The sequence below is a fragment of the Aspergillus fijiensis genome (assembly GCF_003184825.1).
Source record: "Aspergillus fijiensis CBS 313.89 unplaced genomic scaffold BO72scaffold_118, whole genome shotgun sequence".
NCBI lineage: Eukaryota > Fungi > Ascomycota > Eurotiomycetes > Eurotiales > Aspergillaceae > Aspergillus > Aspergillus fijiensis.
The window spans coordinates 1-51749 of NW_024469094.1; the positions used below are offsets into that span (position 1 = coordinate 1).

The 51749-nt window shown below is 51.2% G+C and overlaps 11 protein-coding genes across 11 annotated transcripts; 5 read left to right on the plus strand and 6 right to left on the minus strand.

The window, feature by feature from the left end:
• Positions 1–3896: 3896 nt before the first annotated feature.
• On the plus strand, positions 3897–11114 carry BO72DRAFT_502302 (putative sensor histidine kinase/response regulator; the record flags this gene model as incomplete). The annotated part of the gene is made up of 4 exons (XM_040949053.1): positions 3897–6805; positions 6871–8058; positions 8135–9009; positions 9079–11114. The coding sequence occupies 4 exons, from the start codon at positions 3897–3899 to the stop codon at positions 11112–11114; spliced, it is 7008 nt and encodes a 2335-aa protein (XP_040795040.1).
• A 4507-nt stretch (positions 11115–15621) lies between these two features.
• Positions 15622–17157, plus strand: BO72DRAFT_454047 (KxDL motif-containing protein). Its single transcript, XM_040946133.1, has 3 exons — positions 15622–16286; positions 16412–16564; positions 16796–17157. The coding sequence occupies exons 1-3, from the start codon at positions 15979–15981 to the stop codon at positions 16875–16877; spliced, it is 543 nt and encodes a 180-aa protein (XP_040795041.1). The 5' UTR covers positions 15622–15978; the 3' UTR covers positions 16878–17157.
• Positions 17158–19072: 1915 nt separating this feature from the next.
• On the minus strand, positions 19073–20245 carry BO72DRAFT_442881 (uncharacterized protein; the record flags this gene model as incomplete). The annotated part of the gene is made up of 3 exons (XM_040943535.1): positions 19761–20245; positions 19571–19668; positions 19073–19315 (listed from the first exon to the last, which is right to left on the minus strand). The coding sequence occupies exons 1-3, from the start codon at positions 20212–20214 to the stop codon at positions 19073–19075; spliced, it is 795 nt and encodes a 264-aa protein (XP_040795042.1). The 5' UTR covers positions 20215–20245.
• Positions 20246–20486: 241 nt separating this feature from the next.
• On the minus strand, positions 20487–23498 carry BO72DRAFT_454048 (AAA family ATPase SEC18). The gene is made up of 4 exons (XM_040946134.1): positions 23109–23498; positions 22893–23042; positions 22527–22839; positions 20487–22471 (listed from the first exon to the last, which is right to left on the minus strand). Exons 1-4 carry the CDS (start codon positions 23216–23218, stop codon positions 20600–20602), a joined length of 2445 nt encoding a protein of 814 aa, XP_040795043.1. The 5' UTR covers positions 23219–23498; the 3' UTR covers positions 20487–20599.
• Positions 23499–23654: 156 nt separating this feature from the next.
• BO72DRAFT_473580 (uncharacterized protein) lies at positions 23655–24755 on the plus strand (the record flags this gene model as incomplete). The annotated part of the gene is made up of 2 exons (XM_040947212.1): positions 23655–23662; positions 23732–24755. The coding sequence occupies 2 exons, from the start codon at positions 23655–23657 to the stop codon at positions 24753–24755; spliced, it is 1032 nt and encodes a 343-aa protein (XP_040795044.1).
• A 144-nt stretch (positions 24756–24899) lies between these two features.
• On the minus strand, positions 24900–27160 carry BO72DRAFT_454050 (protein arginine methyltransferase RmtB). The gene is made up of 4 exons (XM_040946135.1): positions 26646–27160; positions 26102–26515; positions 25801–26038; positions 24900–25744 (listed from the first exon to the last, which is right to left on the minus strand). The coding sequence occupies exons 1-4, from the start codon at positions 26881–26883 to the stop codon at positions 24997–24999; spliced, it is 1638 nt and encodes a 545-aa protein (XP_040795045.1). The 5' UTR covers positions 26884–27160; the 3' UTR covers positions 24900–24996.
• Positions 27161–27234: 74 nt separating this feature from the next.
• BO72DRAFT_30623 (Mo25 family protein) lies at positions 27235–29020 on the plus strand. The gene is made up of 5 exons (XM_040940472.1): positions 27235–27629; positions 27736–27787; positions 27888–28369; positions 28429–28701; positions 28765–29020. The coding sequence occupies exons 1-5, from the start codon at positions 27525–27527 to the stop codon at positions 29002–29004; spliced, it is 1152 nt and encodes a 383-aa protein (XP_040795046.1). The 5' UTR covers positions 27235–27524; the 3' UTR covers positions 29005–29020.
• A 1860-nt stretch (positions 29021–30880) lies between these two features.
• BO72DRAFT_30644 (putative TBC domain protein) lies at positions 30881–33904 on the plus strand. Its single transcript, XM_040940473.1, has 2 exons — positions 30881–33212; positions 33273–33904. Exons 1-2 carry the CDS (start codon positions 31077–31079, stop codon positions 33648–33650), a joined length of 2514 nt encoding a protein of 837 aa, XP_040795047.1. The 5' UTR covers positions 30881–31076; the 3' UTR covers positions 33651–33904.
• A 1197-nt stretch (positions 33905–35101) lies between these two features.
• BO72DRAFT_454053 (uncharacterized protein) lies at positions 35102–37367 on the minus strand. The gene has a single exon (XM_040946136.1). It carries the CDS (start codon positions 36899–36901, stop codon positions 35390–35392), a length of 1512 nt encoding a protein of 503 aa, XP_040795048.1. The 5' UTR covers positions 36902–37367; the 3' UTR covers positions 35102–35389.
• Positions 37368–38305: 938 nt separating this feature from the next.
• BO72DRAFT_393024 (DIL and Ankyrin domain protein) lies at positions 38306–41118 on the minus strand (the record flags this gene model as incomplete). The annotated part of the gene is made up of 4 exons (XM_040941918.1): positions 38306–39832; positions 39901–40305; positions 40376–40821; positions 40947–41118. 4 exons carry the CDS (start codon positions 41116–41118, stop codon positions 38306–38308), a joined length of 2550 nt encoding a protein of 849 aa, XP_040795049.1.
• A 930-nt stretch (positions 41119–42048) lies between these two features.
• Positions 42049–47516, minus strand: BO72DRAFT_30704 (mitotic regulator LTE1). The gene is made up of 3 exons (XM_040940475.1): positions 46959–47516; positions 42469–46874; positions 42049–42402 (listed from the first exon to the last, which is right to left on the minus strand). Exons 1-3 carry the CDS (start codon positions 47336–47338, stop codon positions 42155–42157), a joined length of 5034 nt encoding a protein of 1677 aa, XP_040795050.1. The 5' UTR covers positions 47339–47516; the 3' UTR covers positions 42049–42154.
• Positions 47517–51749: the final 4233 nt, after the last annotated feature.

Genomic DNA, 51749 nt, shown 5'->3' on the forward strand with positions numbered 1-51749 from the left:
GGGTGGGTGGGTATTGATAGAATGAGATGAGATGAATTGGGATAGGATAAATGGAATGGGGTTTAGGACTCGCAGTAGTGGTAGTGATAGTAGCAATACCAGCACTACCAGTAATAGGGTGTTGGGTTTAGGTGGTGGAAGGAGATTAGGAGAAAGGCTCAAATTGATCTGACCTTTCCTAGTTGTAAAAGCAGAATGAAGAAGCACTGGCAGCAGGTTCTACTGCTATGCTAAAATGCTAGTACAATAATGAGAAATAATGTATTGACCCAGCCAGCAAGAGATCGTCGATTTGTGCTGGCAGAGTTCAAGATGTGGAAATGGTCCGTCGCCCCGGGGGGGGAAAGAAAGGAAAGTGGAAAGTTCCAAGCTATGACGTAGTTAAGGCAAGCCCTGGACTGGGCTGGGCTGGATGAATGGGGGGAGAGGGGAGAGAGGAGAAGAGGAGAAGAGGAAAAAGGGAACAGGAGCGAAAGTAAAGGAAAACCCCGAGGGCTGTTTTCGGCACTTGTCTACTATTAATCTTCTCCAGTCAAAAGACGTCTCCCAGATGAAGTTTGTCTTTGGGGCTGAATAGATGATAATTCAGTAGAGGTAGCAGCTGATTGATTGTCTGGTCTCAATGACTGGCAAACAATCCCGTCAAGCCGCCGCAAATAGCCAAGTGTGGGAGAGACAGGAGAGAAAAGAACAAACTGCGGAATTGAAGACAGATCGGGAGGGAAGTGGGATAGTCCGCTACGGGGAGAGCGAAAGCAACTTACAAGGAAATCAGTCACAAGAGAGCAAGAGAAAGGATGGGCAAATCAAGTAACCAAGTACTCTACTCTGGTAGTCCCTCTACTGCCTTGCCTAGTCTCAGCAGCGGGCAAAAAGGTCAAGAATCCAAGAATGAAGGAAAAGACCTGTCTGGACTTGCAAGGTCTTGTGTTGACTAAAACAGATTTCAAAGTCCCACTAAGCAATGAACAAGGTTCTTGGTATATTATCTGCAATACATTATGCATTGTTGTGTATAGTAAGTACTCCGTAGAGCAGCAGCAGCAGCAGCACGAGTGTACAGTGCTAAACTAATATTAATAACCTCAGGAACCTTAACCCCTCTAAATGATGCCACGTTCAAATTAGTCGCAGGAACGACAAATGCTGAATGACATTGACATACCTGAAAGTAGACTAGTGTAAGGGCAGCCCCCGTCTTGAGTTTGCATCAAGTAAGCAAGCCCTATCCGCCCATGCCGCCACCATCATCATCATTACTACTAAGTATCATCCTCTGTAGTACAGAGTAACTAGGTACAGTACTCTTATCTAGAAGACCACTGCTTGCTTAACTATCCTCCGGTAACCTAATGGTTCAATGATTCCAACTGTGGCGCCCCGAATACGGTGGAGCATCACTGTAGCTGCTCGCTCATGGCTGCATCATCGAGCCGCGACAGATGCCTGTCCTCTGCACTGTACCCTCCTTGGTCACGAGCCACTTACCGCAATGCCTAAGGCTGAAAACTCCTCCACTTTCTCCCCTCAGCTCTCTTTCCCGGATACTGGGTCCGTCCACTGTGTAGCAAGCAAATGGGACGTCTTACAGCTGCGAATAGTGGACGAAGAACAAAAACCAGAACGAAATGGATAGGTCGATTTTTCGTCATACTACTTTCGTACTAACTTGGTAGGCTTTGCCGCTTATGTTCCAGCTATGTGCAATGACCCTTTTAGGTGATCCCCGAGATCCTCAACAATGGTTCGTGAGGCACGCGATCTGCGCAATAACCACTAACCACTAACAGACCATGTGTTCGCTTCACTTCTAGACCTTCTGAAGGTAGCGACTGGATTCTTGCTTGCATCAATGATGGCATTTCTCCTAATCTGTCTAGCCGAGTTTTGGTTAATAGACTGGGTCCTCCGCAATAATAAATATGCCCAGTGTCCATCGCGACATCTTATATATTGTCGTCCTCCTGACACTGCGTTGATGACTCCGAGAACGACTTTCTAAAGTACACTACTACTAATATTGTGAGCTTTGGATTCTTGATTTCTACATGTGAGCTTTTACGCCCACTAGGATGTAGCTCAAATCGTGCACTAGGAGAGGCCTGCTTTAAACACCTTAAGAAAATCCCGAGCGAACCCGCGCAGACCCGGGGTTTAGAACTAGAATGATGATCGCAGAACAGAGTCTCGCTCGCTCGCGATGGTTGCTGAGGCGAAGCGATGACGGCATGGAACCGTCAGTGTTCAGTGTTGCCGCGTGGGTTGGCAGTCTCCCAAGCATTTGGTACCATGGGAGTCAGCCAGGCTAGCTTACTTTATCTCCTGCTCAGACACTCCAGCTCCAGGGAGCTATAAGTAGCTAACTGGGAAATACACAGCCTGCAGCGAAGAGTCCATCCACGTATCACCTTCGGTAGTTCGTCTGCAGCTGTACTGTACCTACTCCGTACCGTGCAGCGGACCCCCATTTCTTGCTGCCGGCGCTGCAGTGCTTACTTGTTTGACTAGTGTAAGTGCAGGAACCTGACGATCTTAAAAGCGATGGTATGACGAAGCCGTGTTCCATGTCGGCGATGGAACACGTGGGAGGGTAGACACACTCTAGTACTAAGAACTCACTCACACCTCGAACATACGGTACATTGAAACATGTTGTCGTAGCCCTTGTCCAAGGGAATTGATGCGAGATCTATTTGACACAAGCGATCGGGAGTTCATGACAATGTGCCGGTGGGTGACATCTTCGCATGCTACCGAGTACTAACTACCTTAGTCTAGTTAAACTCAGATTAAGACTGACTGACTTTCAGTCAGGCCCCAGAGCCCTGTTGAGCCCTGTTCCTCGAATCATAATTCCGAGTGATATTCAGGAGTATGGCCTTTAGGCAAAATATTCCTCTAGTCGCCAGAGGCTACAGTGAATAAAGTGCTAGTGTAGTCTTTCATGCGCCCACCAGTGCCATTGATCGTTCCCGTACTTTGGCTGATTCTTGGCAGCCTACTTCTGAATGCATGATTTATGCATTGCACTGTACCACAAAAGGCCACAATGTGACAGGCCTGAATAACTAGGGAAGATACGAGGGGAAAAAAAAGGCAAATTACAGTCTACCAGAGTAGGAAAGTTGAACAAGTGGCGCGGTAGAGAGGGCTGATGGTGATGAGTGGCATGTTGCCAGTCGGCCGTTTGCTGCCTGCCATCCATCCATCACGTTGTGCCCTGAAAACAAGTGAGACAAATCGACGGCTGATCGGCCGCCCACTTTTTTCTACTTCAATTTCCCTCGTGATGCCCAACGGCAGCTGACTCAGCCCAGAGCGAAAACGACGGGAACCCTCTCCCAATGAGGAAATCCTGCAGCCTCAGGCACTCATACCCACTCCGTCCCCCTCAAACCAAAGTTGCGAAGTTTCGAAGTTCCTGCCTCGCCTCGAAAAAGAACTGGAGTCTTATCAAAGTGGTTTGTTCACTTACACTACCCATCATCCTTGGCCAAGGGGTAGCTCGTGTTGTTGAGGTAAGCCCACCATCCAAAAAACTACATTCAATCTAAACGAAGGAGATCCCCCCCCCTCAAAAGCAGAGTGCGCACAACCGTGCGGTCTCGACTGGAGCCGTTGACCTTTACCTAATCTAGTCCCAAGGAGCGGCAACACTCACTCACTCGCTCACTTTCGCTCCCTCGTTCTCCCTCCCTCCTCTCTCTCTCTCTCTCCACCGTCCTTGGCGACGATTATTGTTCAAACCGTTTTTGTTCTTATGAATCTTCTCTCGGACCACTCCGACCACCCCTTCTTCCGAGTACGAGTGCGTCTACACACGACAGGCGATTCATCTATGGCCGTCAATTGAGGGGTGACATTCTGTCTGACACAATTGTTTATTGTTGGTTGCGATGGACGATAGCCATATCTTGGGGGATGATTTGCCGCTCCCCCCGGCGCGGCTCTTTGAGAGGTTGGCACAGCTACCTGGATACACCTGGGATCAGTCTGTTGAGCCGTTCCACTCTACCTACAATCACTGGCATGTCTTTGGCCTTCGTCATGCCGTTGAATCTGACGTTTCCACCCCCGCCGCAACCTCCTCGGGCCCCTCCAGTCTGGCTCGCAATTCCCCGCGCACCGAATCCCGTCCCCCGTTTCGTCATCATTGGAGGAGCAGCTTAAGCGAGTCCAGCAGCGAATTATCGCTGTCTCGTATCGATCATGAGCCGATATGGATCCCGGTCGTCGCCCGTGTTTCGTCCCACGTTGTCAGACTCGAGCGCGAATTCCATATGCTACGGTCGATTGTGCAAACTTCGGACCCAGATTGCAACCACACAATACGGCCGATTGATCTGATACGACTGCCGCCAGACCCCGGGGATTCGGGCACTCTGCTCGTAGCTCTTTTCGAATCGCCCGGTCCGAACATGCTGCGGGAGATGGTCGCTTTTGGACCCGCTTGGTTTGCAGTTGGCGGCAGGACCGACAGCAACGAGCCCACACCCGGAGAGCAGGTATCTCTTTCGGTATTTCTAGACTTCGCGATTGGGGCATGTGATTGTTTGGAACTTCTGCATTACGGCCTCAAAACCGTCCATGGTGAAATTCGGGGAGATGCCTTCCACTTCAACCGGGAGGCCCGTTCGGTGAAGCTGACCAACACTGGCAATGGCGCTCGGTCATTCGACAATATCTTGAGCGAGGGCTGGTCGTCGCTTTCGAGGGAATTAGGCGTCAAGAACAAGCTGCAATTCATCGCACCAGAGCAGACGGGGAGAATGCCAACAGAACCGGACAGCCGGACAGATATCTATGCGCTTGGCGTGCTCTTCTGGACTATGCTGGTGGGCAAACCGGCTTTCACCGGCAGCGATCCCGTCGAAGTTGTGCAGAACGTTCTCGGAAAGAAGTTAGTCCCCGTTTCAGCGAAGAGGATGGATGTTCCGGATGCCGTATCAGCTGTCATTCAAAAGATGACGCAGAAGGCTGTCAATGAACGTTACCATACGATTTCTTCCGTTAAGCGAGACCTAGCGCAGATTTCCCAGTTACTTGGAGATGGTGATAGCGAGGCCTTGAAGGACTTCCAGATTGCACAGCGGGATGTCTCATCTTTCTTCACTCTTCCGTCTCGCATGTTTGGACGACGTGAAGAATACGACAAGATTATTAGTGTTGTGGAAAAGGTTCACAGGCGCCAACAATCTGCCTATGCGAGAGCTGGCGCGCAAGCTTCTAGTGGAGTGGGTTCGAACTCGTCCGTGTCCGACGGCCGAGTTGACAGCTTTGAGATCGCGTCGGGCTCAAGCGACTCGGGTTCATTTCATCTAGCTTCCAAAACTACTAATGGCGGCCCTCTAGGTCGGGTCTCTACGCATGAGTCTCTGCATAGCACGGAGTCTTCCCTTTCAACTCCGAAGCCGGGAAATGCCTCTGGCAAGCTCAAGAGTCCGGTGGAATCACGCGCATCCTGGGATATTGCAGACCGAGATAGCCACCCTTCGATGGGCACAAGCACGCAAAGTCATGGAGAGTCGATCACTTCTGTCACTAGACCTAAAGCTGCCAACAAAGCACGTCGGATCGGAAAATGTGAGATTATCGCCATTAGCGGCGCGGCTGGTATCGGCAAAACCGATCTTGTAAATCGAGTTCAACCGACGATACGTAAACTTGGGTACATTGGCATAGCTCGTCTGGACCGAGCTAGGCGAGTTCCCTTTGAGCCTTTTGCGAAGATCTTGGCTAGCCTTCTCCGTCAAATATTCTCGGAACGTGATGTCACCACCGACTATCACAACAATGTCCGCACGGCACTACGACCCATGTGGCCGACCTTGCATCGAGTCCTCGAGCTTCCGGAACAGCTCATGTCATCTGGTAAGAAAGATAAGCAGATCTCACCTAGGCTTTCTGCAGCGCAGCATATATTCAAAGATGTCTCGACCAAAGGAGAACCGTCCAAGCGCGTAGCGATGCCTCGTCTTGACGACGGGCAAAGCTCGGTCGACTTTTTTCTGTCTAATGCAGCACTGAAGAACATGCGATTGATGGAGACATTTTTGGAGATTCTGAAAACTCTATCGCAGTACAGGGTGATTTGTGCATGTGTGGATGACCTGCAATATGCTGATGACGAAACCCTGGAGTTGATTATGAACATTGTGAAAGCCAAGCTACCTTGTGTGCTTATTCTCACGAGCCGACAGTCGGAACTCGAGTCAGATGCCATCAAGTCCCTTTTCGAAGCCGAAAATCCTAATGTGACACGAATTGTGCTGAAGCCTCTCGGAGAAGAAGAGATCATGCAAGTTGTAGCGGCCACGATGCACCAAGCTCCAAACCCAACATTAACGCCACTCGCAGCCGTGATCCAAGAGAAGAGCATGGGCAACCCTTTCTTTGTGCGAATGATGTTGGAGACTTGCTATAGCAAGAATTGCATCTGGTATTCCTGGAAAAACTCTACCTGGGAGTTTGACTTGGATCGTATTTTCACCGAATTCGTGGCACCTAGGTATGGAGAGGGCCTGGGACTTGGTTTTATTGCTCGGCGTCTTCAAGAAAACCCTACAGCGGCGAGGTCCATCATGGTCTGGGGAGCGTTGCTGGGAAGCCCCTTTGCCTTCTCGTTGGTCCAAAAGCTTCTTACAAGCGAGTTTCTATTCTCGAGCGATGATGACGAAGCTGTTGATTTGACATGCCCTCAGAATGCGAACCTGATTCGACAGTCCGAGGCCGACATTGTCGTTGGGCTGCAGTATCTTGTCCAAGCAAACCTTATAATTCCCGGGAAAACGGACGATGAATTCAGGTATGTTCCCCGAATAACTTAATCTTACCCCCACTTGATCATTCCACTGACTCGGGCCGCATAAGGTTTGTAAATGATCGGTTCTCACAAGCCGCATTGTCATTGACTGAGGGTCGAAATGTTGAGAAAATGCATTTCATCATATCTCAAGCCATGATGAAATACTATCATGACGGACGCAGTCGATATGCCTTGGCACGGCATGTGGCTCTCGCGTCGCGAATCATCAAGTCTCGTGTTGTCGAAAGACTGGAATACAGAAAGATTCTCTGGGATGCAGCTCAGACTGCAGCTCAGTCAGGCGCTCGACCGACTGCGCTCTGGTACTTCCGCCATTGTATCGCATTCCTCCAGGACGACCCTTGGAATGATAATAACACGGATGTTTACTACCATGAGACCTTGCGTCTGCACATTGCCACTGCCGAGATGTCATGGTCTCAAGGACATAACACAGAAGCCCTGGATCTTCTGGACAAGGTGTTCGAGCATGGAAAAAGTGCCGTTTGCAAGTCAAGGGCTTGGATTGTGAAGGCAAAAATCTACGCTCAAATGGGAAACCACCTCCGCTCCATGGATTCGCTTCTGACATGTCTTGATGAGTTGGGGGTCCATCTTCGGGAGCCAACCACATACGAACAATGCGATACTGCATACAAAAGTCTTAGCGAATATCTCGGCAAGATGGACTTGGATGTCATTGTTCGGAAACCTATCAGCAAAGATATCAACATGATAACCATCGGAGCAGTGATGGCTGAGGCGATGTCCGTCACCTACTGGGATGATGGCTTGACGTTTTACCGAATGGCAATAGAGATGATAAATCTTCACCTGTTCAAAGGTGGCTTCGTGCAGATCTCAATAGGCTGCTCCCATCTTGCCATGATTTCCTTCAGTCGCTTCCGTGATCTGGACCTTGCTGTCAAACTCAGTGACCATGCGCTCAGTCTCCTTGAGCGCTGCCCTGAGCCATGGACCCAAGGTCGGGGCCTGATCGTACATAATCTTTATGTTGCTCACTTGCGGGTGCCGTTGTCATCTACGCTTCCTGTTCTTGAAACCTCGGTGGAGACTTCGTTCTCAATGGGTGACCCCTACATCACTTTGATCAGTCTCTCCTCGATGGCAATGACGCGGCTGTTCTTGGGCCACGATATGGCTCAGGTTGAGGCTTTCTGTAATGAAAGCCCCGAGGATATACCTGACTGGGTAAATGATACTCGTGGGGGTGCCACTCTCCTCGCAGTACGGTAAGACTCCCTTCAAGCCGAGCACTTCCAACCGGGAAGAGTGAAGATACAAAAACTAATTCCCTTAACCATGTAGACAAGTTGCGCGTGCGCTGCAAGGGAAGACATCCTGCCGGTTCGCTGACACTGTCATGTCTGACGAGCATCACCATACCAATGAATATATCGCTTTCCTGGATAACAATGCTAGCAATGCTGATCGCCCGCGGGACATTTACTGGGGTTTAGCAATGATTCCTCTGTTCGCTTACGGCCACCATACCCGAGCTATAGAGGTTGGCATGCAGATGATGAATACGATGCCTAGGTTGTGGTCTGCTCGTGTCTCTTATGTCGTCTATTTCTACCTTGCGCTCTCCCTTCTGACGCTCCACAACGACTACCCTGCACGTGGGTATCTTGATGGAGGGTTGAAGCCGGTGCTGAAGTACAAAGCAGAGGTGGATTTCGCACGGAGCGCTTGCGATGCGAACTATGGCATGTGGTCACTGATCCTGGAGGCTTTGATTTGCGAAGTCCGAAACGACCACACCTCGGCCATTCAGGCTTTTGAGGCTGCTATTGACCACTGCCAGATCCATGGATGGCCATTGGAGGAAGCCCTTGCCCTTGAGCTGCACGGTGAATTCCTGATCCGACGTGGTGCAAAGAGAGCGGCACGCTCAGTGATGCAGGATGCGATCGCCGCCTGGGCAGCAGTCAGCGCTGTGGGTAAAGCAGCCCAACTGACCGAAAAGCACGAGTGGCTACTGAAAACCGCGACATCTTCGAGAAATGTTGACGTCGGGTGCCAGACTGTTGACTCACTCCTTGGAATCAACCGCAATTCAGGACAGGAACATATTGGTGTGAACCCGAATATGGAAGAAGATGATCGGAAACAGCGCTGGTTAGAACAGAACGGCGTTACGACTGGTGAGCGGTCATTGGACATTTCGGGTGTTGGTCTCGGTAAGCTTGAACTACTTGTCCCGAATTTCTGATTCCCCCCTATTGGTTTTTGAGTCTGACAGCAAGCAGATATAATTGATCTCTCGAGTATCCTCGAGTCGAGCCAAGTGATGTCGTCTGAGCTACAGATCGACAAACTCTTGACAAAAATGATCGAAATTGTCCTCGAATCGTGCAACGGTTCGGACTCAGCTCTGATTGCGACAAACTTCGATAACAATTTCACCGTAGCTGCGACTGGCGACATGGAAAAGGGCCAAAAGTCTTATGTCGACGGTCTTCCATTCTCGTCAATCGAGGACAAGATGGCCCATCAGATCTCCCACTATGTCATGCGTACCCGAGAGGAGGTCCTCGTCCACAACGTTCTTGAGGATGAACGATTCTCCAACGTTAGCGAAGCTTATCAGACAAGATATCCCATGGGAAGATCGGTCATTGCATTGCCAATCATGCAAGCCGAAAATCTTCTTGGTGTCATCCACATCGAAGGAAAACCAAACTCCTTTACCCAACGCAATGTGGTCGTGCTTCACTTGCTTTGCAATCAGATCGGCATCTCCTTGTCCAATGCATTACTCTTCCGTGAGGTTCGCAAAGTCAGTGCCACCAACGCATCGATGGTTGAAGCACAAAAGCGCGCGCTAGCCCAAGCTCGAGAGGCGGAGCAGAAGGCCAAGGTGGCAGAAGCCGAAGCTAAGCACAATGTGAAACTCAAAGAAGATGCAGCCAAGGCTAAATCCATCTTCCTTGCGAATATCTCCCATGATTTGCGCACTCCGATGAACGGTGTGATCGGTCTCTCCGAACTTCTCAAAGGTACTCGATTGGATAAAGAGCAAGATGAATATGTCGAGTCGATTCGTGTATGCGCCGATACTCTGCTGACCCTCATCAACGACATCCTCGACTTCTCGAAGCTTGAAGCAGGAAAGATGAAGATCTCCACTGTCCCCCTCAATATCCGAGAAACGATCTCGGAGGTAGTCCGCGCGCTTCGTTATACGCACCGCGACCGAGGCTTGGAGACCATCGAGGACTTGGACAAGGTCCCCCCAGAACTTGTCGTCCTTGGTGATCCTGTTCGGCTGCACCAGATCTTCATGAATCTGCTAAGCAACAGCTACAAATTTACGCCTAAAGGGTCTGTGACCGTGCGGGCCCGGGTGTCGCGAGAAGGCAAAGGGCGCATCCGTTTGGAGTGCTCGGTGTCGGACACCGGCATCGGTATCTCTGAGGAGCAGAAGTCGCGACTCTTCCGACCTTTCTCTCAGGCCGACAACTCGACCGCAAGATCATACGGAGGTAGTGGGCTAGGGTTGAGCATCTGCAAAGCGATCATCGAAGACGTCCTGGGAGGAGCGATCTGGCTCGATTCCACGTCCGGCGTCGGCACCACAGTCACATTCCATCTGTCCTTCAACAAAGTGAAGGATGCTTCTAATAAAGGTCTACGTTCGAAGCTCCCCAGCCCCGACGGGGAGAAGGCGTCTTCCCCCAAGCCCACGGCTCGTGATCTGAGCATGGTCCCCCGCGATCAGATCCGGGTGTGCATTGCCGAAGACAATCCGATCAACCAGAAGATCGCCGTCAAGTTCGTGACCGGCCTCAATCTGCAGTGCGAAGCCTACAGCGACGGCCGCCAGGCGGTCGAGGCTCTCCGGGCCCGCTCCCGGGAAGGCAACCCCTTCCACGTGGTCCTCATGGACGTGCAGATGCCCACCCTGGATGGATACAACGCGACGCGCGAGATCCGCAAAGACCCGGACCCCAATGTCAACGAGGCCCTGGTCATCGCGATGACCGCCAGCGCCATCGAGGGCGACCGGGAGAAATGCATCGACGCCGGCATGAACAACTACCTCCCGAAGCCGGTCCGATCCACCATCCTGGCTGAGATGCTCGACCAGTACCTCGCCCCGGTCCCCGCCTACACGCGCACTCGCATGACGAATCGCGATCGCGGGAGCATGAGTACCGACGCCGGCACGCCGCCACTCAGCAACAGCTCTTCGACGCCCCAGTCCCAATCCGCTAGTCCAGTTATCGCACTCACGCCCGAGGAGGAAAAACCACTTGCCCCCAGCAACAGCAACAGCACCTGAACAGCAACAAGGCATTCGAAGGAAAAATTGCAACATTTTGCGGGAATTCTCGAAAGTCTCTTCTTTTCTTCTCCTGTTTCCCTTGCCGCCCCCACTTGTTTGTATGTTTGAGATACCACATCTGTATAAATTGGAGTTCTTCCCCCCATCTTTTTTTTTTCTCTCTCTCTTCTATTCCTTCATCTGTTTGTCTTCATTCGGCCCCCCCCCCTTTTCTCTTATACAAAATGTTGTGATATATCCCCAGCTACAATCTGTCTGCGTTAGGGGTAAATTTTTCCATCCATTACATAGCTTCGTTTCTGGTTAGCGAATCTTCTGGTTTTCTGCTCCCAAGCTTTCTCTCCAGCCTCTTTTGCTTTCAAAACCACGATCGGCCACAATGGGGTATGGATATAATTAGACCCTGGTCTCCTTTCGTTCCTCTGTCCCCCACATCCCCTTCTAGGCGCGTGCTTCTCTACCTACCCTATGTTGGTTGATCTGTCGTCTACTGTGGTGTCCGCATAGGCCTATCCACCACAACAACTTGATGATTAAATGAAGGATATGATTAATGATACTCGAGATACTCACTCACTCACTCAACCAGTGTTAATTATGCTATCCAGACCCGGCGAAGTTAGGTACTCAGATGCTACGTAATCGTAATAACCCCTACAGAGCGTCGCGCCTCGCCTCTACGGTATATATGTTTTGCCGGCATGATGGTATGCCTACCCAGCGTCATTGCGGGGACTTTTGGAAAAGGAACCTCCCCGAAATATAAGTCGAGCTGCTTTCTTTTGCCAGCAAGATGTGTTGATTTCCAAATTCTGTGTTACTTCTCGACTCGATGCCGAAATAGATCTTGAATTCGAGGATGGTACCATTTCCAGCAAAGCTAGTCGAATGTTGTGGCTTTACCTATCATCTTAATCGATCATGGTTCACTCATCGGCATGTGGAGCGGGGCGGGACAGTAGACGTCGATGGTTGAATGGATTCTGGATTGCAGTGTTTGGCCATCGCGAAATCGAAGATTTTGATTTCGTTGCATCATTTGTCTCTGATATTGTTTTCGAGGTGGGACCTGGTTGCCAAGTGGGTGGTTGTCGACACAATATTGAATTGAGAGGGCGGAATGGGGCGGAAGTGGTTCTCTTCTGCGGATTGAAGACAAGCAGTCGATGCGGGGTGGAGGTGGTTGAACGGATTATAGATGGCGCGAGCAAAAGAGGCTTCATTGGAGCTCATTCCACACGATGGGAAAGCCGTAAGGTACCTGACGCCTAGTATAGCGGCCAGATGGCCGCCGAACGCACCTGACGTCCCAAGCTAGTGATTGTTGAGAATGCACTGGGATGACGTTGTTTCTGTTGGCCTGATTTGGATCCCGCACCGCGAATGCCAGATCTGATGCTTAGGTACAGTACTGTATGTCAGGCATGAGCATGGATGATCGCAGGGTGGAGCTGCATGCCTGGTCGAACTTGGTTTAGAACGAGCGCTTATCGTAGGACGGGCCCGGCCTCAACCCGTGGTCTCAACCCACTCGCTGTCTTCTGGAAAACGCCCACAAGGAAAGCAAGCTGGAAGGTGCCGATGAGCGACAGGGCTGGGTGATTAGCCGCCGGAATAATATGGAGACTCTCCCATCGTCGACACCAGAGTACGGCGAGCTCTATAGCATCTATGGTACGAACAAAGCCTCCGGTAGTTGTTCGATTCCTCATCTGGCGGTGAGGAAAGCAAACGATGGCCAGGCGAATGAAGGTACTTTCCCTTCCCCCCCAATTAACCCCACCCACTCTGCATCAATACTCTAAAGAAGGATTAGCCATCCGCAGTGCATCCGTCGCCGTTGACTGACAGGAATGGAGAGTGTGTCTGCCCTCCACTCCGGAGTCGTCTTTTCGCCCATGGAGAAACTTAACACGGACCCTCACCTGCAGCCGATTGTTGGGCACTGCGGGGATAGTCGTCTCACATCCAAAGAGGCCATGACCAGCATGCATCGGAGGTATTAGCAGCCTAGCCCAAGAGCCTTGGTGCAGCGCCGGCGAATCTCGAGCAGCAGTCTGGTGCATTAGCGTAGCGTTGCCAGCATAGATCAGACAGACTTTGCGAGCCGCTGCTCGTGAAAACTCCGTAATCCCAAAATAAAGTAGTCGGATTTTCGCCTCGCTCGTCATTCTCTCATGGCCTACTCAGAAAATTTGGCCAGGCATGATCTGACTCAGTTCAGCAAAACTTGGCGACCCGAAAGGAGCTTGTCGTGAGATAAACCGAAGCAAGCAGTGGCCCAATCAAGTGATGTCAAATTTACACATGAATGATCGAAGTAGTTCATCGGAGGCACAATCATCACTTTATTGGGTTTCTGTGTGACCAATAATTCCGGTCGGGCTGCTGGACGACCAAGCACGAGAGACCCTCATCCAAGGTGCCGATAACTGAGACATAATAGTTAGGGCCGCTCAGGCACAGTTGAAAAAAAACAGCGTGAGGAAAAAGACACGGCCGCAATTGCAAGGCAACAATCAAAGAGTCCGTGAGGCAGCAAGGTTGGAGACATAATGACAGTACGCGCATAAGATGCAGGAAGAATCGAATGCCACTGGTCATAGCGGCTTGTCGGTGGATGTCACCCTGAAGCCGGCGTCGATCGTGACTGGTGTATTTTCTCATCCAAGCCGGCGACCAGAAGAACAGGCTTTCCCTGCGTGTTTTAGCAGCTCCGATCTGCCTGTCAGCCAAGAGCCTGTATTGAGTGCGTATCCAGACCGTTTTCAGTTCTTCTCGTTGGCTTTAGGTCTTTTGTACTTCTTTGGGCAGTATCATGAGGCCCTGATTCCGAGGTGTCGGCTTGCTGGACAGGGATGCCCTGAACCGAAATATTGGGAGGATCGGAGGACTCCAAGACTCGTTCAAAACAGTGAGTCGTGTATCTGCAAGCCAGTCGAGCCTCTTATCATCTGGACCCATTCTGCACCGTACAACATATTGAAATTTCCACGTTGGCGGCGTCCATAGCGCTTGTTACCGTTGGAAGTTGGGAAGTTGATGATAGTTCACTCAATTGCTCGAGCTCAATGGAATGCATTCAGGCGCGGGATGCTGGGCCGCCGATAAGCGGACAACACCACTCGCCTTGAATTCCACACCCCAGGTTGTTTTTGTTCTTTGCATGTCATATGCCTGACGCATCAAGAAGACGAGAATTATCCCTGTCTGTTACACAGTCTCCCATTCGATTTCAGGGGCCAATTTCTGCCCTGCCGTGCCACTTGAGCGATCTTGGGTCGCCGCGCCGAGTCAGCAGAAGTCATTAGCCCGCCTTTGACATTTGAGAATGCAGTCCCGGTCTTTTTGTGCTTCTAAGTAGCCGGTTCTCCGTGCTTTTCTCGAATTGTCTTATGTGCCAGACCGCTCCTGTTCGTTCGTTCCAAAGATATGCAGAGATGTCCAATGCTGATTCAAGATCCTCAATATTCGGTTTATTTCTATTGCCGCAAAGCTGTGACTTTCGTCAGCCCCCGCACCATATACTGCGCATGCAACTTTTTGTGCCTTGCAGTCTTTGATTCAAGACGTCACCATTCATATGGCCGTTCACGGATAAAGTCTTTCAACAAAGCGGAAGTGGAAGAGACAAGCTTTCTTACCCTAACAAGCCTCCCAAGCCTCCCAGAGGGGATGACCAAACAGCTCAAAGCTATCGGAACGTTATATCCTCGTTACGACAGATTCGATCGAGCTTCAAACAAATGAATCACGTCTTGAGTTTGATAATATATGGCTGTAATGACCGAAACAGCTCGAATGAATGTCGCAAATTGTGATAGCTCCGTAGGCACTCATTTCTCATTGCATCTTGTCGAATAGATCTTGTACCTCTGCTGCTGCAATCACTTTACCTCAGCCACCCAGCCTCCTGATATCGGTGGCGCATATTCACAAAGGACTAGCTTTGGAGAAGGGAGGTAATTTGCCGCATTCACAAACGGAAAAGAAGGCCTGCGGCATCTGACAGTGAAATGAGTCTAGATGAGAAGTTGAAGGTCTCACGTATTTTGTTTCTTGATCATGAGTATACTGTGGCGCTCGAAAGGGGAGCAGTAGCTCCGCTGAAGATGAAAGTCGGAACACTGCAGGATCAGCTTCGCAGTGCGTCTCATTGTTCCTCTTATAGCTTTGTCGTATCAGCCAGACCATTGCAGCCCAAGGAGAGAAAGAGGAAAAAGGTCCGAGAGCCCCCAGGATGACCGATAGTCTCGCCACGGGACACCGGGGAAGGTCGTCCGGGTGGAGGAGGGATGCAGAGGGCTGGACCAGTCTCCGACCATTCAGCAATCTTTCTAGTTTTTCGTCTTTTCAGCCAGAGCGGGGTTCTTCCGGGAAAAGGAGCGAATTGGCGTTCAGAAACTGCAAGACGGGCGGAATTGGGGGGTTGGGATTGGCGACAAGTGGAGGGATGATGGTGGGTGAGAGGCAGGAGGGGGGTGGGAGAAAATGCCTCCCCGAACAATCCCAATGCCCAATGGGTCTATCTCGCCCATCCCCAAGCCCCCCCTTTCCCCTCATGGCCTTGCTAAGGCTCATTTCCTTTGATCAGAGTTCATTCCGCCGGATGGAAGACTCTCCGCGGAGGGCTATATAAGCCCTCTCCTCGTCCTCCATCGTTCGGGCCTGTTCCTTCTTCCGTTTCTATCTCTCCAAGTCTCTCGTCTGCTTCCCTTCAACTCGTCGGAGTCATTCATCGACTCTCTTGTATCTGCCCTCTGACATACCAGCCCCTTGATAGGCATCAGTCGTTGAACCTTCTTTGTCATTGAACCCACTGTTTCTATTCTCCTTCATCAGCTCCAAACCTCTTTTCACAATGGCGACACACCACTATCAGTTTCCCGCTCTCCCCATCAACGTCCCCTCTAAGGCTCCAGCTCAGGCTAGTCTTTATCCTGTCGGTCGAGTGTCGGGATCACCTCCTGATATCTCCGACGCCAGCACCACGGCAGGAAGCCGTACCTCCGCTGGATTCAGTTATGCATCCGGAAGCATTGGCGGCGATTATGACTCCAGCTCTGCCTCATACTCTGGAGTCGATGTTGTTGATGTTTTGAATGATCGCATGCAGGATATGTTTGACCCAACACCATTGGATAAGGGATTGGCGATGCAGGCGCAAGCGTGAGTGTCTAAACCCCGCCGCGGCGAACCCCGATTCGCTGGCCTTGAAACCCACAGAATTAGAAACGGGCAGCATAAATCTGGGATTCCAGAAATGAAGGGAGGCTAAAAATTTACCCCATCAGTTCCGGTCAGTTGAATGCGAAGCAGCGCGAGCTGATCGAGCTGCAAGCTCTTGCACAAAGGCGCCTAAAGGGCGTGCGCGCCAGTTTTGCCGATGGCATCAAAGTCGCTCGAGAAACCAAGCGGGATTTGGAATGGACCCAGAAACGCGTCAAGTAAGCTGCGAACTCATTCCCTGACATTTTTCGTCTTGCTCCGTATGCGACTGTCGTCAACGGATTCCGCTCCGCTGGCCAGCTGCGCGGACGTCCGCCGCGCTCCGCCGTCAAGATGGTTCTTGGCAGCGTTCAGTGTCCTACTGGTCCCCTTGAAACATCTTCCGCGTGTGGTTTACAGGCGCGATCTACCCCGATACTAGAGCTTCAGATGCTGACTAACGAAACAAGTGCTTTGAAGGCCAAAGCTGAACATGCTCATCCCGATGAGTATCGGCGTGCGGCCAAGAAATACACCTTCGACGATAACTGAGCGACAAAAAGGGATCGTGTTGGGAAGTGGCCGAGACGAAACTGCGAGGCAAACACTCCCGTCGAGATCACGAAAGCTGGCTTTCCGGTAAATTGGCTTCTATGGGTTTTGAATTTGGCGTGCTTGATTTCGGGATGGATTTTTTCGATTTGCGATACCGTTTAGCTGGGAGGGTTTCTGGGATAACCCCTGTCGTCGATGTTCCGTTGGCGGCGCAATGTAATATTGAGCCTGCTGGTCTTTGGTGGGAATTTTCATATTCGGCAATATATCTTCATTTTTCTTGCAGATTCGCGACTGGTTGCATTTCCGGGTAAAGGGGCGGGGGAGGTAAGAATGCGTGATCTATGGCTCCGGATAGACTGCGGATGCGCAAGAAGGTGCGGCCGCGACGTTTCAGATTGACATGGGGAAAATGAAAACTGCCCATCACATCACATCCTGTGACGACAAGCGCCAAGTCATGTGCCAGGCCCAGGTCAGCTGGGGTCACGATACGGGCACGGTCCTCGGTGGTATGTGGTAGGCGCATACCAGTGAAGCAGCAAGACTGACGCCAAGAATGCTATGAAGATATGGATAGATCGAGGACACGAACCTCATATCCTTATCTTTGCAATTCCACCCCAGTCATCCTGGATTCTGTGATGAGATGCGAGGAGCAGTGTGACCGGTCAGTTCCGCTGTGCCGACTCCGCCAGCGGACAGGAAACGCTCGGCCGCCCCCGCTCCACCCCCTGTTCTGAGATGATTTCCTTGCCGCTTTAGGCGGAGACTCGCCGAAGAGCTCGGGGACGGAGGCGTCGCCTGCTGTCATTGTGGCACAGCGCTTCCAGCCACAGTGTACGCACACATTGGGTGGATCGATTGGAAAGTGAGATGCCGTGTATATGATGTGCAGCGAGCGCATGAGCCGAGATTGCCCCTGACGCGTTAGATCACGATTAGCGTCCAGTCTCACTGGTGTAGGAACCCGAGCTTACTTGAAGTCATGAGCCTGTAACTATAGAGCCAAGATTCAGGGGTGCAGTAGTTTCCGGTGTATTTGTCGCGTGGCATTGCTTGCACCCTACCTCACAGACAACTCAATGGGAACGTGTGCCTTCTGACAAATCAGGCAAACATGAGGCTCACATAGCCAAAGTGGTCCGGTCCAATCAGCAACTCCAACACGCCAATGATTTTTGAAGTGAACAGCAGTGGCAGACGCCCCTCTGACTGGTCTGGTGGCTTGGATGCGTGTAGGACCATATCGCCAGTTTGCGTAGAGATAGATATTCAACAGTACTTAACTCCTGCAGCGCAGACATATGAAGCCCTTTGACTCTTGTAATGCTAGCCCAATGTCTTGCTTGTACCACTGAAGTTGGTGGGTAGTTACTGAGGCGATCCGAAGTTGTCGGGCGTGGTGGGACTAGAGGAAATGAACCCCCGGATAAAACCCTTCCGTAAGATTGGATTGAAAGCCGGATCCTGGTAATGTCCTATTTCAGGATATGAACATGTGAGTCATGAAAGTGTATTGTGTGCATGTTGATCTGGGAATCACTAAGAGGTAGACTGTTGATGATTCAGTGGCATGCTACTTACCTTGTTCAGGGGCTAAAGAAGCTGAGCGTGAAAAGGAGGTATTACTACTTTCGGATTCAGCCTATTCGTCAAACACCCCTATCGAAGACTACAAATATCATTTCTCTTTGAATGTCAGGGAAATTAATTGTTATCAGCCATTAGATATTTCCCCAATATCTTGACCCGAGGATTGAAATGTTCACTTTGCCTGTATAGGTTCAATGAGAAAGCTGATCGATCTGCGCTACAGAAAGTGCCATAACAGAAGGCATACAGCAATAAACATGAGCGATAAGATATCTGATCAATAGGGCACCAAGTTGAATAGCATAATTGTTCTCTGTGACTTGCATTTAAACCTTTACAGGATTCGAATTCGTAACATCACGTAATTAAGGTCAGTAAATAGCTAGCTCCCTCGGGCTGCAGTAACCATGGGTGATAATTCCATCCGAGACTGGGAAGCGAGCATGAACCAACTAAGAATTCTAGCTTCATAGTTGGTTAGACATTCCTATTGTTGATAGGGATGCTAGAAGGCTTCAGAAATCACGTCTGCATGTGGTCGATTAGCAGCGAATCATCAAACAAAGTATAAACTACCAAATGATGTAGAGAATAACCTACCAGTACCGCGAAGCACATGTGGTCAAAATAGGTTTAAGGCCCTTCCATGGGCTCTCGACAAAGACGGGCAGGAAGATCACTAGATCATTGTGTTGATTCTTGACTCCGATTGACCATTTGAGCAAGTCATTGTGACGAGGAAAACGGGTGCCATTAGGCGCGGTGTAGCAAACAGACCCAGTCCGTGGCTTCTGTCTGCTTTCGACAGCTTTCTTGGTGGGCTCAGTAGGCTTGAGCGTCTGTGCTGCGGTGGGAGTCGGACCATTGAGGTTTTGTTTCTGCTGGCTTTCATCACTGGGCTTGGATGTCTTCGCAGGCTTGGATGTCTCCACCGGCTTGGGTGCTCTTCCTGCAGACAAATTCGAGATGCGAGGGTGGTGCAGCTCGTTAGCCTCAGCGGATTTGCTTTTAGAGTTGTGCACAGAGATAGAGGCCTCTGGTGTTGTGGGACTAGAGGAGCTAGTACGTGATTTCTGTTGTGATTTGTGCGGAACGTTGGCAGGATCAGCAACCGATTTGGATAACTTCATATCAACCGCATGAATAGTGTTGAATCGATTGCTAGCGCTGACGGTAGATTGAGCGTAGTGGTCTAGAACATGCATCCATCGCCAACGCGTTAGAGAGGAACATACCGCCATGTAGAACTTCATCCTGAATGTTGAAAGTACTGTTTGAACTCACGAGGATGGAGAGTATTGCTCTTCGAACAAACCTGCTGGGAGTCCTTGGCGTTTGTTCTGGACTGCAGACAATGAATTGGTTTCTCAGCAGCGACCGTAGCAGCTGTCAAGCTCGCAGAATGTGGCAAGTGGTCAACCTTCTGTGCCGGGGCGTGGGGAAAAGGAGTGCATTCCTTGTTCGCGTTCTCTCCCTGGAAGGAGGCAGCGTGAGCTTTCCAATCTTCATACAAGGAAGAGGTGCGCAATTTAGAATGCCTGTGAGTGGGTATTCCCTGTTCTTTGACTGGAGCAGCCTGAGGAGGTCGAAAAACAGTCTGTTGGGACGGTACTTCGTAGTTCTTCAGAGTCTCGGGAGCCCATTCTTGCAAAAACTCATATTCCTTCTGTGACGGTGCTCGCTTCAGGATTTGCTTGGGTTGGACAGCAGCGGAAGGCATGATGAACTGCTGTAACATATGCTTGTTTCTGGTTCTGTGAGGGGATCGGTGATGGAAGTGGAGAGGACTGATGCAAATAATGGTTGTCGAAGTGTTGAAGTAAGGTTGTACCCAAAATGGTGGAGGGTGGGGGGTTTTGAACCAGTGGCTAGAGGTCTAATATGTGAAGAAGCGAGAGAAATCGAGAGTAGTGAAGTGGTGGTTTCCTCACACGGCATAAGTAGGAACTTAGTGAATGATTTAAACATGGCAGGGAAGACCAGATAAACTCCAGGCTGCAAGTATCTTCCTCCTGACTGAAGGTGAAATAATTTTAGACTTATATTGACATTGTCACTTTGAATTATTCTACCTTCACTGTACACAAATATACCAGTCTCATTGGCCATAGCTCCTGCTGACTCTATGCAAAAGTGTGTTCCTCCTGAATTGCACGGTTGATGACACGCACAAAACGTCCTACCTTATCGACATCCTGCTTAGCTGTTTCAATTCCCAAAAGCACCTTCTTGACACCAACGCCGATAGTCTTGCGTTCAGAGATGTCGTCGAGACCCGCTAGTGCTTGCTCAATCTCCTGCGCATCGAAAGCTTCGGATTTCTCAAGGATATATCTCAACTCCTCGAATGTCATAACATTCGGAACCATGATATCCGCATTGAAGGAGTTGTAAACATCCAACTGCTTCAACACAGCTCTCTCCGTGGTAGTTGCCAGGACCAGGAGGCGTCGGCCCTTGCTAGGTTGCTTTCTCAAGCACACCATTAACGTTTGCAAGATGGCGTTGCTGAATCGAGGGCCAATAGGCACCCACTCAATAAGGCGCTCGATGTTGTCAACAACGACAACACTCGTACGACTTTTATAGGCATCATCGAAAATCTTGGTGATGTGCTGAATCTTGGCCATTTCACTATACCCGACCATGTCCTCGGGACTGATCAACTTGATGAAGGGGAAGCCGGAGTCGATGGCGATCCGAGCAGCAAGAGCAGTCTTTCCACTTGCGGTCGGGCCGTGCAACAAGACAGAGAACAGAGGCGAGGATTCGGCATTGCTGACTTGTTTCACGAAAAGCTCTCCTTCCTTAAGCATCTCATTAATGCCTGGGGAGAAGTGAATAATGCCGTACTGAATGCGACTTGACAGCTCTTCCTCGGAGACACCAAATGCCGGCTTGACTTCATCAAGTGCGTGGTGGAAATCAGCACGGTTGACCTTCATGTTTACAACATCATCACTGACGTTAGCCATCGTGCCAACTTTGATATGCCGAGAGAACGCGAATGAAGATGCGGACTTGACAAGACCGGCAATTTCAGCACCAGAAAAGTTCTTGGTCAGCTGAGCCAGTTCAGGCAGGTCGACATCATCGTCCATCACACTGTTGTCGCGCATCTTCTGGGTATGGATCTTGAGGATCTGAGCTCGGCCTTTCTCATCGGGAAGGGAGATTTCCATGTGAACTTCAAGACGACCAGGACGCAGGAGTGCTTCATCAATCATATCCTTTCGGTTAGTCATACCGATGAGTAGGATGTTGTTGAGCTGGTCGACACCATCAAGCTTCGAGAGCAGCTGGTTGACCACGCTATCTCCGACTCCAGTACCGCCACCAGCTCCACTACCACGCTGCTTACAGACAGCATCAAGCTCATCGAAGATGATGATATGAAGGCCACTCTCCTCGCCCTTCTCCTTATACTCCTTCTCTGCATCCGCAAAGAGTTTTCGGATATTCTCTTCAGACTGACCGACGTACTTGTTGAGCACTTCTGGTCCATTGATGACCTTGGGTTCTCTAGCGTTCAACATCTTTCCAATTTGCCGAGCAATCAAAGTTTTACCTGTTCCAGGAGGACCATAGAGCAGAATACCCTTGACATGCTGAAGACCCAATTTCTCAACAAGCCCTGGGGGAAAGATTCGAGACGCGAAGGCACGACGGAAGATAGTGCTGAATTCTGAGTCGAGACCACCGATGCCCATATTCTCGAACTTGAAATCAGGTTGGATGATAGAGTTTGCGGCGGGCCGACGGTTTGAAGCCTTCAAATTGATACCGGTACGAGCGTCCTTGAAGAAGGTGATTTGAGAGTGTCTTGTAAGGATACCTCTGGCAATAGGGCTGGTCTCGACCTGTCCACCATTGGGGTCAGGGGTGCCGGAGGACAGATCAACGCGTTGAACGGTCTTGATTGTCAACAAAAGAGGGATGCTTCGGTGATCCATCAAAATCTTTTGACCGGGTGCGAATATTTGGTTTTCAAAATTCTAATTCTGTCAGTGATCGCAGTACAATTAAGTTGGGACGGGGGAATAAATATACCTTAATCACGACGCTGGCCAGCTCGTCCTGGTCATATGGAGTCTCGACCCTCTTCTTGCCAGCGAATCCTACTTCGATATCGGTTGATCCGACGTATGCCTGACCACCCTGGCCGAAGGGATCATAGATCTGCACTTGCACTGAGTCCGTGAAAGCGATACCAGCCCAAGTTCGCTGAGGATCCGACATGCTGATATGACCGGGTGGGAACCCATCCAGAGGACGCGCAGAGAGAACGTAAAGGTCGTTGATGAGAAGTAGAAGGTCGTGTCCATCGCGAGAGGGAGGGAAGTCCTGGGTTGAAACGGCGACTCTAAGAAAACTGTCAGAAGGTAGGACTTGACCTCTGATTGGCTCAAGTCATACAGATTTCCAAAGGTATACACATTGTCCGGGCTCTTTGCAGGCCGTAGCGTCCATGTTTGACCGGAGCTGGCGGGCTTCTCACTCCGTGGCGCCATGTGTGATGGGCTAGGTCTGCCCATAGACTGCGGTGGGGCTCCGTATCCTCCGGGACTAATAGACAGTATGAGTTAGCAAGTCATTATTCGAAAGAAAGCCTTGCGTTCTTTATATGCGTACCCTGCAGCAGGATATCCACCCGGCTGGTTAGGGGCCGTGTAGCCGTCACCACGCGAGGGGCGAGAGCCGAAAGGGTTGGGCACAGAAGGGTAATTATTGCGATTAAACATGTTTGCTCAAGAATGTAAGAGTTATTGCGCAGACAGCAGACGGGATATAGAAGTGGACAATGGCTGACTGCAGTTGAGCGCGGGGGAGGGGCGATTAGAGTGATGCTGCCGGCAGCTGTGGCACAAGTTCAACTATTATGGAATGAAGTTTCAACGGTATAGACAAAGTGAAGAATGACCTTGAACAGCTGACTGCAAAGTAGAGTGTTTGTACGGTGGGATATTATCAAGTATGAGAGAATGAGGGTGGTAGAAGTGGCGGTTGTAAGTTGGAGGAAGCTCCTTTCGCGACACATGGACGTAACCGCCAGTTAAGGTACCGTTGCTTAGTCCATCGGCCCGGCGGACTTCCGTTTTCGCCGATCTCTATGACGACTCTTGTGCTCGAGCAATCCATCTTCCCAGTGTAGTAAATACACTTGCTCATCGAACCAAGATGCCGCTGTGAGTCTTTCATCCTCGTTTCTCTTCATTTTTGGGTTGCCAACACTAATATGAATCCTCATGATCCAGACACCTCCTCGGCAAGAAGTCATGGAACGTCTACAACCCAGAGAACATCGCTCGCGTCCGGCGCGACGAGGCGCAGGCCAAAGCTCGGGAGGAAGAAGAGGAGCGTCGCATGCAGGAGGTCGATGCCGAGCGAAGAATCCAAATACTGCGCGGAGAACGACCCTCAACCCCCCCTCCACCGCCGCCGGAGCCTTCTGACTCTTTTGCCAACAAACACAAGTCTTACTCGGAAGATGCAACGAGGCGCAGGAAAAGAAGACGACTGGCTGGGGAGAACGACACGGACAGAGATATCAGATTGGCCCAAGAGGATGCAAAGATAGCCCTAGCCACCCAGGACCAGCAGGCTCGTGTCCGTTCAAGCGATGCGCCCCTTCACGATAGCTCCGGGCACATTGACCTGTTTCCTCAGGGAAAAGCCCGCAAACCAGTTGAGAAGAACGCGGAAGCTGAGAAGGAATCTGCTGAGAAGCAACAAAGACTCGAAGATCAATACACAATGCGCTTCTCCAATGCAGCGGGTTTCCGGCAATCGGTCAATCAAAACCCCTGGTATTCATCTTCCCGAAATGATACACAACCATCAGAATCCATGCCAAGCAAGGATGTCTGGGGCAATGAGGATCCTCGAAGGAGAGAACGGGAAAAGGCCAGGTTGGATGCCAACGACCCTCTAGCAGCGATGAAGAAAGGTGTGCAACAGCTCCGGTCTGTTGAGCGCGAAAGGAATAGATGGAACGAGGAACGAAAACGAGAGCTTGAGGAAATGAAATCCACGGAAAGGCGCCGGTCGCATCCCCGAAGAAGGCGGTCACCGTCGCTGGATAGCCTTGAGGGCTTCAGGCTTGATGCTTCTTCAGACAGCCGTCAGAAACATCATGAAAGAAGCTCCCGTCGACATCATGATCGCAAGGACGGAAGTCGAGATCGCTCGCGTCATCGACATTCGCAGCCTAAGTCAGACTCTCATTCTCGTCGCCATGACCGCCATAGACGGGCGGAATCAAAAACTCGAGTGAGATGAATTAGAGCATTCACAATACGAGCAATGTGCATATTACTCGTCATTATACGATTATGGTGAGGGCAACTCTCCTCCCAGCATCTTTCACAGCCAGTTACGAGAGAAAGGTCACCGTGTTCAAGCTTGGAAGTCTTCGTGACCAACGCAAACACAAGTCTATTATTCTTTATCGCACTGAAGAGATTTTTGAGATTGAGATATATGGTATTTCATAGAACCATGACCACCATGCGTGTTTAGCTCACTGCAAACTCCACAGCTGAGAGCCCTTCTCATTTTCAGTATCCCACTCAATACTGATGTCCAATGACCGGGATCCTGCCTCCTTCTTCTGGTAACCGACCTTACCAGTGATAGTTTGGCCTTTCTTAAGGGGAGCAGCCTTCTTCTTCTCCTGATCGATGAGGCAGATGGTTTGCTGCCAGTGTGTTTCAGTGCCGTGAGGCCCGGTGGTAAAAGCAACAATGCCCTTCTTCTGCATATCAGAGGGGAGTGCATCGTCCGCAAGGGGGGAGTCCCTGGAAGGCATGAAGAAGATGTCGAACCAGATAGCGAAACCATCAAGGGCATCAATGTCTTCGTTGAGAGTGACCTTGAACTCCTTCAAAAAGGACAGTTCTTCAACTGTTATGGTATGCAGCGGAAGAGGCAGGAAGACATCGGAATCTCCGGGGATCGATGACGGCGGTACACTTCGGACAAGCGCCTCATCGTAGATACCGGTAAGCATGCTCTTCATGTTGAAACCGTAGACACTCTTCCAGAATGTGATGTGCGACGAAATGAATTCGGAGTCCGCGAATGGGGCGATGCGGAGGGTAGCATGCGAAGGAGCCATGAGACCTCCAGGGGCAAGGTAGCGGTCCCGAGCATAGATTACCGAATCGAACATGGCCTCAAAAAGAAGACCGTAACCCATCCACTCAGAGACGATGATATCCACCTGCGGGACGGGCAGTGTAACTTCCTCGATCTTGCCACGGATGCACCTGGATTCTCAGATATTAGCTCATGTCTGTCGCAGTAGACGAAGGCGATCACTTACATTATGATGTCCCCGAAGCCGTTCTCATAGATGATCTCCTTGGCTCTATCGATGATGTTCGAGTTGTCAACGGAGATGACCTTGCGAGCACCAGCCTTGGCGCAGAACATGGACAGAATTCCGGTTCCGCAACCTACGTCCAGGACAACCTTATCCTTGAAAACATGCTTGTTCTCGTAGATGAAGTCCCGGTAAGCTTCAGTGCGAACAGTGTCTTTAAGCATGGACTCGTGAATGCCTGGCAATTATTTTGTTAGTCGGGAGATGGCATATTGAGATACCTGGATTTCGAAGACTGCACCATTGTATGAGTAGGAAACGAAGTAATCCGCATCGGCCTCCTCAATCTTGCTGGTAGTTCGTCGTGCACTAGGAGCATTGGGGCTGGTTTTGAGCTTCTCATCCTCCTTGGAAAGTTGTTCTTCCATTGACTTCTGGACCGCGTCTCGATATTCGGAAAATTGTGTCTGGAGGCGCTCAAGGTCCTCCTGCAGCTCAATTACTCGCCTCTCGGCGTCCGTCTCCCCTGCAGCATCTGGGGCTTCTTCATCAATGTCATCCAAGCTGTACAAAAGAGCATCATCCTCCAGGACCGGCATCAAGTAGAGCTCGTCGTCAAACTTATCCTTGGAGGAGACATCGGGCGACATGTTGCCCTGCTTGACCTGGGAACGGATGTAGTTGACCAACTTGATAGTGCCCAAAAAGTCCAAGTCTGTATTGCGAATGAAGTAAAAGTTAGCCGTGTCACAATCAGAGCCTAAGAGCCATTCCACATCCAGGCTTCTACATCTCCACATCCAGGGATTCAACGCAGTGCCAATGCATATCAAGTGAGAACGCACCGAACTCCTTCCGAATTCCTCGCAGGTCAAAGTTGTGCTTGTCTTTGGTCTCTTTCAACATGGACAGCACGTCGGGGTAGACTTTGTCAGAGAATAGGCCGACAACTGGCTGGGTCTCGTCATCGGGCTCGACATCTTCCCATCCTTCCTCATTGCTGATGTCGGACTCCTCAGAAGAATGAGAGCGCACATCGTCCTCGACGGGGACACGCTGCGATGCAAAAGCCGAAGCAGACATGGCGATAATTGCGGGGTATTGCAATAGTTTGCGCGGATGGCTCGACGGGTATAGAATCAGATTGTTTGAAATCTAATTTTTCAGAACCTGAGCCGATTGCGCTCTTAGCAAATCACGAATCCGTGATACGGATAAAGAGTTGAAAAGGGCGAGTTGAAGAAGTGTCAACTGAGAGGTGAGGGGTACAAATTTCCAGTTTGCTTGCGGCGGCCGGAAAAGACAAACCGTCGAAAAGAAAAATCGGAAAATCGAAAAATCGAAAATGAGCGGGACGGGCATTTGGTGCCCCGCCTGCCTGTTTATTATCAGGGGGCCCAGAACGGCGATAAGAGTCAATCAAACACGGAGGAGCCTGAGGCTTGGTCGGCTTCCCCGCCAACAGAAGCGTCACCGCCTCCCTCCAGAAGAGCTTCAGCTCCATCTCCAACTCACAGTCCCCTCCTCCATTCTGCGAACACAACAAACTCCCTCTTCAATTCAATCGCCTTCTTACTACCGATATCGAGCCTCACACTCTTACCAAATTCTGGGTTCTATTGTCTTGAGCTAAAACCGAGCACTCGGTTCCCCCTGCACAGTGACCGCTCTTCTTCCCCTCCCAGACACTGTTTTGGTTCCGCCGGCAATACAAACAATCAAGCATGGCCTTCTTCTTCAACCGCGGTCGATCCCGTCAGCCTTCTGATCTTGTTCGGACAATTAAAGACTCCCTGGCGCGGGTTCAGGAGGACCCCTCGACTGCCAAGGTTGGTCTCCAATTTGTGTATCCTCCTCTGGTCTCGAGAGCAGTTCCGCGCCAGACTGTTCTGACTTCCGCGACCCCGAATGCTTGCTGACTGCACTAACATGTAGGATGCGGAAAAGCCACTCTCTCAGATGAAACTGATCGTCCAAGGTACTCAAGGTTCGTGTGCTCGCATGAAATTGCACGGGGCTTATTACCCTTGCCTCCTAAATACTTCTTTAGGGTCTCTAGAAACTTCGGCTGATGTGGTCTTTTGCAGATGTCGAGGTATCTCCTGAACAGGTTCAAAATTTAGTTCACGCAGCTCTGCAGGAGGATTTGCTTTATGACCTAGCTCGATGTCTTCATCTCCTTCCCTTTGAAGCTCGAAAGGACACCCAGGCCATCTTTTCGCATATGCTTCGTTTCAGGCCTGCCAGTTCGAGCTCAAATCAAAACGACCCTCCGGTCATCTCTTATATAGTCCATAACCGACCCGAGGTTATCATTGAATTGTGCAAGGGATATGAGCACAGCGAAAGTGCTATGCCATGCGGCATTATCCTGCGAGAAGCCTTGAAGTTTGACGTCATCGCGGCTATCATCTTGTATGATCAATCAGGCGAAGGACAGCCAGCTATCAAACTCACAGAAGTTCAGCCCGGCGTCCCCCAAGATGGGACTGGGATCTTTTGGCGTTTTTTCTACTGGATAGACCGCGGCAGTTTCGAGCTGAGTGCCGATTCCTTCACAACCTTCCGGGTAACAATTGTCTATCGAATCTGCTGGCGATAACAAGAGTACTAACACGATCACTCTAGGACATATTGACCCGCCACAAAACTCTAGTAACAGGCTACTTGTCGACTAACTTTGATCGGTTCTTTGCGAAATTCAACGAGGTTCTTGTGAACTCCAGCTCATATGTGACCAAGCGGCAGAGCATCAAGCTTCTAGGCGAGATCTTGCTCGATCGGGCCAATTACAATGTCATGATGGCCTATGTGGAGAGCGGTGACAATCTGAAGCTCTGCATGAAGCTACTGCGAGACGATCGCAAGATGGTCCAGTACGAAGGATTCCACGTGTTCAAAGTAAGGCAGACCGGCCCCTCCTGGCGGACGAACGACGGCATGCTGACGAAGAATGTATCGCAGGTATTTGTTGCGAACCCAAACAAATCTGTAGCCGTACAGCGAATTCTCATCAACAACCGTGACCGCCTTTTGAGATTCTTACCTCGCTTCCTGGAGGATCGGACTGAAGATGATCAATTCACAGATGAGAAGAGCTTCTTGGTTCGTCAGATTGAACTTCTCCCCAATGAGCCGATTGAACCAACACGCTCTACCCGTGAGCCGTCCAGGTCCGGCATCAACACAGCTGCCGTGGCTTGAACAGTTAGACTGTGAGCCTGTCATCTACCACTTTATCTTTTGCTGTGGACAATCTTTGGCCCCTGCCGGGTCTTTTTGTTTTTGTTTTTGTTTTTTTTTTTCCTTTCCCCCGGCCCCGCATCTACGCTCCCTTCTTTGGTGAACTCTTTGAGCTTGGTGCGAAGGGCTGCATACATTGAATGTATGCTATGGTTGTGTCGTGTTTGCATGGAAGGTCAGCAGGCATCTGACCTTGGCGGAGTTACAACGGTTGGGTCATTTATGGAAGACTATGTGGAAATGACGAGCAAGGCGGATGACAGAAGGAGGCAATGGACAGAGCGGGCGATGGGCGATGAGATTAATGTATAAAGGCTGCAGTGAATCCTTGCATTGAGGCAGGATGCGACCTGCCGCAAGAAGCCGAGTTCTAGTAAATATCATAGCCACTGAGGTGGATCTGAGTCTTCAATGGAAGAAGAAACCGGAGCTTAGAGCCCGCTGATTGCATCACAGACATGGCGACAATTCTGGAGCTCCTGGCTGGTTGGAAAAAATTTTCACTTCCAAGGGATGGGAGAAGAAGATGTGGGAGAAAGTGGATATCAACATCCCTCTGTTCTCCCTTTCTTGCCCAGCCAGAGGCACACACACACACACACACACACACTTCAGTGGCTGCGCAAGGAGATGACACGGCAGAGGAAGCTGGGGAGCTCTTTAAACTCAAGGCATAGAGATATTGTAGATATGAGTAGATCTAAGCTTGATCTGAGGTGGTGCGTGCGCCCCCGACGGAATAAGTCGAGTGAACTATAGACTCAATGATAGTTGTTGTGGGTGAAGCAGAGGTTCAATCAAAACATCCATCAGCCACTAAATGCCTCCGCTGTTCTTCTCTTTCTTTGTTCTCTATTCCTCTCTCATTCCCATTGCAACCAGCTTCAATTCAATTCAATTCAATTCAATTCAATTCAATTCAGAAATAGTGTTTGTGGTCGGGACCACGCAAAATCAACTGTGAAGATCCACAGTTGCGTGGCCCCCCCGAGGAGTTAAAGCAGACTAAAAATTGTATAGTGGATCATCGGCCTCCTCGTCGCCGCCCTCCTCTTTCTTCTCTTGCATCTCCTCTCCTCCCAGTAGGTTTGTTCTTTTCCTTCTCCATCTCCTTCTACTTCCTCCCTGGTTTTTGCGCCAGCCCTGCTGTGCGCATTGTTCGTCTTGGTCTCCTTCTCTGTATTGGCTGAATGCGCTACCTTTTTTTTCCCCTTCAATGCGGCGAGCATTGCAGAGTAAGGTAGTGTCGCTAGCTAACAAGAGGTGAGCGAGTGCGCGCGCATTGCTCGACTACTACTTCTTTACTTTTTACTATTACTTATTTACTGGCTGAGGGCCTTTTTTTTTCCTTTTTCCCTCCCCTCCTCCCTCCTCTTCCCCCTTGGCTAATAATTCCGTTCCATCCTCCCTCGACGCAGACCAGATAGCACTGGGCAGCGCAGCGAGTTTATCTCCCCTTTAGCCACACACATTCCGTGGAATTCCACCTCTTTTCACCCCCTCTCTATCTCCCCCGACTTTCAATTCCTCCCTGGATTGCTGAAGCTTGTCCTGCCGCCAAGCATCCTTCCAGGAACTGCAAGCAACGCCCGCCCCAGATTCCACTCCTTCTCTCTCCGTCGCTTTGTTGCCGACTGCCATGATTTACCGCGCAAGAGACCTGATTTCCCCCCGTTTGTCGCTCATTTCCCGTCCTCAGGTCTCATAAGCTTAATCTCTATTTTATTTATACGATTTCTATAATCATCAATTCCATTGAAGTTCCAACTGCGCCTCCGGTTCTAATTCAGTCCCTATCCGCTCCTTCATCTGCGATCCAAATTCGAATACTACATACAATCAATCAATCAATCAATCAATCAATCGACCGCCCCGCCGGCCGCTGCCTCTCTTGGCTAACGTGCACGAACACAAACACAACCACATCTACATCCACATACACATACCCAGCTTCGGCTGCAAGATCTTTCCTAAAAGAACAAAAAACGCTACAAATTAATAGAGATAATAGGGCGCAAAGTCATGCCGGGATAATGGTGAATAATCGGCCCGTTTCTGTACCTTCCGCCGTGATGTCCGAGTCGACCTCGGCAATCCAGAGTCTCCCCTACGATAAGACTGTTGCTGCGACAGTCCCAGTGACACTTCGATCTGCGTCGTTCCCCCAACCGAGTAATCAATCCTTCTGCTCAGAGGACCGATCGAATTCATCCAGTACCTCCTCCGGTGCCCCCATTGAACAAGCCCCACCCGCCCTATCACAACGGACCACTAGACGTGGCAGAAACAGGTTAACCAGCCTACCAGCTGCCGGGGCTTCGACCGTGAGCTTGCGGTCATTGCGCAGTATACCCAGCATTATTGTTGATGATACGGCGTCGCGTCCCAGTTCGCGTCCAGGATCTCGCCCAGGATCTCGTCCTGGGTCGCGCTGGTCGGAACGTAGATGGGGTGGCTTAAGGGGTAGAAAGTCAGGGGATTTCGATCGGGATGAAGATGACACACCGCCTGTCCCTCCTATCCAAGCCCCGTTCAACGGAATCCCCTTGGACATCCCGAACGCCGCACTCGACGGTCTAGGACCGCAATCAATGAGGTTTTCCAAGCGTGGCAGTCTCATCAAGGAAGAGGAAAGACGTCAGCTCCAACAGCAAATCCAGCAGGCGGAGGCAAAACAGCAAAGAATCGCGCAGATGGAAGGGGCCGACCAGCAATTACAGGAGCATGTGCTGGAAGACGAGAGCGATACGGCTCTGCCAGCCATGACTTCGCCGGAATTACATGTCGCGGACGAAGAACCTTTGGACTCCCCTACGAGGCGCTCCAAAGCGCAAGCGACGCTTAGGGTGCGGCACAGCGCTATTGCCAGCAGAGCCATCTCTGCAGATGAAGACATGCTGTCGCGACGAGTGCGCTTAATGTATGAGAAGGGCGACGAGAATGTGACGGACTCGGAGGTAGCAAGATCCATGGCCGCGGAGCACGGCGTTCTGTGGGAAGACACAGCTCCCCCGAGCATGGAATGCTCGCGTCTGTCGGGACCCAGCGTGTCCGGAACGGATACTCGAAGTATAGTTTCGTCACTCGGGACGGACGGTGTCCCCGGATTCAAGCGAGAAGCACACGAGCTTGCGGGAGGCATTGAATATTGGCAGAACATCAAAGCTGGCGATGTGGACCGATACGGGTTCATTCGGTCCCCGACGTCTAATTCCAATGAAGGCATCGATCCTAGTCCCATTCAACGCGTCTCTACAAGCCTGCTTCTTGCCTCTGAAACCCCACGGCGCAAGTATTCTATGCGCCCGCCTTCGGCAATAGGTCCCAACCATCGCTCCTTTACTGGCCGATCTCCGACTCGAAAACTATCCGAGCCGTCAATTCGTCCATCGTCTTCTCAAAGTACCTACAGTTCACCGTTACGGCGTTCCACCACACGGTTTCGTCGGGCAGCCAACCATCTTCCTCACAACCGGACTCGTCGTGTCAAGGACGAGGCGGGCGACATGCTCACGCTACCCACAAACGCCATCGCACCCGGGGATCGACAAGACTCAGCCGCTGCGCGCGCAGCAAGGAAGAAGGAATGGGAGAGGGAAGACAAGTGGACGAAGATGGCCAAGCCGATAAGAAGTAGCGATGGAGGCGGCATGACATTCGAGTTCGATACCACCAGTTCGAAGCTGATCGAACGGACATGGAAAGGCATACCTGACCGATGGCGAGCTACCGCTTGGTATGCCTTCCTAGAAGCAAGCGCCAAGCTGCACAGCGACAGTCCATCAAAAGAGGAGCTTATTGAGGCATTCAATGAATACCAATTAATGTCTTCCCCGGATGATGTCCAGATCGATATTGATGTCCCCAGAACAATAACCAGCCACATTATGTTTCGTCGCCGCTATCGTGGCGGGCAGCGGCTGCTGTTCCGCGTGCTGCATGCGATGTCTCTCTATTTTCCGGATACAGGCTACGTCCAGGGCATGGCAGCCCTTGCTGCCACGCTGCTTGCATACTACGACGAAGAACATGCATTTATCATGCTTGTTCGACTCTGGCAACTGCGGGGCCTGGAGCGGCTATATCAATCCGGCTTTGCGGGCCTCATGGAGGCTTTGAGCGACTTCGAACGAGAATGGCTGGAGAAAGGAGAGGTTGCTGCAAAATTGGTAAGTGGCGTATACGTCTCTGTCGCCCCGCGCGCTATGCTAATGCAATACCCATCACAGAATGAGCTTGGAATTCCACCTACAGCGTACGGTACTCGCTGGTATCTCACTCTGTTCAACTATTCCATCCCATTTCCTGCGCAGCTTCGGGTATGGGATGTATTCATGCTGCTCGGCGACGCAGAGGATCTTACTGCGAGTGGGTCTTCCATTAAGAGCGGTAAGAAGGCTCACGTCAGTGCATTTGGCAACGGCTTGGATGTGCTTCATGCTACCTCGGCAGCCCTCATTGATGGTATGCGTGACATCGTCCTCGAGTCCGATTTCGAAAATGCGATGAAGGTCCTCACCAGCTGGGTCCCCATTAAGGATGTGGAATTGTTCATGCGTGTTGCCAAAACGGAGTGGAAAGTGCATCGCCGAAAGAAATCATCTTAGTTGGCTTTCTCACTCCATGCCCGAGCCTCATCTGTGAAATCTGCGAGTTGCAGATACGATGACCGGGTGGCTTATGTCCCCACCAATCCGACCTTTACAATCACTGTTTTAAAACCTAATCTAATGTCTAGGTTTCTTCCTTGAGTTAAGGGTAGCATGGCTGCTACCCTTTGGCCTCGGATGGAAGTCCCCCTATAATTCTCTTACGACTCAACCGGACGATTCTTGATGATGAAAGAAAAGTCGTTGTGCAATTAATCGCATCTATCCCTGTTTTCCCCTTCGATCCCTCCTTTGCCCGCTGTTTCTTCCGCTTCCAGAGCTCACTCAGATGACGGTATCATCTCTGTCGTGACTTTATAAAGCAAATCCGCCCTCGGCTCATTTCTTTTCCCTTGTCTCCCCCGGAAGGTCAACCCCGCCCGTCCCAGCACTCACTGGACATGCTATCCCTTTTTAGAGACAACCTACCTCTCGCAGGAGCTGTTTGCACACACACTGACACTGAATGAACCTCTCATTCTCACCACTGGATCCCTCGATCCAACCGCATCAATCCCTACATTTACACATCACTCTCTATCATTTCTTTTCCCATAAATGTCTTTCCCTGCTATACATTCCACCCTTTCGTTACCATGTCACTACTACTACTACTACTCTGTACCATCTGCGCCTCGCTTACCATTCTTTCCTTATGTCCTCCCCAAACCCTCCATGGATACTAATCACCCTGCCTTACCTATCTATATACATACATACATACATAATTCCAACGCTGTCATAATATACCATCCAACCTCCCTTGCGTCCTAGATATCTCCAGCTCATTTATGGGCTTTTTTTTTTCTTTTTTTTCGTCTGTATTCTCAAACACTTCGGGACTCAGCGAGTCAAGGAATCAACCCCGGCGGCACTTCCCTCTCGGTGTGCCTTCGTCGACTTATTTTTCCCTCTTGTCAGATTCTGCTTGATCTGCTTGGTTTGCATGATTGGCATGATTGATTGGCCGTGACTCCCGAATCAATTTATCTGTGGTAGGGTGAATGGCGCAAGCACCGGCACCGTACTGTACATGGTCTCTCTCTCTCTCGCTCTTGCATACATCCCTCTGATCATCCTAAATATACTTCCAACCTCTGCACCAAGGACGTAAATATCCGTCTCGTCTGCCGTATTCTAAATCCCCATCTCGTGGGATAAATAAGTAACGGTTCAAGTCGTACTGTGCGCTAGATTTACGCGCCAGGTTCCCTGATACCCTATTGTACCCGATGTGCCTGGTCAAGTCCTACGGCAGGATAGCAACGAGTAGATCATGAGTAGTATACTTACCCTATACGCTCTTTACGATCCCTGAATGTCACATGTGCGTATGACGGTATGGGGCACATGATATTTCGACCTTAAGGGGAAAGGGTGAGAAGACGCCGCGGAATTGAAAAGGTACGGCCGAGAGGACGCTACAAGTAGTGTACAGATTGGCTCAAGGCGGGAATAATGGGACAGCGATCGGGAAGAAGAAAGAATAAAAGAAAGGCCGTTTCTAGTCTTTGGTATCATAAAACTCATCTTTCCCGATGGACACGATAGGCTTCGGATGCAGAGAATATACAAGTCGCTTCCCAATGAGATATCAGCATGAAAATTAGATAGACCACAGCAATATTACAAGATGTATGGGGAAGATGTCAAGTCACCCATGACGACGACGGGTGGCTAGTCTTCCTGGGACGGGATTAGTTGGGTCGTTCGGGTTCAGTTGACCTCGTGACAACAGGTGAGCCAGGATTCCTCGTTGATCCTGAATCTGGTAATGTGCTTTCAGCGGCCGCGTCTGGCCGTACGTCTGGAGGTCTAATTGAGGAAGGTTCCGCTCCGGACGAATCATCTATAGTAGGAGTATGCTCCTCACGGCGCGGATCCGATTTCGGGTCTTCAGTGATCGGGTCGGGGCTGGGGCCACGACTAGGGCGGTCAGGTCTCGAATCCGCCGCATGAAGGTCATAAGTTGAGAATGCCTCAGTCGACATCATCGGGCGAGGTCCTCTACCCGTCGGTGACCCCGGTCGGGAGGCATAAAAATTGCTACCGCCAGGAACGGGCTCCGACCCCCTCGATGAGGGCATCGGAGCAGGAATATGAGGACCGCTAGCTTTTCTCTTTAGTCCGGGAGAACTATGGGAGTCAACCCGGCGTGGTCCTTGCGTCGCCCCAGGCGACTCCTGGCGAGTTCGCGCTCCCAGTTGGTTGGCTTGCGGCTGTCCTGGTGGCACCCAATGATGGAAATACAGAGATGGTGGAGAAGGACGAGAGATAAAATCTGACTTGCTCACTGCCGACTGTGTGAAAGGTATGGAAGACCCTGGAGCGTAGTGCACATGACTGAGGTTAATAGGAGGAGGTGGAGGATGCTGGAGCTGCGGCTCGCTCGGAGGCATCCGCGGAACGGACGGGGGCAGTCGAGTATCGACAGCACCGTTTGTGACCGGCGGCGGCTGTACAGTCGGGGGCGCACCCACGGCGTGCAAAGGTTGAGACAGCAGAATGCCCGGAGGGGGCACAGCCTGCGCTGGAACTGAGGGGGCGGAGTAAGGGTTGAGGGGAAGCGTGCGGGAATCACGTCGGACATGCGATGGCCGTCGTTGGGCCTGAGTCGGTGCATGTGGCATGGCCGGCATCGTAGGAGCCGATGCCCGGGCGGGAACCGATTGGGCCATGTGTTGTTGAACCATCTCAAGAATGGAGGGGGGCAGCCCGCCGGGACTGATACCCGCGAAGATCAGCGGAATGAGGTGCGGCGGAATTCCGGCCTGCAACGCATCGCGCAGCATGCTCTGTTCGAGCCTCCGCTGCTCCAGTCGCAGAGACTCTTGGCGTGTTTTCTCTTCTTCCTGCTTCCTTCGATCCTCCTCCGCCTTGGCTTGGAACCAGTGGCGCATGGAGTCATCGGAGCTCTGCCATTGACTTGGAGGCGGCGGGAGGGTTTGATTCATTGCATTGGCGGGGCCAGTGCCACTTGCGAAGCCTAGGTTTGGCGGCGGTAGAGTTAGGGAGGCCGGGGGCGGCAGTCCGCTACGAGAATTGTCCATGGGCTTGTTTGCAGACGATCTCGAAGGCGCTGTGGTCGCTGACAGATCTGACACTGGAGGTGGGGAAGACCGTGGGGTAGGAACGGACTGGCGAACGATGGCGTAGTCATGGGGCCCTTTGACCCCGTTCTGCGACGAAGGCTTAAGTGTGAGCAGCATCCTTCCAGTAACAGCGCCGCTGCAGCAGTAAGAACAGGGAAGGAAATGGGCAGCGAGCAAAGGGTGCTATAAGCTTGAACCGAGCTTCGAGTGGAGATCGACAGGCAGCACCGATAAGCACGCAGGTCGAAACAGCTGTCAAATAGAAGCTTGCAACAACACCCAGCTCACAGCATCTGATAAGTTCAAGAAGGAAGAGGGAGGTGGGGAGCAGTGAGGGCGAAGCACGACAGCATCGTCTGCCTGGCTGGGAGAGTAGAGAGGTAGAAAGAGCCCGGAGCAGGTGAAAGGAGATATATGGGACAGGTCGAGGACCAGAGGAGAGATGAAGCAACGGAACTAGCAATGGAGCATTCAATTGCGAGGCTGCAAGGATGTTGAAAGGAGAGAAAACAGCAAGATGCGAAAGCAAAGCAAGAAGACAGATAGCATCAGTAACGAACAGTGAAGACGAAGAGAAGGAAGAAGACGAAGCCTGGAGCTGGAGACAATAATCATAATAATGCAGACTCAATCATCGCCCAAACAGGATAACCCCCAAACGGGAAAGACACACTTACCCAAACAGGGCTGGTCCCCGCGTAGACTAACCAGATCGGGAAGAGACAGTCCCCGGATATCGATGCCTCAAGATGCTGGCCGTAAATGGATTGATGCCTGAGAAACGCGGGATGGAAAGCAAGAATAGAATTTTTGGAGTCTGAGAAGGAGAAGAGGGGGGAAAAAAAAAGGAAAGAAAGAAAGAGGAGGAGGAGAAGGAAGGAGATAGAGGCGGGAACTGGGGTGAAGCTAGTAGATTACTGATTCTTCACCTCCAACACATTATATAAAGTAAACGGTTGACAGTGGAGTTCCCAGCGCTGCAAAGAGACTAGCGGCCAGATTTGCTGACGACGAACCGCCCGGTGCGACTCGTCATCCCCCATAGCACTGCTCCAGGCTTTCCTGCTCCGCTGCTCTTTTCGGGTTTTCCCCTGTACAAACCTATAAACCCTATCCGATTTCCGCCCATTCGAGACATGCGCTTTTCTCTTCAAGTTACTAGTATCTCGGCGTGCCTCGTCTAGATTGGCCAAATCTCTCTGTAAACCGGTCGGGCCCGTTCCAGTAACTCCACTGTCCATCCCCATCTCCCCTTTAACTACTCAATCTGACGGCCTTACGCAACCCGCTTCCCAAGGGACCGCTTGGCATGTCATACTGCCCACTCTAAACTACTCCTACTCAGTACAGGCAAGTGCATGAAAAATGCGACTGAGTGGCGGAATAGGAAGGAAAGAAAAGAAAAAGCCTAGATAAATGTATATACTCGAAGAAGGTAATCAATGGGTCCCAGGGTATCCCGATACACAAAGCTGGATGGCTTCGCACTCCCCCCACCCCATGTGCTTTTTCTTGTCATCCTCAGCCGTCACGATCAAATCGACTGAGCACTTCCGGGGGTACTGTTGGGATGTATTTACGCGCCCGTTCGCGATTAGTACCTCCCCATCCAGCCCCGTAGCTTATCAGCATATCCGTGCTGGTGGGTAAGGAGAAGGGGAGGGTCAAAGACGGATCTAAAAACACCCCATGACTACCGGCCCGCTCTTCCATCAGGGCCGGTCGTGGAGATGCGAAACTAGACCCCGGGGATGCCATCGAGGCGCGCGTCGAGGCGTCAGGGGAGGTGGCCGCATCGCCCGGCATGGTCGTCGCCGGGGGCGTCTGAGGACGTCCCCCATCGCTAGAGGCTGACGCCTGCGCCGCACCTCGTTGCTGCTGGGCCGCTTGAAGCTTGGCATGCTCCCGGTAGAGCAGTTCCGGGTCGCGCTGCAGCTCAATAAGAAACTTCATCGCTTGCTTGGTCAGTCCCTTTTCTCCGACCTCTGGCCGATACGACTTGACCGCATGCAGAAGCTGGGCCGGGGTTAGTTGCTGCAATTGAAGGAGAGTCGTCACGAGTGACTCGAAGTCATCTCCCAGCGAGGAGAAGCATTGCAGCCATTGCAAAAGCTGGATCACCGGGGCGAGATGCTTGCGCGCAGCGTCCATGGTGCACTCGCCCGTGCTGGACGTCGAGCCGTTCTCGTAGTGTTCCGGATGGCGATTGTTGTTTCGGGCCCAATCTTCCAACGTCGAGACGTTCATGCGAATCTGCATCGCTTTCGTGCGGGCCAGGTAGCGTTTGGTACTCATGATTCGGTTGAACAGCTCAGCGCCCACCCAGTACAAAAGCTGGGAAATGATCTGAGTGGTGATTACGGAGTGAACATCGTACAAATCGAGGACAAACAGGGTTGATGACAGAAGGGAGGTGATATTGCGCGGCGAGACCTGCGCACGCCGTCGCGGAGATGGTGGTCGGAAGCGCTTCTCTACCGGCTCGGGGGCTTTTGCCTTGGACTTGGGTCGGAAAAGTTTCCATTCATTTTGGAAATGTACATCCTCCAGGCCCGGAATTGTCTCGTGATCGAGCATGGCCGAGTCGAGAACCTTATTCATGCGACGCTCAGCATCGCGGATGATCAGAATGAAGATCTCATTGATCAACTCGGCCAGGTGAAGCTGGAATTCCACCGTGGCTTCTACCAAGCCGGCGTCCTTCTTCAGGTAGTGGAGCAAAAGAGTCGCATTCGACATCCAGAAGGCCAGGATAGTCATGTCCCATTGATGACGCTCCACGACGTCGTTGATTTTATCGGTCGCGGAGACCAGAAGTGTGGCCAGCAGTTCGGGGCTGGCGTAATAATGAGCGTAACGAGCGCTGAGGAATAAAAGGTTGGCGGGTACCGGTTTCTGTGAGGGTGATCGCTGTGGTGTCATGTTCGTGATGATGATATTCAGTATTTTTTCGAGCTCATTGTCTTGGAAGACGAACATCTGGTCGTTCAAGCACCGGTCCCAAACGAACTCTTGTTGCTCCTCTTCCAAATCTTCGTCATCTTGCGACTATCGATGCAATCAAGAGACAATGTTAGCCATAGTATCATCAGCGGAGAATCTGCCATCCAACTTACGTCGAATTTCTCGTCCAATCCTAGGCTCGACAGGTCTACCTCAAGGTTGATCGCGCTCTCTTCCATCATCATACGCCGCTTCATTTCGTTCTCTGCGATTTCCTCCTCAAAGCGACCATGGCCGAACCCGGAGTCATAAAAGTCGTCTTCGATGGCGCTCGGTCCAAAATGATATCCATTTTCGTGCAGGTACTCTGAAATCTCACTTCCTGGCTGAGCAAAGTCAAACGCCGTCCCACCCGATGAGGATTTAATGTCCGGAGATGCGCCGTGGTCGAGGAGAATTTTGGCAATTGTTTTATGTCGGTTAGTCATGGCCCACATTAAGGCACTCCACTGATTGCGATCCTGCTGGTCGACAAGAGCCCCTGCATCAAGCAGGGCTGACACGACGTCCTGATGTCCCTACACCGAGTAGTCAGTCTTGCATCGCCCGGTAACTCAGCGAGGGAAGGGAAAAGGCCACGGAACATACAAAGCAGCTAGCGTAGATCAGGGGTACTGTGCCCTCTTCATCTGGCATGTTGACATTCACGTAGTCTTTTGCTTGCCCCTGCACCAGCTTGCGAACACGTTCCACGTCGCCATTACTCGCCGCCATATTCAAACTCCGCTGTAGAATGTCCCGCTTCTCCGCTTCAGTCAGCTTTTCATCGGAGGCGATGGCATCTTCGTCCGCACCCAGCGAATCCACTTCCCGGTGTGCCGCCTGCGCAGCAAGCATCTCCATCAACCGGGCATCGCTATCCTCGAGGCGAGCTGTGATTGTAGATTCGTTATCGTCGTCGATAGCGGCCGCAGCAAGACCGCGTCCATACTGGGCTTGAAGGGCATGTTCCTCGTCATGCGTGTGATCATCGAGCGTGAGGCTGAAGCTTAAGGGTTTGGCGGCTACGGGGGTGGTGAGAAATTGCGACTGACCTGCAGTGTCGCATATAGGTTAGCCATTTGCTATGCGCAGGAGGGTGGGGTGACAGCTGCGAAAAGCTGCGCAGCCCGGAGAGGGGTACGAAGGAGGGGTAAAGGAGGAACAAGTAGCGGCGCACCTTGCCAGGCATCGTACATCTCCGTCTCGTGCTGCAGGACTGGCAAAGAGCGGCGGTCATCCAAAGACTTAGGTAAATCATCGGGAAGCGTGCGGACGTGAAGGTCTGTCGAGGATGGATCGCTATGGTCGAGCTCGTCCGACACCCCGCGGGGGGAGTCGGGGTCGTTCATGACGTATGAAGGGGCTATGACGGTGGAAAACGGAGTCGCAAAAGAGAGTAGGAGAATCCGAGTAGAAGAGGTATACTAGCTCTCGCTCCATGGAGGAGACAGCCTCAAGACTGGTTGGTATGGAGGACAGCCTCCTTTCCCCGGTGGGTCGTCTTCCCGTCTGTGTGAATGAGATGGTCTCGAGCCGGATGGACGGGGTTTTGTAAGAGAGCGGTATATGCTGGAGAGAGAGGAAGTGAGTGATAGTGGGTAAGTTGCCTTAATAGAAGTCAAGATCCATCAGACGAGTATCGGAGAAGGACTAAAATGGAGAAGGGGGAGAAGAAGGGAAACGATGAGGGAGCGAGCGAGAGAAATGACGAGTGTTCAGGCAGGCGGGCGGGCGGGCGGGCGCAGTGGAACCCTGGAAAGTTCCTGGCTGGCCGAAAAAGAAAAGAAGCAGCCTGGCTACGGAGTACGGAGTAGCATTGTTATATTATTATCCACTTCCACTGTGAAACTCCTATGCTCGCTCCGCCGCTCAGTGCATTGAGATTTAATTTAGATTGCTTCAATCGATGGTTCATTTCGGTGAGGAAAAGGATAGACTATTAAAGAAAGGATGAAACCCCCCTTCTCCTTTACCATTGACTTGAAAAGGTTGATAATTGTGCAGACATCATCGCATCAGAATCCAAACATGTCATGCCTCTCTCCTTGCATCCAAAGAGAATAATGATAAACAAATAAAACAAACCAAAAATCAGAACCAGATATGCAAAACAACAGTCCAATCCCAATGCACCCTGATGCAAGATTAATATACATAGAAAGCAAACATACATACATGACAAGTAACTAGATTTTCAACACCCATTCTGTCCATGGCCCAATGCGATCCAGGGTATCTTCGGGGGTATTAGGTAGTTGGCGCAACATGATCACGAGCGCTCCATGCAATAAAACAATCCATCCTCCCAAATTATTATGTTTGTCATCTCGTTAAGTCTGATCGTGTAGCGACATGGTTCATCATATGTCAAGCCGTAAATAGTGTTTATTCCAGCTGCTTGCTGCGCAGCTGGACTTGCTCTTCGGAGAGCGATGCGATCCACAGGCAGCGTTCGATAATACCCGGGATCGGGTCAAATCTATACTTGGTGCTGGAGTCAATCAAACGAAGAAGACTCTTGACGATCTTGGCCGTGGTACGGTAGCGTTCAAAGTTGATCAAGGGTTCTCCATCGTATGTAGTCACCTGCGCCGGTTTTTGTGCATTGTAAGTGAGATCATGGACATAGAGACCTGTATGTTGAGTGATTAGCCACGGATTCCTTGACAGAGATCGTAGTGCCCCAAAGAACAACTTACCGACAAACGGAATGCAGCCATCCTGAGCATTGACCGTTTCCATCTCTACGCGGAGGTCGTGAAAGTTGCGAATTGGTTGAATCAGGGATTCCATGTCCTTCAACAGGTGCTTATCGGCGGGGGGAACCAGGGCCCACGTGCTCTGCAGTCGGGAGCAGTCGGTAGATGATAGAGCAATGGCGATTTGAAGCATTGTTGCGTAGTTACACATCCGCCGGGCGTGAACCGCCGTGTGAATGAATTTGGCAATCGTCCGGGCCCGCTCATGTAGATCGAGGGTAAGAACAATTTCGGAGAGCACCCATTTGACCATCAGGTTGAAGCGGCCTACAACCAGATCAATGCCTCGACTTTCTCCTTCCTTCAGGAATTGGATCCAGCTGAGTGCTGAGGGTGAGCCGCTGCTCCATCGCATATCGATCAAGTCCCGCCAATCGACCTCGCTCAATGCGGCCATCTCCACTAAGGTCAGCTGTTGAGCAAGAACGTGAGACTCGCAAGAGAGAACAAATGGCACATGGTCGGGTTCGGTGTTGTTGTTCAATGGCGGAGGGAGTTGGCGGTGCTTTTCGGAGCGGGAAAGGACATCGCCGGATACATGCTGCACATCCAGGGCTCGGCCATCTGCTTGCTCCGCGGCGTTTCTGGGAGATGGGTCAGGCGTCAGGGGTTCTGTTGGGAACAACACCGGGTTGAGAGGCGTGGCGCAGGAGATCGATCGAGTGTTCTGGATGGTCATCGGAGGGGACGGCGGATGGGACGGCGGATGGGCAAGAGGATGTGTAGGGATTCCCAAGGACATATCGCTCAGCCTGTGTGTATCGAGAGATAGCCGTTGCTCCGCCGCCTGTCGTGTATCGACTAGGTCCACGGAAATCTCCGAGGATAATCCTGATAGGCGCCCGAATTGCTTGCGCGACTCGTGAGGAACGGTTGGAAGCGTAGAACCTCGTGGTATACGATTCAAGCTCTCAGTCTTCTTTACAATATCAAGAGACGAATGTGATGAGTCCACATTCATTGTGCCCGATGTAGAGATGTCGCTGGCTTGCATGCGAGATGAGCTAGCGACTTTCGACGATGGTCGACTGTTTGGCTTCTTCATTGAATCATCACTCAATCCCCGCTCGAGCAGCGGGATTGAGCTGTAAGGATTTTCTGTTTCTGCCACCGAGCGGGAATTGTCCCGACGATGAACGAGGCGTCCCTGTATCTGTGAGTAAGTCAAGCTGTCTCCAAGGAATGTCTCGCGTCGTCCAGCAGCGTTGGCCGAACTCGGATGATGTTGCGCAGCTTGACCTTGATAACAGCGATCCTCTTCACAAACACTACCAAAAGCATAACCTTGAGTACAAGTCTCTGTTCCAACGGGGACTGCTTCATGGTCAGAAGCCGGTTGACCTTGCCACTTGCCCTCCAGCTTCAGCAAGGCTGATTCTACGCCTCCATCGCCATCATCCGGGATTTGCGCGAATTGAGCTATGGCAGCCTCGAATGAGCGCCGCATGTTCTGAGATGAATGTGTTGTCATCAGAGAGTATCGCGGGTTCGGTGGAATAAGACTTGTCTGAGGTCTGAAGCCGAGGTTCTCAAGCTGAGTATCGAAACTGTCCGCACCAGAAGTGCGATAACTCATATCAGAAAGCATCAATTCCGAGTTAACTCGAGATTGAGGACAGCTCTCATTCCGCATTTGACGAAGGTCTCCGCCAGGACGCCTGCGTAGCATTGGGCCTGCAGGTCTATCCACTTCTTGCCGCGAGTGTTGTCCTGGGACTGGGACGGCTGGCTCGCTACCCAACGTGAGGCGCAGCTTGGAGATCCCGCTTTGGAAAGACGCATATTTACGCAGGCGCAGCGAGGGCGAGGTTTGTTTCCAAGATGCTGATCCGCGTTCGACTGAGTATGATCTGCGTGACGTATTTGAACCGGAAGGACGAAGAAATTTGGACGCCCTGGACGAGAGGCTTGACTCGCTTTCGTCGAGGTAAATGGGAAGTGAGTACTCGCCAGTGGCTAGAGTCGAGCGTTGAGAGTGTGCAAGCAAGGATGGAGCCCTCAAATTCTGCGAGGAGATCTCTGTATCCAAGAATCGAGGAGCTTCTTCGAGGCCGGCATTCGAGCCAAGGGCCCCGGACATCATCGGCACCGCAAGGCCAGTGCCATCCACAATGACAATCGACTCACTACCTGTGGTTAGCTGGCTGTTCATTCTGACCAAACCGGGTGTGGCAAGGTGAGGCTCTATCTCATCAGCCGTTACAGTCGGATGCCGTGGAGGTTCAGAACGCAAGACGACTGGCTTCGTCTCCGCTTGGTCAGTGACAGCTGCACGGTATTGTCGTAAGGCCTCGTCACACAGCGTGTCAATTCTAATACGCCGCTTGGTCGCCGCAGTTGCTTTTTTATCACGGTATAGATCGGAGCCAAATGCGACATTATTGGGAAGCGCCGAGGTCTTCCCCAGATAAGAAGGGTTCGTTTGTCCCTGCGTGGTGCGCGAACCGCTAGGTCCTCCATGGCGACTGTGTAGAGCGCGGCGAATTGATCCAATGATGGTTTTTACACCGGACCCGGAAGAGCTAGGTTTGGCTGTTGTTTTAAAAGTGCTTCGTCGATTAGGGGATTTGTCTCTAGCAGACGATGGTAGAGGAGGGGATGGTGGTGCCATCATTATCGTGTACGACTCCGCGGGAGGGTAGAGTTCGCCGCGTATCAGACTACCTAAATTGAGCACTCCATATGAAGAAGCGGTAGGGTGCTGTCCCGGGGATAGGAACGAGAAGGGTGCGCGATCATCTCTGACAGAGTCGGAAAAGCTGCCGCTACGTTTGTGTTTATGGCCCGAATATGGATGGCGACGGGTACTTAGAGGTGAAGGCAGTGCATCCCGAGAGGATGTCAGTTTCAAGGGTGCAAGTGGTACAAGGTGGGGTGCTTTGTTGGAGGTCACAGCCAAAGAGAGTCGTTTCGGAGATTTAGGCGGCAGAGAACACGAAGTCGCATGAATGCTGCGGTCACTCATTGTAGTCATTGGGAGACTCCCCGTCGTGGTAGCAGAATTGTTGCGCTGGTGGTGACTAGCAGTGTGAGAGACACTACGTTCGAGACCAGCCTCCATGTTGAATTCCGGACCACCGACAGCCAGCATGGTATTACCACCGGTTTCCAAAGTGATATCATCCTCGCGGCCGCCCGGCCTGATAGCAATCTCTGGGCTGTGGAATGCGACATGCTGTTCGGCGGTGTCCCAGTAGACCGAGCACTTGCCATACCAGCATCTTTTGAGGTCGATGAGAATCTTCAGATCACTCATTCCTCCTCCTTGCCGGGCCTTCACATCAGTGTACATGCTGTTTATCATCTCGCAGAATGATGCTCGTAAGCTGTAATCCGGAACAAAATCATCTGCAAAATAATTCAAAATCCAGTGTCGAAGGGCGGCAAAGGTACGGATTCGGATAATTCTGCCGTCGTCCTGTGGTCGATTGATTGCCCATCGGAGCCGAGCTAGTAGCAGTGCCAGGAGTGTGCTAGGGGCAAGGTAAGAACGAAAGGTGAGAAAGAAATCCGAGACAAGCTCGTAGTCCATGAAAGAGGCCGAAGATATCTGTGCCACAATTCGTGCTGGGGTAGCAGCGCTGATTTCTTTTGTGCCGGCAATGTAGCGCACAACCGATTCTTTGTCCATTTCCGAAGCTAAAATCTCGAAGATTGAAGGTTCAATAGGCTCCTTGGGCTCGTAGAAGGCCGAGTGCTCGTTGATCGCCGCTCGCTGGGGCATCTCAATGGCACCAGTTCCAGAAAAGAAAGAACCGACGAAGGAAGGCCGCATTGGGTCACCGATATAAGCATTGGGCGCCGCAGTGCCGATCCAGTAGTCTCGGGGGATATTTGAGGCGCGCATGTCAGTCGATAGAGATGTCCTCACATATACTGAGCTGTGCAGCGGTGCTTCATTGTCGAGGTTTGGTGGCGACCAGCCCAGATGGTATGGAATCAGGGCGCTCTCCGATGGGCGTCGTAGCGGTTCATCAGCAGTTTTAGGTCTGTCGGCTGCTTGATCGATGAATATCTGAAGCTCTCCCGGGCGACCTGCACGTAGCTCGGACCATTGCTCGGAGACAGTGGAGAATGAATGCGCTTTACGAGGCCGAGGGTGGAGAGGATGATGGCGTTGGGAGTGCGCTGATTCTGTGTCGACCGACTCGTCATCCTCGGGGTCTTCTTCTGGAATGAGATCTGGGCGAAATTCCGAGAGCTGTGAATTCGACCACCTAGAGGGCTCGGTCCCACCGCGTCCAGTATGTGCGTGCGGCTGTAAATGATGCTCCTGGCGAGATTTATTCAGAGAAGGGGCGGAAGGCGCCTGGAAGGGTTCTTTGATCGATGGGTTGTGAATCGGCCTGTGAGGTAACGGGTTGGAAGGGTTAGCTCCTTGCCCATGAGATCAGCATGACCGAATTCGGCCAGCCACGGACAAACATTACCTGAGAAAAATGGTCCCATTTTGGCCAACATTACCCACTGTGAAATGATTGGGCTCCCTGGATGCTGGTAGGGAGTCGCCGGCAGCCTTAGAGGGATTAGCCCGCTTGAAGGAGCGCTTCCGCAGGAGCTCATGACTATCTTTCACGCGCAGAAAGGAGGTCGCTATCTGCTCCCGAGTTGTTTTGGCGTTCGCGGTATGTTTGTCCATGGTGTTCGTGCCATGTGTTACAGTGTGGGCGCGTCGAAGATCGGATGTCGTATATCGGGTATCTGCATCTCCATATGCGGTTTCCTGAAGCCCCGGTTCGACCCACGTCGGACAGATGCTTGTCTGCAGCTGACCCGGGGTTCCTGCAGCCTCGCTTGAACTAGACGCCATAGCAAAAGCACCCTCCAATCGTAGACGTGTGGTGGAGGACCTGTATCAGACGAGAAAAGCTGTTGTTCCACCGAATTGGTGAAAAGTCGCCAGGGCTTGGAGCGGCGACCTAGCAGGAACGAGAATACAGGGACAGTCCACGTTGGGATCGCAATAGGTGCCTGCGAAACGACATGACCAGGAAGCGTTCACGAGAGGGGTCGTTTATCGGACGCAGCGAAGACGGAGGCCGAACATTGGCGAATTCTGTCTGCAGTAGCACGAGAAGCGCGACAGTCGGAGCAGGTTCGGCACTGAGATGGAAGGGGAAACAACCTAGTAGCACGTCCGGGGCGATTACTGTATGTACGTAACCGGGGGTCCTGGTAGATAATAATAGAACACAAGACCGTGCCTGAGAAAGCAGAAGCAGAAGCGAATGTCAGAATATCAGGGGAGGGAATAAAATGATGGTTGAGGCTACCAACAAACGAAAAGAAAAGATGAAACGCCAAAAGAAGAAAAACGACAATAATGATAGTAGTAATAATAGTAGTAGTAGTAATAATGGCCACGGCAATAATTAACAACTGACCGAGGATGGTGTAAGAATGTAAGAAGAGGAAGGGATATACGTTCAAGGTTGGAGCGCACACGGGCTGCTTATGGACGGAGATGGTAAATAAAAGAAAGATGATGGATGGATAAATTGGATGGATGGATGGATGAACGGATGGATGAATGGTGGAGGCGGCGGCGGCGGTAGTGTGGAGAACAGTTAAGTTAGGGGAGGGAAAAGCCCATCAGTCACTGGCCTTAGGCCCCAGTCAGGTTCCGGTTCCAGCAGGGCGGAACCCAGAACCACCCAAAACCACTCAAATCACCACCAAACCACCACCCAAAGCAGATTTTTGGGGCAAGGCACAACAAGGTGAGAAGAACCATGGATTCCCGACACACGGGCAACGTGGTCTTCTGCGGAGTCAAGACATCATATGTCCTTACCTAAACCTACCACCAATTGCTCACTTCCATACTGCCAATTGCCAATTTCCACATCGCTACCTACGGAGTACCTTGTTTTTCCATCTTGCTTACTTGCTTGCTTACTTACTTGCTTGCTTTGTCCTCCACCGGAGCCAAAGCCGGCCGGCCTCCTTCGCTATCTCCTCCCCCCCCCCATCGTCATCTCCTTTTTAGCAAGAACCACACCAAGGTTGATCAGATAGGCCGATCGACCTAACGGATCGTGGGATAGACAACTTTACACGCATCCACTGAGAATTTCCTAGTTGAGACCACTATCGCTTAATGACTACTACCTCTAACTAACTAACCACCTCTGTCAACTTGTTGACTAATGGATGGAGAATTTAACTTATAGGGGATCCGTTGACGAGTCCTTCTTGATCAGGGTTGTCAGGTCATTTTCAACCCGTCATTCCGTTCCTGAAGAGCAAATTCTAGTCCCCAGCCTGGAGCCCAGGTCTCCGGCGGGCGGCGGAGATTGATTGGAATCCATCTCGTCTAGCCAGATTTCCTGGGAAACCCACTTGCAGCATTTTCTACTCCCGAGCCCCGACCTATCCACTCGACTCAGCTGAGATGTTGTTGGAAAGACAACAGGACCAAGACCCGGGCAGGAAGCAAATCTGACACTGATCGAACATCGTGCATGAGGAATACCAAAAACCCCCGATACGAGGCATTCAAGTCGATCCATCACAACCTTCCAAGGGAATGTGTGGATGATAGATCTGACCTGCAGTTCCGCACGCGAATCGTAGATTCCACTTATTCTTCTCTTTTGTCCTCCACTTGAGCGAGGAAAGATCGCATCGCAAAAGGGGCAGGGATGCACACGGCACGAGTCAAAAGGTAAAAAAAGAAACAGAGTCAGGGCAAGACTAACAAAGAACTGCGAGAGGAGAGAGAGTGGGCCAAGCGAAGTGGATTAGGGATGACCTTGGTCATCCTCCCATCATACTGTATCCGTAGTAGGGCAGTGATCGCAAGTTCTTTGCACCAGCAGTCGGAAGAATCATGATCTGATGAGTGTTCATTGCCCCAAAAAAGCAAATATTAAAAACGATTATCAGGCAAATTTATGAGCCTATCATTTATTACACTTGGGGAGGTGGAGGAAAGCAGAAGCCGGTGGAAAAAAGGGGGGGCAGGGCGTCCCGCTCCACAACAGTGCTGCTGCTGCTGCTGCACGCCAGGGATGTTCAATAATGCTCAGTCGGGACTCGGTGGTAGACTAAGAAATGATCCATGATCAAGCTTAGAGCCGTTAAGTGCCATGAATGGCTGCCTCAAGACTGTGGAGAAAAAAAAAGTCGCGCTGACAGCCCATTTCTGCCGCTTCCGGAACCTGGAACCAAGGTTAGTCGGCTGAATGTGGCTGACCGTTAACTCTCTATATTTACAAAGTATAAAAAATCGCTGATCTCCAGCCGATCCGGTCAGTCTCAGCCAGATTTACCGGGAGGTGCAGTCTTTGTGAATCTGATCTTTCTTTCTCGCTCGAGTCGTTGTTGGGATTGATTCTTCGCTTTTGTCCGTCAGCCGGAGCAAGTTAACTACAGCTCCGAAGACCAGGGACATCTGCATGCAGTCCAAGCAAGGTTCAGTCGATTTTCGTCGCCTTGCTTTAAAAGTACCAATGCCTGACATGTGCTCCACTTTGACGTTCGAGTCAAGCCCCGACTTGCCCGACGCCGGAAAATTTATACATCACCCCCAGCTGGTTTGAGAACATATCATCGAGGATTATCGCTACTGGTTGTGATCGGTGCGCTAGAACTTATGACAAGTCAATTGGATTCTTCGATGTTTCATGACTTGACAATCTACTCCGTATGGAGTATGCAACCATGAGCTGACTACTCTACCTGACTCATTGGTGCATGATCCACGGGTTGCTTCATACATTTCTCATCAACCTGGACTCCAGGTGACTGTACAGCAGCCCAGAGATCAGTACTCGTGTACACTTCATGACTTCCTCCACATGATAGGTAACTAACCTACAGAATGTAACCTGATCGATCTGCAGACTTGCCTGCCCAAATTTCAATCTGTACTGAGATCTCAAGAGATGTTTATCAGCTCTCACTTCGTAGAAATTGCCTTGCGCGTCAAGGATATTTGCCCGCTCGCAGTCTGAACTATACTGATTACGTGGAGCATATATTGAACTTGCAGCCATAACGAAGAAGCACTTATTACCACTTTCGCCACATTCCTGCTAAGGAATATTCATGAAGGAGTGATTTTATAAGCTTCAAGTATGATTTGACCGCGGCCATCAATGGCGGCCAGAGCGAAAGCCGAACCACCTTGTACATGTATCGAAGCCTTTGAAGATTACTACTCATAAGGTTGTGTCACCCAACGCAGCAATTGAACGGGTTACCATGTGCTTGCAGTTACATGGTCTCCATGGTTCCCCTACATGAACTCCTTATTATTGCATCAACCACGGCCGCTGCCGCTGTCTATAGACCATAGCGTAGTGGTTACACTGGCTCCCTTCTATGCCTGATGCTTTGCATGCCTCGACCCATCCATCCATGCCAAGTAGGCAATTGAACATGCTCGAAGACCCACTATATATTCTGAGAGGAACAAGGTTTAACCGCACATTTGTATCGTGAGTCTTGTCAAATGCTCGACATTCTTTAATCGGGCTCAATGGTTCTCTTCACCGTTGATAGCTTCTTCCTTTTCCTACTCCTCTGCTGTTTCCTATGTCTCTTTCTATTTAAACAAGAGCACTGTCTACCTCTACCGCGTGAGCACCCGGCTTTGCCTTCTGCCCTTCATACCCGCCTCACTCGCTCTTGGTTCTCTTGCAGGGCTTCCAAGTCCTCTACAATTCGACTGACAAAAGGAGCATCGGATCTTCATTGGCCCAGACCCGTGCTGAACCACTGCATACTGTCTCCAAAGAGCCTTAGAAGCTCAACAAACCACAGAAAAGTCAACAACCTGACTCTATCCTGTGACCGGCCACGCTCGGTACGTTACGGGCAACACATGGGGACTGTGTTAGCCTGCTCATGCTTCTTAGGCTATCAGCTGTGCTGGCAGAAACGCACTGGAGCCGCATATCTATGCAGCACAGAAAAAGAGTAAACGAAACACCATAAGCTTAAGGCGGCGAGGATATCTCTCCTTCGTCTCTCGGGTCAGCGCTCTCTCTTGGGTTATATGAGCGGCATAATAACAAAGCCCAGGAGATATACATCTCCAGATTAACTCAAACAACCCCAGCCGCCATTCATCCAGCATGCTTGCAGAGAGTCGGACGAGGGCGAACCCACCCTCACACGGCCTCTAATTCCAGGGAGAACTACAGGAAGACCATGTAGACTCGCTCAGCTGCTAGCTGAACTCCCCCAGGTCAAGATAAGTGAGTGGTTGGATG

Coding starts and splice junctions, on each gene's coding strand:
- BO72DRAFT_454047 (XM_040946133.1), top strand. CDS start 15,979: ATGGCGACACACCACTATCAGTTTCCCGCTCTCCCCATCAACGTCCCC. Junction 16,287..16,411: donor TTGGCGATGCAGGCGCAAGC/GTGAGTGTCTAA, acceptor TTACCCCATCAG/TTCCGGTCAGTTGAATGCGA. Junction 16,565..16,795: donor TGGACCCAGAAACGCGTCAA/GTAAGCTGCGAA, acceptor TAACGAAACAAG/TGCTTTGAAGGCCAAAGCTG.
- BO72DRAFT_454048 (XM_040946134.1), bottom strand. CDS start 23,218: ATGTTTAATCGCAATAATTACCCTTCTGTGCCCAACCCTTTCGGCTCT. Junction 23,043..23,108: donor GGTGGATATCCTGCTGCAGG/GTACGCATATAA, acceptor ACTGTCTATTAG/TCCCGGAGGATACGGAGCCC. Junction 22,840..22,892: donor GTGTATACCTTTGGAAATCT/GTATGACTTGAG, acceptor CAGTTTTCTTAG/AGTCGCCGTTTCAACCCAGG.
- BO72DRAFT_454050 (XM_040946135.1), bottom strand. CDS start 26,883: ATGTCTGCTTCGGCTTTTGCATCGCAGCGTGTCCCCGTCGAGGACGAT. Junction 26,516..26,645: donor AGGAATTCGGAAGGAGTTCG/GTGCGTTCTCAC, acceptor TTCGCAATACAG/ACTTGGACTTTTTGGGCACT. Junction 26,039..26,101: donor CGTTTCCTACTCATACAATG/GTGCAGTCTTCG, acceptor AATAATTGCCAG/GCATTCACGAGTCCATGCTT.
- BO72DRAFT_30623 (XM_040940472.1), top strand. CDS start 27,525: ATGGCCTTCTTCTTCAACCGCGGTCGATCCCGTCAGCCTTCTGATCTT. Junction 27,788..27,887: donor GATCGTCCAAGGTACTCAAG/GTTCGTGTGCTC, acceptor GGTCTTTTGCAG/ATGTCGAGGTATCTCCTGAA. Junction 28,370..28,428: donor ATTCCTTCACAACCTTCCGG/GTAACAATTGTC, acceptor CGATCACTCTAG/GACATATTGACCCGCCACAA.
- BO72DRAFT_30644 (XM_040940473.1), top strand. CDS start 31,077: ATGGTGAATAATCGGCCCGTTTCTGTACCTTCCGCCGTGATGTCCGAG. Junction 33,213..33,272: donor GAGAGGTTGCTGCAAAATTG/GTAAGTGGCGTA, acceptor TACCCATCACAG/AATGAGCTTGGAATTCCACC.
- BO72DRAFT_454053 (XM_040946136.1), bottom strand. CDS start 36,901: ATGCTGCTCACACTTAAGCCTTCGTCGCAGAACGGGGTCAAAGGGCCC.
- BO72DRAFT_30704 (XM_040940475.1), bottom strand. CDS start 47,338: ATGGCGTCTAGTTCAAGCGAGGCTGCAGGAACCCCGGGTCAGCTGCAG. Junction 46,875..46,958: donor AATGGGACCATTTTTCTCAG/GTAATGTTTGTC, acceptor GTTACCTCACAG/GCCGATTCACAACCCATCGA. Junction 42,403..42,468: donor TGGCTGCATTCCGTTTGTCG/GTAAGTTGTTCT, acceptor CTCAACATACAG/GTCTCTATGTCCATGATCTC.